Genomic DNA, 67,500 nt, shown 5'->3' on the forward strand with positions numbered 1-67,500 from the left:
CGACTATATTGGAGATCTATAGACTTGAATATAGACTGATATATTGTCTTGGTTATAGAAAGATCTATAGTCTTGCCTATAGACTGATTTATAGCCTGGACTATAGATTGATCTATAGTCTTGACTATAGACTGATGTATAGTCGTGACTATAGTCTGATCTATAGTCTTGACTATAGACTGATCTATAGTCTTGACTGTAGACTGATCTATAGTCTGGACTATAGATTGATCTATAGTCTGTACTATCTTTACTACGTATTTACCTATAGTTTTGACAATAGACTGATCAATAGAATTGGCTATTGGCTGATCTATATACTGATCAGTAGTCTTGACTATAGAATGTTCTATAGTTAAGACTAGAGACCGATCTATAGACTTGAATATAGTCTCGAATATATTGCAGATCTATAGACATGAATATAGACTGATATATAGTCTTGGCTCTAGAGTGATCTATAGTATTGCCTATAGATCGATCTATAGTCTTGACTATAGACTGATGTATAGTCTTGACTATAGACTGATCTATAGTCTTGACTATAGACTGATCTATAGTCTTGACTATAGACTGATCTATAGTCTTGACTATAGACTTGACTATAGACTGATCTATAGTCTTGTCTATAGACTAGTCTATAGCCTTGTCTATAGACTGGTCTATAGTCTTGGCAATAGACTTATCAATAGTATTGACTATTGACAGATCCATATACTGATCAGTAGTCTTGACTATAGAATGGTCTATAGTTAAGACTAGAGACTGCTCTATAGTCTTGAATATAGTCTCGAATATATTGCAGATCTATAGACTTGACTATAGACTGATCTATAGTCTTGACTATAGACTGATCTAGTCTTGACTACAGACTGATCTATAGTATTGACTATTGGCTGATCTATAGTATTGGCTATATACTGATCTATAATATTGACTATATACTGATCTGTAGTCTTGACTATAGACTGATCTATAGTATTGACTTTAGACTGATCTATAGTCTTGACTATAAACTGATCTATAGTCTTGACCATAGGCTGATCTCTAGTTTTAACTATAGACTGATCTATACTCTTGACTATAGATCGATATTTCTCTTTGATTTTTTCAAAATATAAAACTAAACTTTTATTAATTTTTTAAGAGTTGTGGTTTTTTATTTAATTTGTTTTATTATTTTTTTAATTAAACAAACATTCTTCAAATTCTACAATTAGGAAACCTAAGTATTATTAAACAAATATTTATTAATAACTAAACAATACACTTTACCTATACACCTAAGTAAATAGAAAATTAAGAAAATTTTAAACCAACTTTAAAAGTATTGAATTGGAAAATCACTCAACTATCAAATTAGCAATTTGTGTAGAAAAAATACAACAACAAAAAATTTGCAATTTTTATAAAATAATAATGAAAGTAATTTTAATTGTTGCACTGTACTTCAAACTAAAAATTTAAACCTGATTTTATGCAATTTTCTAACATTTCGTGATAAAATGAAAATGTATTAATTCTGAAAAAAAAAAATTATTTGTAAATAAACAATTGTAAATAAAATAATAATAATAAATATTTGACTATTGTGGGGTTTTTTATTTATTTTAAAAAGAATTTTTGTGGGGAAAACTATTTATTGCTGTTTTAATGTTAAAACTAAATATTAATTATTTTAAATGATTGAGATGATCTCTACATTATTTCCCTATATAATGAGAGAGTGTGTGAAATAAAACAAATTTATCTTTTTAAAGTTTATTTTTAAAAATTGTTTTACTCAAATTCACTTTAATTATACAATTTAACTAAATATTTTTTTGTACATTCCATAGATACAATTTTGTAATTTTAAAAAGTTTGTAAACACTTTTTTATTTACGAATTTGTAAATAACACGTAAATAAAAAAATGACAGTGAGTCATATCCCACAACAAGTGGAAATGTAATAATAAGAAAAACAAACTCCAAAAATAATGCGAATCCCATCAGATCTTGCAAAATACTGATTCTTAAATGGCATTCGCTATCAGAACTGTTGGTAACAATTAAAACTACCAAAACATTGCAACCCAGGGTTGGATATTTATTAAAATGTTCTGCACATTTCTATACACTTTCTCGACTTCTTCTCTCGTATTTAATAATATAACTGAAATAACTAATAAGTTTATACTTAAATCTATTTCTCCGCTTCACTCTCAATCAAAAAACTTCTAGTACACGTATCAGTATACCCATCACTGATGTCTCCACCTAAATCAATTTTATAATTACTTAGCCAATTACATTAGTAATAAAAATTCTACTTTCTCTACTTCCCAATTATAAATTTTACTGGAATTCATATGAGGAAACGAATAATGCGTCTGAAGGACATTTACATAAAATACTACTGTTTCCTATAATCAATAGTATCTGACCACTTTAAAAATGTTTTGATTCAGTTGTTGCCCATAAAGAATATTTTAACTTCACATTGACATTCACAAATTATAGCAATAAATTCCAAAATAAAAAGTGTGCGAAATTGCATGCAATGCATTTTAATAATAAAATTATATAAATAAGAACCATTACAGTTTGGGAAATTTATATAATGTTGGGTGTATGATCATTCTCACAAAGTATAGCCAAGACAATATATCAGTCTATAATCGAGATTATAGATTCGTCTATTATTTATGCTATAGACTAGTCCAAAGTCTAAACTACAAATCGGACTACAGCCTAGGCTATAGACCAGACTTTATATTAAAACTATAGATCAGTATATCATCAACTATAGATCAGTCTACTGTCACGACTATTGATCAGTTTATAATCAAGACTATTAATCGGTCTGTAGTCCATACTACAGTCTATAGCCAAGGCTACAGATCAGTTTATAGTCAATACTAAAGACAATACTATAAATCACTCTATAGTTATGACTAAAGTCAATGTTATAGATCACTTTATAGTTAAGGCTAAAGTCAATACTATAGATCAGTATGTAATTAAGACTAAAGTCAAGGTTATAGATCGTCTATAGTCAAAACTATACTAAGACCAGTCTTCACTATAGATCAGTCAAGACTATAGTATTTGCCTATAGTAAAGAATATAAATATGTACAATGTACATTGTACATACATATGTCTATAGTCAATAGTCAGTCTATAATTAAAACCATTTATCAGTTTATATTCCAGACAATAGATTAATCTATATTCAATACTATAGATCATTCTATAGTCAGAACTTAAAATATATATGTATATCAGCCTGTAGCTAAGATTATATGTAGTCAATACTATAGATCAGTCAATATTCAAGACTGAAGATCATTCTATAATTAGTACTATATATCAGTCAATAGTCAAAACTATAGAACAGTCTTTCCTCTAGATCTGTCTATAGTCAAGCCTATAGACCAGTTTATAGTAAAGACTATAGATCAGTCTCTAGTCAAGATTATATATTAGTCTATATTGAAAACCATGGATCAGTTATAAGCCAAGACTATAGATCATTCTATAGTCAAGAAACCCAGTCTTTTATCAAAACCATGGATAAGTTTATAGCCAAGATCAGTCTATAGTCCAGACTATAGTAATAGACTATAGTAGTCCAGACTCAGTCTATAGTGTAGACTATTGATCAATCTGTAGTCAAAACTATGGATCAGTCTATATTCAAAGCTATAGATCAGTCTATAATGAAGACCAAAGTCAAGCCTATAGATCAGTCATCAATCATGACTATAGATCAGTCTATAGTCAAGACTCTAAACCAGTCTTTTGTCAAAATCATAAATAGATCTACAGTCAAGATCAGTCAATAGTCCAGACTATAGTAAAGACTACAGATCTCTGTAGTCAAGACTATTGATCAATCTGCAGTCAAAACTTTAGATCAGTCTATAGTCAAAGCTGATCAGTCTATAATCAAGACCAAAGTCAATCCTATAGATCAGTCTTTAATCAAAACTATAATTCAGTCTATAGTCAAGTCTCTAAACCAGTCTTTTGACAAAACCATAAATACGTTTATAGTCAAGATCAGTCTATAGTCCAGACTATAGTAAAGACTACAGATCAGTCTACAGTTAAGAATATAGACCAATTAGATCAAAGCAAAAAAAATGCTACATTTCTGAATACGGAAACAATTTATGGTAAATAGTACAAATCTGACAACGGCGCCTATTTTATTTATTACACTATAAATATTTTACAGTTATTAATTGTAAACTATTATCGCTATTAAAACTTTGTCAAATTTAATTAAATGTGTGTAATTAAATAATTAACTTATTAATTAACATCAACCATATACATTTGCTCATTACTATAAAACTAGAATTAAAATCGCACTTTTTCATTTTCATTTTACACATTGACATTTGCATGCTTTACAGACATATTAGGAAGGTTCAGAAAATAAGTGCCTACTTAACCAACCTTAATAGATGTTAACAGCTATATAAAAGGTATAATAAAAGTAGTTTCGATCAGGAAAAGCCTATTTTATAAAAACAAATACAAACAAATTGAAAACAAATCCCGGGAAATTCCGGTAGTTTTTTCGATATGGCTATTTGTACGAAATTTGACAACCGTAATATCGGGATTTGTAAATACTTTTTGTATAACATAAGAGGGGTTTAAAAAAAACTTAAAAACTCATTTTAGCGGGCCCCGTATAAATTGGGGGCCTTCCTAATCTATGTCACACTCTGTATATGTTTGGCACAATAACAAATAACACGTATTTATATATCACGTGTAAAAAACTGTCAACTAATGATTTCCGAAAACAATATTATTATTACATACATTATTTTTTATGCATTTTATTTTGTTGTTATTATTCTATTTAAGTTGTACGAAAGCGAAATGAATAAAAATCAAAATCATTTCACACATTTTGTTTTATCACAAAAAAAGAAATACGGAAGAACTTGTCTGTTTTGTCTGTGAATCTCGTTTATTGTCATTATTTTAATAATGAGTCTGTTAACGTTATATATATTTTTTTGTTATTTTGGACAAATTGTAAAGAATATCAACACAAAAAATGCATTGAGTTTGTCGAGGTTGATGTTTATATGTATGTAAATTGCCGAAAGTCTTTTTGTTAGCAAAATATAAAGAAACAAAAATCGAATGAGAAATAAAGTGGTGAGTAGTAAAGCAGATAGGTATTTATTGTTTTTATTATTTTGCCATACACGCTTTCCGAAGAAAAGTTTTAATTGAAAGAGAAGTAATTAATGTAATTAATAGACTAAATACCGACATTTGATTGAAATTTAAAAAATAATGTATATAAAAAGTAATAATTTTTATTCTATAGTCTAGTCTATAGTCTAGTCTACAGTCTAGTCTATAGTCTAGTCCATAGTCTAGTCTATAGTCTAGTCCATAGTCTAGTCTATAGTCTAGTCTATATTCTAGTCTACTATATAGTCTAGTCTATAGCCTATTCTAGTCTATAGTCTATTCTAGTCTATAGTCTATTCTAGTCTATAGTCTATTCTAGTCTATAGTCTAGTCTATAGTCTAGTCTATAGTCTAGTCTATAGTCTAGTCTATAGTCTAGTCTATAGTCTAGTCTATAGTCTAGTCTATAGTCTAGTCTATAGTCTAGTCTATAGTCTAGTCTATAGTCTAGTCTATAGTCTAGTCTATAGTCTAGTCTATAGTCTAGTCTATAGTCTAGTCTATAGTCTAGTCTATAGTCTAGTCTATAGTCTAGTCTATAGTCTAGTCTATAGTCTAGTCTATAGTCTAGTCTATAGTCTAGTCTATAGTCTAGTCTATAGTCTAGTCTATAGTCTAGTCTATAGTCTAGTCTATAGTCCTAGTCTATAGTCTAGTCTATAGTCTAGTCTATAGTCTAGTCTATAGTCTAGTCTATAGTCTAGTCTATAGTCTAGTCTATAGTCTAGTCTATAGTCTAGTCTATAGTCTAGTCTATAGTCTATAGTCTAGTCTATAGTCTAGTCTATAGTCTAGTCTATAGTCTAGTCTATAGTCTAGTCTATAGTCTAGTCTATAGTCTAGTCTATAGTCTAGTCTATAGTCTAGTCTATAGTCTAGTCTATAGTCTAGTCTATAGTCTAGTCTATAGTCTAGTCTAGTCTAGTTTATAGTCTAGTTTATAGTCTAGTCTATAGTTTTGTCTATATTAGTCTATATACTAGTCTAGATTCTAGTCTATAGTCTAGTCTATAGTCTAGACTATAGTCTTGTATATAGTCTAGTCTATAGCCCCGTCCATAGTCTAGACTAGTACTATTTTAATATTTTAGTCTATAGTCTAGTCTATAGTCTAGTCTATAGTCGAGTCTATAGTCTAGTCTATAGTCTGGTCTATAGTCTAGTCTAGTCTATAGTCTAGTCTATAGTCTAGTATATAGTCTAGTATATAGTCTAGTCTATAGTCTAGTCTATAGCCTAGTCTATAGTCTATAGTCTAGTCTATAGTCTAGTCTATAGTCTAGTCTATAGTCTAGTTTATAGTCTAGTCTATAGTCTAGTCTATAGTTTTGTCTATATTAGTCTATATTCTAGTCTAGATTCTAGTCTAGATTCTAGTCTATAGTCTAGTCTATAGTCTAGACTATAGTCTTGTATATAGTCTAGTCTATAGCCCCGTCCATAGTCTAGACTAGTACTATTTTAATATTTTAATTTTTCATGGCTGACTTAACATACAATAGATGAAGGAAAACTGTAATGGCGGTGAACCGTCAAATCGTATTGTCAAATAATTCAAAGCGCGAATTAAGTATGTAATTCAATTTGCCGTGAGAACAGAGAATTACAGAGTTTGTTTATCTTAGCGAAATTTCTTAATTCACTTTAAATTTTAACTAATTTACATCTCTTTCGTTAAGGTTAAAATACGTATTTTGAAAAAAAAAATCTAAACAACAACTGAGACATACAATATTCAAAGACAACCCTGTACAAATGTACGACCATCAACTTGATTTAAAGTGAAAAAGTATGTGAATAAAAAACGCTTGAACTTCAATTTTTTTTTTTTTAGAAAAAAGTTTCATTGTTCATTAAATAACATTTGCGGTTTAATGGATTTAATTTGATGTTAAATTTGTTTTTATCATCAGTTTTAATTTTGATAAAAAGTAATCATTCATTTCATATGAAATTAAACAAGTATTTTTTGAACACAAAACTTCCGCAGGAATATTGACAACAATTAAAACAAAAATTTTTAAATAAAATTAATGTTTTCAAAAAATTTGATGAGATGAGAAGATAAACTTGTTTGGGGGAAAAGAAAAGGAAAACGAGAATTGTTTTCATATTAACACGCAATAAATTTATTTATTAAACGATCATTTATCACAAAATTTTATTGTTGTATTTTTGTTAAGGGACAATGAGTGAATATATTCAAACTCGTAAATAAGTGATTTTGTTCAAATTTTTGGCACAATTTATTCCATTTAATGGTTTTTTTGTTGTATTTTTTATAAAATAAAATATCATCTTTACTTTCGTTTAATTTAAATTTCAGTTTTCGCAGTTCATTGTTTTTGGGGGTCAATATCAAATTTCATTAAATGACCAGCAAGTGCTGCTGCAAGTAATAAAAAACAATAAAAATTAGGAATGTTTTCAAATTTATTTTGGTTAAATTTTAGTTATTCCTAATGTGTTGATTTAATTTAACAATAATCAAACATTTTATTATTCATTTTGAAGACAATAATTGAATTCAATTATAAACTGTTCATAGAACGTCACTCTACTAAAGGTATTGTAGTTGTATTATCTAATAGAAAATATTTCTGTTGTTTTAAATATTATTTTTTTTTTTTTTTTTTGTAATGAATATAACAAGTTAACACAAGTTTGAATTAAACATTTTTAAAATAATTGACTTCTTATTTAATACATTACTATGGTCAAATGGAGTATGTACAGTATTGTTCGAATCTAAAGAAACTTTTAGCAGTTTGTATGCTAACGCAGGCCGACAAATTTTTATCCCAGAGATCAAATTATACTCTTATGTGAGCAAGTTATACTTTTCTAGAGGATTAAAATCCAAATATCAGAATTTCTCCTTATATCTAAGATTCGAGGCTAGACTATAGACTAGACTATAGACTAGACTATAGACTAGACTATAGACTAGACTATAGACTAGACTATAGACTAGACTATAGACTAGACTATAGACTAGACTATAGACTAGACTATAGACTAGACTATAGACCAGACTATAGACTAGACTATAAACTAGACTATAGACTAGACTATAGACTAGACTATAGACTAGACTATAGACTAGACTATAGACTAGACTATAGACTAGACTATAGACTAGACTATAGGCTAGACTATAGACTAGACTATAGACTAGACTATAGACTAGACTATAGACTAGACTATAGACTAGACTATAGACTAGACTATAGACTAGACTATAGACCAGACTATAGACTAGACTATAAACTAGACTATAGACTAGACTATAGACTAGACTATACCTTCGTTCGTGGTGCAAGAAAAGTGACCAGAGTTTAGCATTTTGGCTGCATAAAATGCGCTATCTCTTAATGTAAACATTGAACGTAAAGAGCACCGGAAAATCCCTCTTCTTAAATAGTTTCAGTTTAACGCCTTCTCAGGGATAAGTGAGACTTTCCACCAAGTTTTTTAGTATGAAAGCACATTGATACTTATGACGTCAGCTTCATGATCATTACGCTGATACTCCCTCCCATTCTCCCTCATTAAACACTCTGCTCCCGCTCTATTTGGTTTGTTTGACCTTAGCAGCGATTAAATGATTCACTTGACTCTTCTGTGCCCCAGATATCTGTTTCAAGTGGTCGACAGCTGGGCTATCGTTGTCGCTCAAATACTTCACCATCCTCTCTTCATATATTTATTGGAATTAGGTTTTTTTATCATTTGAGTACTCAAAGTCAGCACCAACACCTGCGTGGTAAGGGCTGCAGGTAGCTTAAAGCTTTCTCCGAATGCGTTTTTATCCTTCACTTCTTCATGGCATGTTGTTTACTTGATAGTAGTCCTCATGACCGCAAGATGACGACGTCACATAGCTGACGAGCAGGTAAACTCTTGCCGCCGTTATTGATTTATTTAGTGCCTGCGTCGTAATTTTAATACTTTCGTTTTTGCCAAGGTATATTAATTTTATAAGGTAGTGTCATCGGCGAATTCAGAATACCAAGCGAATTGGTTATATTTTTTTTATATGTAGTTTGACATTGTGCCTGCACTTGAAGGCGAATTGGCTGTAAGGGAAAAATTTCAAAAACAGCTGACAAATACATCAAAGCGAATTTAAATTAAACAAAAAATGTTTATAAATTTGAATCTGTTTATAATTTATTTTGATGTTTTAACTTTTAAAGATTAAAAACACAAAAATATACCCTAATCACACAATTTCACTTTAATCACAAAATTTACATATACAAAATGAAACCAGTTTGACATTAACAAAATGAAAACAAAGTTTGACATTTACAAAATGTAAACAAAGTTTGACATTAATTATACACCACGGCGAAAAATGAACATAATAGCAAAAAACGATCAGCTGTTCTGATAACACTACCTTATAATTAATATATCTTGGTTTTTGCTTTCCATTATTTGTTTGTTGTGCTTTTTTAAGGATAACGAATCAAACACAGATCAGGGTGCCGCACAAAATGAGTAAAAACCTTGATTTCTAATCGAAGAGAGGGCCATAAACACGTCCGATTCTAAAATAAAGGATAGACACGGTATGACTATAGATTAGCATATAGATTAGTTTAGTTCACATTCGTGTCGGAAGACTGAAGATCATTATACGTTAAAATCGGTTAAGCAACTTAGGCGCGATTAACAAACCAACAAACATTCGTAAATATAAAAAATATGGGGATTTTTAAATTGTTCTAAAAATTACGTTAAAATACCAAAACTTGTTTAATACGAAGTAAATTTACGACTTATTACGATGTATTTCAAAATTTCTTAAAGTGGAAGCGTAATAAGTTTGCTATTAAAATTTGTATTTTATTAATTTTAATTTTTCTTCTAATAAAAATATAGAAATAAGTATTTAATTAGTGTAATGTGAGGGTTAATTGAAAAGATTTTGTCGTTAATAAAATAAAAAATCCCCGTTGGTGGATTTTATCATGAAATCTTTACTCATGGAGGAATCTGTGCAATATTTTGGAGTTTTAAACATAGATTTTAATAGAGATTAAGTAAATCTAAACTACGAACCATTTTAAGCTCGAGTGTTATAAAATATTTATATAAATAAAACATAAATATTATTTTTAGTTAATTATCAAAATAAAAAAATTAATGTGGCCCTCGCGTACTTGTTTTCTTTTTAATTAAATTTATTAAAATAAACAAATTATATTTTTTTACGATTCTTTTAAATCAAAATAAATTATTCCATGTGTTGGGTCTTTGCGTCATTGAACAAGCTAGACTTTGATTGGTTGCATTTTGATAAGAAAAAAATAAAACAATTTAAACTATTATTAATCTCAAAATAAAAATTTTGGAAGACAAGATGGAATAAACACAAATACATGACGATGACTATCGATACGATGCAACGGCAACACTAATCCCCTGAATTTACAAAGAAATGCTAATTGAGGTCAAAAATCCTCACAATTTATTAAGCACCTTTCTCGAAATTTTGGAAATTTACTTTTAAATATACTATTTATTTATTATATTATTATTTATTTTTATAAAAATCTTTTTTTAAATCATTAATTTAAAAATATCTCCAGAAATCAAATCAATGCAATAGTTTCTTTTACAAATTCAAAAAATTTCTTTTTTTTTCCTAAACAATTAATAACGTTTTACAACAATTAAATTGTTTTGATTTTTAAATTGTTGAAATGCCTTTTTATTGTACAGACAACGCCCCTTTTTGGTACAAATAAATCAATTGAAAAAATTAATTAAAATCAATCAGTGCAACACAATTTAGTGGAAAAAGCAGGCCTATTGATCTTGAACTTGTCCGCAATAATAAACAATTAAGAAATATGCTGAAAAATAGAACTGTTAATACTTAATAAATATGTAGCTCCAAAATGGTACTTTTTTAGAGTACCATGAACAATTTCATAAAGATTTTTAAAATTAACAACGCATTGATATAGATAGATAGATAGATAGATAGCTAGATAGATAGATAGATAGATAGATAGATAGATAGATAGATAGATAGATAGATAGATAGATAGATAGATAGATAGATAGATAGATAGATAGATAGATAGATAGATAGATAGATAGATAGATAGATAGATAGATAGATAGATAGATCGATAGATAGATAGATAGATAGATAGATAGATAGATAGATAGATAGATAGATAGATAGATAGATAGATAGATAGATAGATAGATAATAGATAGATAGATAGATAGATAGATAGATAGATAGATAGATAGATAGATAGATAGATAGATAGATAGATAGATAGATAGATAGATAGATAGATAGATAGATAGATAGATAGATAGATAGATAGATAGATAGATAGAAGATAGATAGATAGATAGATAGATAGATAGATAGATAGATAGATAGATAGATAGATAGATAGATAGATAGATAGATAGATAGATAGATAGATAGATAGATAGATAGATAGATAGATAGATAGATAGATAGATAGATAGATAGATAGATAGATAGATAGATAGATAGATAGATAGATAGATAGATAGATAGATAGATAGATAGATAGATAGATAGATAGATAGATAGATAGATAGATAGATAGATAGATAGATAGATAGATAGATAGATAGATAGATAGATAGATAGATAGATAGATAGATAGATAGATAGATAGATAGATAGATAGATAGATAGATAGATAGATAGATAGATAGATAGATAGATAGATAGATAGATAGATAGATAGATAGATAGATAGATAGATAGATAGATAGATAGATAGATAGATAGATAGATAGATAGATAGATAGATAGATAGATAGATAGATAGATAGATAGATAGATAGATAGATAGGTAGATAGATAGATAGATAGATAGATAGATAGATAGATAGATAGATAGATAGATAGATAGATAGATAGATAGATAGATAGATAGATAGATAGATAGATAGATAGATAGATAGATAGATAGATAGATGATTGATAGATTGATTGATAGATAGATAGATAGATAGATAGATAGATAGATAGATAGATAGATAGATAGATAGATAGATAGATAGATAGATAGATAGATAGATAGATAGATAGATAGATAGATAGATAGATAGATAGATAGATAGATAGATAGATATATAGATAGATAGATAGATAGATAGATAGATAGATAGATAGATAGATAGATAGATAGATAGATAGATAGATAGATTGTAGTAGTTAGTAGTAGTTAGTTAGTTAGTTAGTTAGTTAGTTAGTTAGTTAGTTAGTTAGTTAGTTAGTTAGTTAGTTAGTTAGTTAGTTAGTTAGTTAGTTAGTTAGTTAGTTAGTTAGTTAGTTAGTTAGTTAGTTAGTTAGTTAGTTAGTTAGTTAGTTAGTTAGTTAGTTAGTTAGTTAGTTAGTTAGTTAGTTAGTTAGTTAGTTAGTTAGTTAGTTAGTTAGTTAGTTAGTTAGTTAGTTAGTTAGTTAGTTAGTTAGTTAGTTAGTTAGTTAGTTAGTTAGTTAGTTAGTTAGTTAGTTAGTTAGTTAGTTAGTTATTTAGTTAGTTATGTAAGTAAGTAAGTAATTTGTTATTGTAAGCTCTTTTGGAGGTTAATCGGTTTATCAGACAAAACAACCCTGTTCTATTCTAATACTTTTCAATCTATGTAAAATACTACTTTATTTCAAATTCTTAATAAAAAGGTACGCAAAACCTCATATCTCTCTTTTTACAAAAATGGCGTCAACAATTTGTAATGAAATATCATCGAATGACATACAAATTGACACGTATTAGAAAAGAAGGCACGTCCTATCGCAGTCACATTACAAACAAATAATAATCAAATTGTTTACAACAATCTTACACTGACGAGACATATTTTATTTAATTTTATTCATAATTGACGTCAAATCATTCAACTTTGGAACAATTTACAATCAATAGTTTATTTGCCATATATTTGACAGGTTCTTTATTAAAAAACAAGTTTATTTAAATTAATCAAATTCAATTTTATTTCAAATATTTCATTTATTTAATTTAAATGTTAATATTTTTCCTATGGTTTTCTTCCCCCCTTCTAACAATTTCACTTTTGTTCTCATGCTACGAATAACATTATGTGCATGCACGGTTCATATGTCTGTTTATATAGATTAGAAAGTTCTTAATAAATCGTATTATCAAGTGTAAACAAATTATTAGTTTTAATTTATTTATTAAAAACAATTTGCTATAGCTGACATATTTAGGTACTTACTACTTGCGTATATTATTTGTTATCGTTTACGGTTTGCTGGTAATCAGTCTTATCGGTCATCGGTCAGTTTTTATAAACGTCATATCACAGCTCATGACATTTAGAGAATGCAAAATCCATCAAACTAAATCTGGAGATATGTGATGCACAGTTTATATATAACTGACGTTTTAGAAACTTCGTTGTTTGTTTTATTGGAAGTTGATTCTTTTAAATTTTCCACGATGCGTACGTACATTTTTTTATATGGATAATAATTAATACTTTATTATTATATCAATGGTATTATTATAAAGTTGATAATAGATTTACATATATTTTAATATTAACATATACTTTTCTTAGTAATAAGCATTTATTAACAATCAGCTGTTTTGAAATGAAGGGAGATATGTTTCATAGCGATCTATGAAAGGAATTATCGTCCAATGTTTAGAATTTTATTTTCCTGGACTTAGTTCCTTAGAATTTTCCAATCAGTGTTCCTGAGGAATGTAATATATGGAATAACATCGGTCTCAATATATTTGGATGTTATTTCGATGAAACTTTGGCAACGGCAGAGATACTGCCTAGTCCACATGTTCTACATTAGTACAAATCCATTTGCCTAAGGTTGTATTGTTGTGTCCTTAGTTTACCTTGATTGTGCTCTTAAACCTGTGTGTCGTTCTAACCTTGGGCTTAAACATTCAAAGGGGGCTTTTTACCTATTAACCTTTGACTTTTGACCTGCTATCGTTGGGGTCACTCAATTAGATTTTATTTCAAGTGTCCGTATGAGGTTCTCTCGCCCATGTTGCAATTTGCAGGTTGACTTCCCCAAGCCCCCTCTCCTTTCACTTTTTTCTTTGATTAAACCTTATCAGATCCGGATTTCTATATAGATAGGCATTTTCGTCTTCCTTGTTGGATTGACACTCAGCACTCTGGTATGGCCCATCCTAATTCCATATTTATTCGGTTCATAGGATATTCGTCTTTCTTACGTTCTGTAAAGTTCGTTTTTAAAACTTTCATGAAAGTTCCTCTCTCGAATACCACACTGATGCTTAAAACTCGTTTATTAAAACCGATTAAATTTTATCCTTAGTTCCTAGATTCTACAGACGCTTATCCAACCGTTTTTGAAGAGAATCCGCGCCATCCCTATAACCCATATTAGGCTTTATTTCGAAATTATATTTAAGAGTAAAAAATTACCATCTTCCGAAATCGCTTTAAATTTGCTCATTACTGATGCTCGAGCATGTCCAATATATTAGCTTCGGCGTAGCCGATTATATATTGAACCCCTTTATTTTCTATACAGTTTCATGTGATTACCGTTAGTCGTAAATAAATGCATTGATAAGTTTTCTTGTTGATAATTCTTGACTTGATTTTGCTTCTTCTTCTTATACTACAACTTAGGGTGTTCAATTCGAAAAAAAATAAGTAATCACTTCAAAACCGTTGAACCACCATTTACCCAATATCTGTTTATATTAATTCCCGACGATATATTGACAGTTTTCATATAAAAATTGCCGGTAAGTGGCACTAAAAATTCATCTGAATTGTAAATAAAGATTTTTTCGAGAGTAAATTTACAAAAAAATAATTAAATTATTAAATTTCCACGGATATTTAGTTGTCATAATTGATCAAATTAGTTAGATTAAATTAGTTATAACAACTAACTAAGTTAATCGTTTTAGATTTTCTACAACATTTCAAACAGAGATGGGAATGTGTATGCAATTAAAAATAGACAAAGAAAATCATTTTTAATGAATTGATTGAAGTTTTTAAAGTGAATTGAATCGTATGATTGAAAATGGGTTCTTTCTATTAAAATTGCAATAAACATACGATTTCAGAAACAAAAATATTCGATAATGAAAACTACATCATTCGTCATACTTTTTTTTAAATGTACTCTATACACTGGAAGAATTCAAACAAACAAAACAATTATATATTATTTTTGGTCCAAGGTTACTGAAAGTTTATCAGTGTTTATAATTTATAAATAGAGGAGATATTGGAGGCAAGCTGTCAAGTTCACCTTCGTCTGCATATATAGAATAATTTCATTTGTTAACTAAAAATAGAATCTATTCTTTTTCACATAATGATGGGCAATGATTTTGTGCCAAAAAATTAATATAATAAATTATTATTTGAAATTTTTTTAAAAAATAATAATGAAATTGGGCCAAAACATGTGATTTTTTTTTTTTAAATAATGGTTTACTTTCAATTGAAATTTTAATTTGAAAACACTCTGAAATGTATACAAATTTTTACTGTTTATTATAATATTTTTTTAAAAACGTGTGTTCCAGTTGCCTTAATTTCAACTATATACATTTGCATAACAATATCTGATTTACTCGGACGATCCCCCTTGTAACGCCTTCGTATATTAAAGCTATTGATAAGAGAATATTAATGATTATTCGTTTTGAATTGAACTGCATTTAATTGGTGTTATCGCCAGACTGAACTGGCTACGGTAATAACACGAGTTTTTGTAATATATATTACATATATATATTACATATAATTCTAAGAATAAACTTTACAATAATGAAAACTTACTTCAAAGTTCATCAGAGAAGAGATTAAGGTTATTATTAGCCTACTTAATGGAAAAATTCTTTATTTATATATCTCGAACTCTTTTTCCAGTGGTTATATTACAACTTAAATGATTATTTTTATAAAAATCTTTTAAAAATAACTAAAGGTGGTTAGCACTAACTAAAGGTTTTAACATTGAAATGTTTCAATAAAAAAATTTTACCAATCTTTGTTTTACACCTTGTCCGGTACATTTACATGGAATTTTTATTGCTGAGAGAATCACACTTGAAATTATAGTCCACTTATTATTCAGTAGTAGTCCCCTGAATGCAATTTCTTAAAATTTTCTAATCCTGCGTAAGAAGATTCATTAATGGCTTTCATACATTCTAATACTGCCTTAGACTTGAGTTTTACAGCTGATAATACTTTTATTGCTCTTTGTCCTTCGGAAAAGATGTTTACATCTAACTACGCCACTTTTCATTCAGATACATTTAGAAAACTGGTGTTTTCATGGGGTTTGTAGATCCCCATACCCGTTCATCTTTCTGCTTAGAGTCAGCAGATTACCATGGGTGTTAGCTCTCAATTTCCGAACATTTCTTTCTATGGTATTCGTTTGGCTACGTCTGATGTTTCGAAAAAATCCAGTATACACTGTCAATGTGACCTATATCGGCTTTTAGTTAATTTACCTTGAGATAAGTTTCGATTGGGATAATACTTATACAACTACTTAAACCCAAGCTATATGTAAGCACAATAAGCTCCCGAATGAACAAGTTAGGTTTAGAGATAAAATTGAACTTAAACACTCTATCGAATTATGCAGAAATAGGTTATATTTGATTAAAGACCCTTTTCCGAAAATTACTCATACAGACTGCATTTCGGTACAATCAGTGGTTACTATATTCTACCCAATTGCTGAGTCTAATGTAGGCATTGAGAAATTGACAGGTTTTTCTCGTCAAGACAACTTCGGCAGAAGTCATTATGAGGTAATCCGATTCTTATGTATCCTGTACATTACTGCCATGTTGCTTAATTGAGAATGAATCATTTTCAGAAGATTTGAGATCTTTGGTTATACCTAGTACAAGATAGCTCATTATTAATATATGATTCCTGCATACGTTTAGCGTATTTCGGCAGACATGGTCCTTATCCATATCCAACATTGAGGCTCTTGTCATTGCAAATCCATCAGCAATACAGTTGCCAATTGAATCCCCCAATCGCCTTTCCCATATTAGTGCGCCCCTTGAATATCTCGCCATCCTTTTTTAAGACGCCCGGCATAACTAGACCTATATTAATGTGATGTACGGGATTTTATTGTTTATTATTCGATATTTTGTAATACCATAGACAATTTGCCGATCTTCTTATGTTCAGTATTTCTGCAAATTCTGGTTGTTAACTTGGTTCCAAATTGGGACCTTTAAAAAATGTAAATTTTTATTTAAACTTTTACTAATTTAATGTCTATTTCTTTTCATTTCAGACTTAATACTTAGTTCCTGTTTAAAAATCTGTAAGTATCAGTTATCTAACATAAAATAAACCCAAATTTTCCGAAATATTTGATTTATTTGTTTAACTTTCCTTTTGAAATATGAAATATACTTTTTTTTTATATAAAATAGTTAAAAAGTATTGGCTAAATTAAATTAGGAATATCAGAAATCGGAAATATAAAGTTTAATGGTATTTTGTCAAGATCTTTTTGACAAATAAAAGTGCCAGAGTTCTAACTTTCCTTAGAGCACCAGTTACGCCTTTTAAGGCTTTGACATAGGTTAGGTGAAGTTAAAAGTATATCCTTATAATATAATATCTAATATAAAATTAGATAAAGTACTATTGCGAAATGTGAATTATCCAGCCCTGTTATACAAGTACGTAATTTCTATAGTATTTACTTTATCTTAAAGTTCTATTGTCCCAAATATTATGTGCTTAATCATAATTACTTATAAGGAATTTACAACAATTCTCATAAATACAATGATAAGAAAAGTAATGAAAAAGAAAGAAAAAAAAACAAAAGATATATTAAGTAATTGTGATAATAATGTTATTTGATTAATAAATAAACAAATTTATGTTATAAAACAAATATATATAAATTTGCCCAGATGTCGAGAATTTGTAGTTAATATTTCAATTGCAATTTGGCTAAATTATAAAAAAATCTACCGTAAATGTTAAACAAAGTTGACATTACTAGAAAGTGCTGCCAAGTAGTTGGCAGTGGTGTCACAAAAGTGATACCAAACAAACATTTGCTGAAACAGAACATCAGGTTGTAATATTTTTTATTGAGAGGTTTGTATTAAAATAAATAACTAACAGATTTAAAAAACAATATTATTGACTTTTAAAGTTGATTAATTACCTTCTTCTTTTGCTAAAAAATGCACTTAATTTTATTATTACTTTAAATTTAAATATAACCTTGATTAGAACTAAATACTTTATTGAAATTTTATTAACAAAATTTGACCTTGATTAATTGTTTTTATTACGGTTTTAATCAGCAAATGCTTTAAAATACATCACTGATTGTATATACGAATGATATTCTAATAAATTTTGTATTTACGTTTTGATATTTTTTTTTTTTTCAAAATTATCTTTAATCTAATGAAATTAATTACAAATGCGTTGAGAATTTGATTGATTTCTATTTTTGTTGAGGGCGGTCAGGCAAATAATGAACGTTCTGAAAGGTGTGAGACGACGATCAGACTTTTTTATATATAAAATATATTATAGAATTTATATAGAATTTAAAAGTAATTAATATTACTTAAAGTCTTAATTTGTTATTATGTTTATTTCTTAAGTGAACCTAATTAATGAATTATAAGTTTTTAAAGAATTTTTAAAGATAATGATTTGATTAAATCGCATATGTTTGGTAAACAAAGGCTAATTTTTGAAAATAATATATGTAAAGACAGATCAATTATGTCATTAGCTAATTATTCCAGATTTTTAGATAAATTAGAAAAGTACTTTTTATATTTAATCTTTACTACTCATTCAAGATATTTGACTTAATTACCCTTCTCTCCGAAGTTCCCTTTGACATTTTCAGCAATACAAACATTCACAATTCTTATTACTGAAGTTCTCGAAAGGTACTTCCGAATTAATAAAGATATTCGACTATATAGAGCTCTAAAATAATCATATTTTTCATATAAATTAAAGTCAAATTTATGACGTAGAGTATTTAGTTATTCACCAAATTATTAGACTAATATTTTTTTATAAATTTATTGTTTATTTTTGTAATTAACAGGTGTTTTCTCATTTCTTGTTTAAAACAAATATTTTATTTTTCTTTTGTTTATGTACTTTCCTTTTCAGATTGTTTTTAGTTGTAGTGAATAATTTTTAAAATATTGTAGATTTTATTTGCAACAAATAACAAAAGTAACATGCAAAATCGTGTTAAATTTTTAACGTAATTTAATGGAAAATTTTCCATTAATATTGATAAAATTCACGGTTCTATATAACTAAGGGGAATAAAGGGGAAAATGAAGTGTAAGAAATGTAATTAAAATAATAGAAGTTGTAACAAACTATGTACTATATAGTATGATTCCTAAGGTATATACACCTGACCTCTACAAGAAAAAAATCTGAAATTCTTTACTTTCTGAAACAAAGAATCGATAAATTCGTACTTGAATCAAAACAAATTGGTTTCCATAGGACGTTAAGTACAGTTTTACTAGAATCAAGTACAAAATATTTGAATCAAGTACGAATGCGTGATTTAAACTTTTTGGGTGATCTCAGCATGTAATTGATTGAATTGAGCATGTAAAATCTTAAATTGTCCCAAACCCCGCTTGATATAAGTCTAGACTCGCAATTTATTCGCTTTTGATAAAACATAATTAACCGACTGAGAACCGAATGATTTAAGTATTTAGTCGGATTGTGTGCTTAATCTTAATAAATCATTGTTAGCGATTGAGAGTCGTGTAGTTCATCTTCTCGGATTGCATCCATAGCAGTACATTCTCACAATTTGTCGTTAACCAACCGAGAGCTGGTCATATAAGACCAAAATACCCACAAGGAATGATTGGTCCGCGAACACTGTCCTAAGGGAGACACAGGCTTGGGAATCTTCTCCGGAAAACTAAATCTTCTGTTGTCTCTTCGACTACCTAACACCTGCACGGTCTTTTAGGCAGAGATATATGTCATCGATACAGCTGCGAGAAGAATCAGAGAACTGAATCTCAAAAATTCGACTATACATATATACTTGGACAGCCTTGCATCAATCAAGGCTCTTAACTCCAATGTTATTAAGTCAAAATATTTTCTTAACTGTATTCAATCATTGGCAACATCACGTTGAATTTATGTGGGTTCTAGGACATGAGGACAACCGGGGAAATGAAATATCTGATGAATGCGCAATCAAGGGGTCGTCCCTAGACTTAACTCTTGCGCAAAGGGATATTCACACTTCCCTGGTGACTGTTTCAAAATTGATAGATGGATGGACTTTGGGTGAGATGGAACTCAGGTTGTCAAATGTGACCACTAATAGAATATCGATACTACAAAGGATAGGACTTGGACTCTCTGTATTATTGGATATATGTCGGAACGTATGTGCACCCATGTTAAAGCTACTGTAGAAGTTGTTTCGACGAGCAAGAAGAGGAGTCGGTACAACACCTTCAATGTGACTGCCCAGCCTTACAAGACCACAAATTACCCTATCTTGGTGGAGCTCTTCTCCATGATCTGGACTTTTACAGCGTCACTAGTAAACATGATCGGTTTTATCGGCAAAGTTTTAGAAATGTTTTAGCTTTTAAGCATTATAAGGTTCAACGGGTTATGCCTCGGCCGGCTTCATTCAATTCGTTGTAGATTCCTTGGAGAATTATTAAAATTAGAAATTGATTTTTGATTTAAAAATTGCGATGTTTTTATTCTAAAGATAGAAATAAATACACATTTACATATGTATGTATGAATGTATGTAAATGTACATTAATCTGTTGCGTATATTTTTAAAAGGTATAAAGGGGTGACCTTCTCGAGTACATTGTGGTAATCGATAAATTGTTTAAAAGTTTAAAGACATTTCTAAAAATAGATTAGACATGCAAAAACACACTTCAATGATAAAGGATGCTAAGAATTGTTTTAAAATTGAGCAAAACAACCCTTTCCTTGAAACATTAGGGAGTACATATATAAAATTAGCGCCATAGGTTATGTTCTTAGTTACATAAACAATATTGGACCAATTTTACAGTTATATTTAATAAAAAAAAACATTTTAAAGAAAAACTGGTAATCTTAAATGACGTCCATGTTGTTCTAATTTATTAAAGAAACTGCTTTAAACTAATCTTTAAAAACACACAAAATTTATACTAGTACTTACACATTCTTATGGCAAATATTTTCTCATAATATTATTGATAATTTTTTATTTGTTTTTTAATAAATTTAAAAATTTATTTATATTTATTTACATTGCGTATTGACATACTTCTTAACAGCTGTTGTAACTATAAATACAACTCTGTTGATCAAAAGAAAGTGAATTTCATAAATGAAAATGATTTATTTCCTTATTAAATTAAACAACAACAAAAAATCAGATGAGAAATTCAATTATACTAGAGTAACAAATTGTGTGCGGATGATGGCACCATTAAATTGTTTATTATTTAATTTAATAACAAAAAAATTTTGAACAAAGAATATTCTGTATACTTACATATTTAACACTATTCCCTCTTTCTTAATACATATATAAAATCAAATAATTATTCTACATCTAAGTAAATACCCACATAATTAAGTAACATGAACTGTTTGCTTCTATTGTTATAGAAAAATCTTTTTGTTTCATATTCATTTTCAAATTAACTGCCATTTAAATCATTTTTAAATTGTTAACGACCGTTTAAGTGTTTGACAGTGTTTAATATACGGGTTTGTGTGTGTACGCACACACTGACACTACCCTAAATGAAATCATTCTAAAGTTTGAGAAGTATTGGAAATTCAATTAATAATAAAGCTTTCTTATCAGCAAGCTTTTTTTTTTATTGTTAAAGAGAGTTTATTGTGTTCTATTTTAAACGCTTTCATTCTCTTATTGTTCTAACACCTGAAAGCTCTGATAACATTTTTTTATGAACAGTGTTTTAGTCATAGTTACCAGATTTGATAATGGAGTATTTTAGGGTTTAATGGGTTGGAATTCAAAGAATGTTTTAAAGCGAAAAGACAGTTAAATAAGAATTTTTTGTTGGATTTTAAAAACAGAACTGGAACAGAACTGAAACAGAACTAGAACAGAACAGAACTAGAACTAGAACAGAACTAGAACAGAACTAAAACAGAACTAAAACAGAACTAAAACAGAACTATAACAAAACTAGAACAGAACTAGAACAGAACTAGAACAGAACTAGAACTAGAACAGAACTAGAACAGAACTAGAACAGAACTAGAACAGAACTAGAACAGAACTAGAACAGAACTAGAACAAAACTAGAACAGAACTAGAACAGAACTAGAACAGAACTAGAACAGAACTAGAACAGAACTAGAACAGAACTAGAACAGAACTAGAACAGAACTAGAACAGAACTAGAACAGAACTAGAACAGAACTAGAACAGAACTAGAACAGAACTAGAACAGAACTAGAACAGAACTAGAACAGAACTAGAACAGAACTAGAACAGAACTAGAACAGAACTAGAACAGAAGTAAAACAGAAGTAAAACAGAACTAGAACAGAACTAGAACAGAACTAGAAAAGAACTAGAACAGAACTAGAACAGAACTAGAACAGAACTAGAACAGAACTAGAACAGAACTAGAACAGAACTAGAACAGAACTAGAACAGAACTAGAACAGAACTAGAACAGAACTAGAACAGAACTAGAACTAGAACAGAACTAGAACAGAACTAGAAAGAGAACTGGAACAGAACTAGAACAGAAATAGAACTAGAACTGAACTAGAATTGAATAGTTAGTTAGTTAGTTAGTTAGTCAGTTAGTTAGTTAGTTAGTTACTTAGTTACTTAGTTAGTTAGTTAGTTAGTTAGTTAGTTTGTTAGTTAGTTAGTTAGTTAGTTAGTTAGTTAGTTAGTTAGTTAGTTAGTTAGTTAGTTAGTTAGTTAGTTAGTTAGTTAGTTAGTTAGTTAGTTAGTTAGTTAGTTAGTTAGTTAGTTAGTTAGTTAGTTAGTTAGTTAGTTAGTTACTTAGTTAGTTAGTTAGTTAGTTAGTTAGTTAGTTAGTTTGTTAGTTAGTTAGTTGTAGTTAGTAGTTAGTTAGTTAGTAGTTAGTTAGTTAGTTAGTTAGTTAGTAGTTAGTTAGTTAGTTAGTTAGTTAGTTAGTTAGTTAGTTAGTTAGTTAGTTAGTTAGTTAGTTAGTTAGTTAGTTAGTTAGTAGTAGTTCGTTAGTTAGTTAGTTAGTTAGTTAGTTAGTTAGTTAGTTAGTTAGTTAGTTAGTTAGTTAGTTAGTTAGTTAGTTAGTTAGTTAGTGTTAGTTAGTTAGTTAGTTAGTTAGTTACTTAGTTACTTAGTACTTAGTTAGTTAGTAGTTAGTTAGTTAGTTAGTTAGTTAGTTAGTTAGTTAGTTAGTTAGTTAGTTAGTTAGTTAGTTAGTTAGTTAGTTAGTAGTTAGTTAGTTAGTTAGTAGTTAGTTAGTTAGTTAGTTAGTTAGTTAGTTAGTTAGTTAGTTAGTTAGTTAGTTAGTTAGTTAGTTAGTTAGTTAGTTAGTTAGTTAGTTAGTTAGTTAGTAGTTAGTTAGTTAGTTAGTTAGTTAGTTAGTTAGTTAGTTAGTTAGTTAGTTAGTTAGTTAGTTAGTTAGTTAGTAGTTAGTTAGTTAGTTAGTTAGTTAGTTAGTTAGTTAGTTAGTTAGTTAGTTAGTTAGTTAGTTAGTTAGTTAGTTAGTTAGTTAGTTAGTTAGTTAGTTAGTTAGTTAGTTAGTTAGTTAGTTAGTTAGTTAGTTAGTTAGTTAGTAGTTAGTTAGTTAGTTAGTTAGTTAGTTAGTTAGTTAGTTAGTTAGTTAGTTAGTTAGTTAGTTAGTTAGTTAGTTAGTTCGTTCGTTCGTTCGTTCGTTCGTTCGTTCGTTTCGTTCGTTCGTTCGTTCGTTCGTTCTTCGTTCGTTTGTCGTTCGTTCGTTCGTTCGTTCGTTCGTTCGTTTCGTTCGTTCGTTCGTTCGTTCTTCGTTGTTCGTTCGTTCGTTCGTTCGTTCGTTCGTTCGTTCGTTCGTTCGTTCTTCGTTCGTTTTCGTTCTCGTCGTTCGTTCGTTTGTTCGTTCGTTCGTTCGTTCGTTCGTTCGTTCGTTCGTTCGTTCGTTCGTTCGTTCGTTCGTTCGTTCTTCGTTCGTTCGTTCCGTTCGTCTTCGTTCGTTCCTTCCTCGCTTTTTCTCCCCGTCCCTTTTCCCGGTCTTCTCGCCCTCTCTCGTCCCTCCCTCCTCTTCTCCCCTTTCCGTTCTTTTTTTCCCCTCTTTTTCCCTCCCTCTTCCCCCCCCTCGCTTCTCGCCCTCCCTCCCCCCCTCTTTCTCCCCTCCCCCTTCTGCCCCTTTTTTTTTTCCCATAAACCTACATTTGAAAACAAACAATTTCAGATCACGTTTTTTTATTTGCATTTTTTTATTATTAATTTATTAGTTTCAAATTGCAAAACATTTTATAATATTTGTGTTGTTTTGCTATGTATTAGTATTGTTAACTGTTTTACAATTTCACCGTAATAAATATTTAATTTAAATTATAAATATTGTTTATTATATAGATTATTTCTATTATCAATAAAGTAGAAATACGCCCTAATAAAAAGACCGACATTAATAAAATTTGCATTGTTAATTTGCAAAAATTTTCATTCGTACTTTGTTCAATGCGTAAAACGTCACTTATATTTTTATGACATTTTGACCATTTTAAACAAATAATTATCGTTTTATCAACAAAAACAACATTTTTAGATTATATTCAGTTAATATAATCTCCAAAAAAAAACCTTTGATCGTTTTATAATAATAAAGTTTATTTATTTAGCTTTAAAAAAAATTGGTATTTTTTTTCAAAAATCTCATTTAATTCTCTTATGGTCATAAACATTAAGTTAAATATTAGAATTATTAACTAGTTTATTAAAATCCCCTGAGTCAATAAAAATATTATAAATGTCTGCTTTGATAAGCCCCTTAATAATATAGTCTGCTGATTGAAAAAAGGGCGTGTCATTGTAGTTAATAGTTAAGTTTTCGATAAGATATTTATTAATGTTCGTTCTATTTGTAGTGGAAAAAAATTCATAAAATTTTATGAATCATTTAACTTTTAAAAAATATTTTATGTTTAATTAAAAATTGAAATCTATTTACTAAAATTGTAAAAGGTAAACTTTACTTTTAAAGAGCGTTCATATCAAATAATATAATGCATATGTTTACATTTATAAAATATCTAGCGTAATGTTTATTTGATCTTACATCACTTTTGTCAGTGTAAATAATAACCTCAAATAATAAAATTATGGATGTTAATAATTTTATAGTTTGATATATGAAAAATTACTCTCTATCTTAGGAAATCCAATCGATACTTCTACAATATGTTAGTTCTGATCATGAAATAGTCCTGTCGCAAGATATCGGAACTCATTAACGTCGTTTATACAAAAACCCATTTTTTTATTCTATAACTAATAATTGTCCGAAAATCTGATGAAAAACATAGCCGCTATTTTGACTAGTAAGTTGGTTGGTTAACGTAGTAGTTCTCTGCGCGCGAACAGTCAAGTACAGTCGAAGAGACTCCGTTTTGACCGTTTTTGAGCAGGGCATTCGCAGGAAAGATGGAAGGCCGTTTCTTCCTTTTCCCTGTTTTTGCAACTGCGAAAGTGTTCATTGAAGTAGCCCAAGCCGACTTGCATGTCTGCCTAGCATCCAGTTTTCTGTTATTACTGCTATACGATATATCCCGTACACTTTGGTTTATAAGGAATCTTGTGCGTTCCTCTTATAGGTTATACCACCTCTTATTGATTATTTTTTGAAGATAGAATCTGAGGATACTACTCTTGATAAAATTTAACGGGGATGTTACTGGAACGGCGTTATATACCCCATTCTGGCAAGCTCATCTAACCGGCGACCCGAACCGAACAAGTTTAGTGTCAGACAGGCGACCCAGCCTAGACAGATCTTTCTTGCATTGTCTAACTACTTAATAGGGAAGTGGTAGTGTAAGAATTTAGTGAGAAAAGTGCCGTTTGACTATCGACAAAAATTCCTATATTGCCTTGAATATTGAGGTCATGTATTACCCTATAAGCCTGAAAGATACTACAGTTGTTGGAAAGACGGTGAGATATACTTATCCCAGCTTCTTCACAGAAGAAACCAGAACCAACACCACTGTTTATTTTAAAACCATCTGCAAAGATTTTGGTGGTATATTCGCTCGGTATACCGAGCATAAGTTACCCCTACACCACTCGCTCCTGGAAGGAACTCTATCGAAATCCGTGTATGGGGTAATATACACGGATGATTGGTTCATATGTTCTTGATTTCCAACTTTCTGTTGACGTGAGCCTTGCTGCGCTGCAGGCAGTTATGGCCATAATATGCAGATCTATAGGTAAGATGTACAATATAGTGTTTAGTAAGTTACGGCAGATATCTTAGTCAGGGATCTTGTAAACAACAACTGACAATAAGAACTTACGCCCATTTATATAGTGTTCGGAAAGTTCATCTACAAAGTGTCTTAACAACATTCAATCAAGGTCCAAAAGTTTGAATGACCTTTTCTGTGAAGACAGCACGTTCTGCAAGCGATAATTGCGGAGATTCTACCACACATTCATCGATCATGTTTATTATTGCGGGGAGGGTAATATGAATATAATTATCGTTTAAGGACTTTCCGTTTATTGTGGATTTTTATTTTCCCGAATTCCTAAAACTCATAACAACTATAATCGATGGAGTAGAGAACCCTGATAGTTGCAAGACTGTCTAAGAACCGACGTTACGAGATTTTATTCTCATATTCTCAAATCTAAGAAAATTCATAGGAGAAAGTTTTCAAACTGGGGTCAGATTGCGCTCTCTGTTTGCAGCAAAGTCTCTCTCTTTTGGTATTCTTAAACAAAAGGTTCCGTCAAAGCTTTGAACTGCACTTAATATAGGTGTCAAGGACAAATGCGTCTTACAATGTTTTCAGACAGGCGAGGGGTTTTGAGTTATAAAGCCGGTAATAGTACAGCAAACCCAGTATTTGTATTTTGTACAAGTGAACGATGGAATAGGTCTTATATCCGCATTATTACATCCAGTACATAATGTTAGGTTTGCGACCCAATCCTTTTCGTTCATGAATTGAAGATAAAGAGCACCTTACTCATTCGAATCTCAGCATTACGCCTTCCGGTGAGTTTAGAGTTAAAAATTACAATATTAGGGCCAAAATTCTGGGATTTTATATCTTCTGGTACAAAAAGTACCAATTCGTTAATGAAGCTCTTTTCATCGTGGTATCAACACACTCAAGAAAAATCTATAAATCCGTACATGAATCAACCCATATCGTTTTAGTACGTTAGGTACGGTTTTACTACAATCAAGTACGGAATTCGGAATCAAGTACGAATCAGCCAACTAAGAAAGTTTTGAAATTAGATTCTATGGGGTCAAGATGGTCTTAGGAAGAACTTTCTGCCGTTTAGGAGGTTCTAAACTTGGCCAAAATTCTACTTTCAATAAATCATCTTGAGCATACAGTTTCAAAAAGTTATATGCGGATTCAATCACGTTCTATAATTTCTTAAATAATACCCATGTTTCTTCTTGAAATCATTATTATTTTTATAACGATTATAATTTCTTGCTTAGTGATTTAGTCATTTAATCAGACACATCGAGCCCCCAAAATAATTGTCATACATAACTTCTATATGTATTATAATGTTGTGAAATTAAAAGAAAATTAAATAATTGACCCCCCCCTGGAGGTAGTTGATAACGTCATTAGTTATATGATTAAGACATATTAATATAACTTACCAAATCTTTGGACTCAAGACTAATAAAAGTAACAACTTAAATATCTAAAGTACTTTATTGAGTAACTAATATAAAATTAGCATTAAATTTAAAAAAATTAGTGCATTTCTACAGTTAATCAGTTATTATTTGTTATCAAATATCAACTTCTTAGGAATGATTAAAACATTTGATTAAAAATTTCAAATTCATACCTTAAACCTATGAACCATAAAGACCCCATTCATTAAAAATACTTGAGCACTTTCAAAGTCTAAAGTATAATTTGTGAATTTCCGTTTTGAAACGATAAAATTTGAAACGCTATATCAAACAAAAATATTCCCCAAAAATGACTAGGCAAAGCTGTTCAAAATTAGTGTTAGTACTGGTGAAAAGAGCATAATAAAAGAGTAAGAGAGAGAGAGAAAGTTTTAAAATAGGCAAAACAAAAGAGGTTAAAGTACAAATTGTAGGTGAGTGCACTCACTCAATCTTGCCAAGTTGTCGGGCCCCCATTAAACAATTATAAATGTTTAACACACAAAAACAACAGAAATAAAATGTTTTGGAATGGCCAAAAAAACAAACAATTGATTACTTTTATGACTTTTAAATGACATTGAAGTTAATAATAATAATAATTGGAAAAAAATATACTTTTTTTAAATAAACAAAATAATTATTAAAAGCTGGTTAAGAAAGGGTAATTTAGATATAAACTTAAAAAAAAAGCAATTAAAGGATTTTCACATATAACTAAAAACTTTAAACCATACCCTCCCCCCCTTTAAAACTATAAATGAAATTGTATAACTTATGGGTAATTAACTTTTAAAAAATGACTATAACAACCTTCACAGACAGACAATCGATTAAGTTGTATTATTTTGCCTCTAACCAAGTCTTTTATATGGGTATATGGGTTATTATTTATTTACTTATGTATACTTCTTCTACTTTTTGTGTTTCTTTCTTTAAATAAATTTTGTCTATATACACATTTTAAAAATATTAAAAAAAAGTAACCACAACTGAAAAATAATCCAAAAAATACCTGACATTTGTTATTTTTCAGTAAATCGCGTGATTTTGTTTATTAATTTATGTACCTACGTTTTTTGTTATTGTCTAGTAGTAGACAGCTAACAGCTGAAAAATTATACATATTCTTTTATAATTTAAAAACTAAACTAAACAAACAAACAACAATAACTATGTTAAGCAAAATATATAATTAAGTATATATTTTAAATATTACATTATAACAACAGGCGAATAAATTTTTAACGAACTGTCAAAATGCGCTGTCCTTTTTGACATTTATACTCTGGCAACTCATATTGAATAGATTGCCACTTGAACAAGGCTACCATATTAATAACATTTACCATGTAAATCATTCAATTTCTTTTGGGTTTAGAAACCCTGACTGCACATCTGACTTTCCGGACCCAAGCACTGTAGTGTATAATCACCTCTAATTTTGATGAATCTGTAGCTGTTGAGGAACAAGCGCAGAATCTTAATTAAAGCTCATCGAAGTTCAGATCTTCGTGTAGTAGTTTATGCTGATGAACCAGCTAAAATTGACGCTTTGGACACCAACATAGTTCACTTTATTCCTGACATACATCGAGCTATTCTCGAAAAAGTTGCTTTTAATTACCATACTCACAAATTCATGTTCTATCGAACTTAAGGAAACACCCGATATTTCTAATTGGACAACTTGCTGCTTCTTTATAAGCAGAAGGTTTCCATCCAACATTTGAGTTTTTTAATTCACCAAGGAACAGATTACCCTCATCAAATCATCTGCCAAAGAATTGACAAATCATTACAGATTACTATGTAAATCATTCAATTTCTTTTGGATTTAGAAACCCTAACCACCTTCTAAACGTTCAAAGCCACACCTGCCTTTCCGAAGCCAAGCTCTGCTAGATAATAATCTCCGCTAGTTCTGATGGATCTGTGGCTGTTAAGGAACTTCTAAGTATCTCTACCACAGAGACTACGTCGAAACCAGCGCAGAATCTTAATTAAAACGATTCTTTGGGTGTTCATCGAAGTTCAGATCTTCGTGTAGTACTTTATGCTGTTGATCTAGCTACAAATGACGCTTTGGAGGACAATATTGTTCGATTTATACCTACTATACAGTCAGCAATGCTCGAAAAAGTTCCCCTTTATTACCATACTTACAATTTCATGTTCTATCGAACTTAAGGAAATCTGCTGTTTCTTTATAAGCAGAAGGTTTGCTTCCACCATTTGAATTTTTCAAGTCACTAAGGATCCGGTTATTCTCATCAAATTATCTGCCAAAGAATGGACAATTCTTTATAGATTTGACCAGTAACTTCTTCTTAGTCCTCTGTTCGGTAAACATGCGAAAAGATAAGCTCAAACGTAATATAACTCCCTATGTTTCACATGGACTGTCGGTTTCTGTAACTTCTGTTTCAATATAAACACAATACTTTTACAATTTCCTTCCACTTCGGAGAGCCTGGCTACCATTCAGTTGATAAAAATGTTTGGATTTCCATGTTAAAGGTATTCTAAAATTTTCATCGTTGTCCAATGTGACCATAGAATCTTTGCATATGTATTGGTGTCGGGTCAGTATCTTAACCAGGGACCTCAATGCCGTCTACTTTTAAGACATATGGGAAGATAAACTCGACTTCGTAACTTCCCATATTTTATTGGAGTTAGCAAGAGAATTCTGTGAAACGATCACAATCCTTCATGAATTTCGTTCAGGTTCGGAGACCTTGACTACCTTGCAAACGTTCAAAGGCAGGCGAAGTAACACCGTTCTATAATCTCTTATTATCTCTTCTTCAGATACTAAGTCGAATCTATAGGATTTAAACAAATTCTTATTAAGAGCTTTCTTCCAGTAGCTTTCAGGCAAGTATTGTGGCTGTTGGTGAGGAACTTCTTTGTATTCCTTCCACAGAGACCATGTCGAATCTATAGCATTAGTCTAGATTCCTTATTAGATCGATTGCCTGGGTTTTCTTCGTCTGGATTTCTGAAACAGTTCTATAATATTCGCTGAGACCAAGTCAAGATAAATTCCTTCAACTATTCTTGAGTTAGTAAGTGATTTCTCTGAAACGATCACAAGCCTTTAAGAGTTTTCTTCAGGTTCGGAGACCTTGACTATCTTTCAAACGTTCGAAGGCAGATATGCATTTCCGTAGCAACATTGTTCTATAATCTCTTGGTATCTTGGATTAACATTGTAAATTGTGAAGTTGATTTTTTGATAACATACCCATGGGTCAGTATCAGGGTCTTCTTAACGTTTCATAACATCCCACGTTTTCCTGAACCTGTGATGAATCCAAGTCGTCTAGAACTTCCTTGGGTTTCGGAGATTGTGGCCTCCTTCTAAACGTTGAACACAGTTCTCCATTTGCGAAGCGAAAAAGTTTGGCTGTTGTTGAGGAACTTCTTTGTATCTCTTCCACAGAGACCAATGTCGAACTTAGCGCATTTGTCATGATTCTTAATTAGATCATTTGCCTAAGTTTACTTCGAAGAACCTTAGTCCGCAGGCCTGGATTTACGAAACAGTTCTATTTTCGTTGAGACCAAGTTAAGCTTAATTCCTTCAACTATTCTTGATCAGAGCTTTAGAAAAATAGCAAAACCGCTCTTTGGCACATGCTATCAATTTGACGAGGCCCTTATCTATTTCGAAGACTCAGATCGTTCAATCATTTGTAGACAGGTCTGGGTTTTGAAAACAGTTCTATATGATTTTAATGGATCTGCCGAAATTGAAGCGTTTGATTTGGAACATCATGGTATCTCTTTTGATCTTAACGCATTCAACGATTGCCTGTTTTAGGTATACAGGAAATTGGTAGATTCCATTAATTTGCGAGACTGTTGAGAATAGAAGGTTCTCTCCACAGTATGAAAACGAGTTTCCAAGAATTTCCAAAATGATTGCCATTAATTTCAGCGGATTATACCTTATTTTGAAGGAGACATTGATGATCTTATTCCAGAGATTTTGATGTTAAGGAGTGCGAAATAGGGTTTCTTCTTCGTGAAAAAGGATTTGGGTTCGATCTAGACCTCCAATAACCCATAGTAGAGCCCAGTAGATAGCTGATTAGTTTAGACTGTTACTTTTCAACTATCCTAAGTTACAGTAGGTCTCTACATAACCTGTTAGAGTTTGCTCTCCGGACCCAAAATAGAGGAACCCGATATCTTATTGAGCATTAGTATATGTCGGAAAGTTTGCACTTTACACCTATTACTTGGTACAATTGCCGCATAAAAGATTTGTATCAAGACACCCAAAATTAATACACCCACAGGGTGTACACAGAGCACTTTAGGTGGACTATGTGGATCGTATGAGCCTCTTATACTTCCATAACTTAGAATCATAGAAACCTTATCAAAATGCTCATTGTGGTGACACAAAGACGACCACCATGAACCGCTCGTCAAAAGCAGAGAATGATGACCACTAAGACCTACATGGCTCCTTACATTTGTTATTATTTACATATTTGCCAATTTTTAGTATGTATACCTTAAAGTTTTGCTCTAAAAAGTATTCGTTTTAACCGAGTTCTGTTGCTGACACACTGATACCATTTGTGTGTGTGTGTCTGTGTCAAGTGTTTTCTGTATACTTTATTGTTGTTTTATTTATGTTTTGAATCATCATCATCATTACCTCCACCACATCGCTCTCATTCTTCTTTTAAGTACAAAACAAATGCAAACATTCACACACACACATACTCTTACATGAATTTTAGAGGCCAATGAAGCAAAACTAATTTTCATTGGTTAAAGATTTTGGGGCTTGTCACAAACACTCTGCGTGACGTCACAACAAAACTTTTACATACTACTAAAGAGAGAGAGAACATAATTAACGGGAAAAAGCAAACAAACAATAAAAGCTCTTTTATGCCTACCATAAATCATATGACATTTTTCGCAAAAAAACAAACACAAACAAACACACATGTTTTAAAATAAAAGTATAAATGGGTGGCTAAATACATATCGTTATCAAGTTCTAACTATAAAATACAAAATTGTTGATAAATGACTTGGATTTTTAGCAAGAAACTACATAAGGAAAAAAACACGTGTCCCTTAAATAGTTTCATTTAGTTCTCTGGCTAATAGTTTCCATTAACAAATGCTTTTACAGCAAAGAGAGCAAAATTGTTTGTTAAATGGTCCTTCGAAATAGACAATGAAATATGTACTCTTTCTGGTACACTTACTCATTTGTTCTGTTAAATTCTATGTACGTAAGAATGTTAGTAATTTATCTAATTTTGGAAATTGTTTATTCGTATAAACATACAACAATAAAACGAAAATTTCATCAAAATTCAATAATTTTCATTTTGTATTTTGAAGGTGACTTTGTAAAGTAAAGATTCACCTAAATAAACACTGCAACAACAACAACAACAATAAGAAAGTTATATGTATGAATAAAAAATCGATATGGTTGTATGGTTATTGTTGTTGTTGGCGTCTCCCCAACGAAACGTAATGTTTTATGCGGTTTGCGCTACAAAAGTCACGTTTGTATTCATAGTCACTTGAAAATTCCGTTGAATATTTTTAGTAGATTTTATTTTTAGTTATTTCTTTTTGCTTCTGATTTTGGAGAAGACATTTGATTGCTCGTACAGATACAACCATTTTCAAATTACTCTCAAAATTTTTGTTATTACAATCAAAGTCATATGAATTTGGTTTTTATTTCTACTCTTTCTTGTACTACATTGAATGTGTTTTTTTATGTGAATTGCTCATGATGATGAATAAAACTGTTGCTATGCGTAGCAACGCAGACACAGTGGGCTGTCAAGTTCAAAAACAAAAACTGGTATTCATCTAAAATTGACCTTTTGTTTTTTTTTATTTGCTATTAAAAGAGAACAAGTTTAATTTGTTAATTTTAGCAAACGAAACCAAATTAATTAATTTTTTACTTTAGCTGTATGTATTTAGCAAATTATTAGGAATGACATCAGTATAATTTTGTTAAAATGTGACAAAAACAATTCGTTATACATTTAAGAGAAATATAAAAAAATAATTAAACTCCTTCATCTATAAAGTTAGACTTTCGGTTAAAGTAAGCGTAAGCCAATAATTAAAAGCATCCTTATAAAAAACCCAATAAATTTCGACCCATTTCTTTGATGAGTATATAAGATATGTACTCCAGAATTTCATTATTAAAAATAAACTAAATCGACCAATGATCTGTTTAGACATGATCAAGAAATCGCCGACTACTTTGATTTAAAGTTTATAGTTTTGGATCTTTATAAATAACAGAAAACACGCATAAGTTTTTGTACAAATCATCATTCCTAGACCCCAGCTAACAAAGATCCACACTTAAGTTTAATATGTATATCATGAACGGCATATAATCGCAGCAATCATTTCCCGATATACATGAATCTATCTTGTGAATATCAACCTTCGATATATCTTTTAACTTATGGCAAATATGGTTATAACAGCAGTAATTTGCTCTCCACCCTAATAATGACAAGAAAGATCAAGTTATAGTTTCTTTGGAAAACTGTTAAGCCCACTTCACATGAACAAACTTTAAGTACGTAAAGTTTAAAGGGCCCTTCACACGATCACACTTTACACTTTACATATGAAAAAAACAATAACAAAGATGAAAACAGCTGTCTTACTTTTTCTCTGTGTTTACATAAAAATACAACCCTGACCTAATGTGAATTGCTTGTTTTTTTAATCATTGCAAAAAATGAATCATTACACATTGTAATTTATTACATATTACATTTAGACAATCCCATCCTTGCTCTTCAGAAGCAATACTTTGACAGGTCATATTACTCGTGTGCCCGCCCGTGTATATCTAGTCCTTTCTTTAAATATGTACATTACTCTCTTACCAAATTGCTTCCTGGTAAGTAATAGATCAATAGGTATACAATTTTTTAAACTAAACGGAAACTTTAACCAGATTTTCAACAGTAAACCTGAAACTATTAAATTAATATGACATTTTACGTCGTTAAAGCCTAATGACCAGTAATATTAGTGCTCATTAATAATCCAAAATTATATTTATTAAGCAATGCCGAACTAAAATCGTTTACCTACGTCGGTTGTTTTTAATTAATTTCAAATTCTTTGTATTTTTCCAAACAAAAACAAATCTACTATGTAAATATGTATTTAATATTGTTCACCAAATATTTTTTATTTGAATAATATCACTGTGCCTCAATGTACATATAAAACGAATTGGAAAAAAAAAAAGTATTCAAAGTAAACTTGCAGAGTGTGTGACGTCAAAAGGCCTCTATAAACGCTCCGTAAACACACAAACCTACCACTTGTAACTTGGCACACACACCCTCATTTGTATATTTATTTTGTTGTTGTTTGTTTAATGTCTGGTGGTTAGAGACAGTGTTGTCAAAGCATTTATATGAAATCTAAAGTTTATGTGAACATTACTGAAATTTCGTTCGATCTAAAAAGCGATAACATTAATGAATCATCTGGGTTCTTGATAACTAAAATTAAATCATATTCATTCGACGAAACATTTCTGTGCCTTTGTTATAGAAATTGATGAAAACAGATTCAGAAATCAATGAAGAACAAGCGTCGACCGATCAGTCCAGACGATAATAGACGTATAATCTTGGTTCTGATACCCGACATCAGCACATCGAATAGACATTTATGTATGTGTTCAGTATCGATTAGAAGCTAATGATCTATCTAGGGTACACAATAGGGATACAATATCATATCATCTACTTCCTGATAATTCGACCCGTTCGGCTGGACATCACCGATATAGCATCGAACCAATAAAATGCAGGAATGATTGAATCTACATTGTGAATATCAGATTGTGCAAATGGAACTCTGCTTAACGTTAGCTCCTCGTATTCATTATGACAAGAGAGACCAACTATCAAGAGTTAGGAAAGTGAGTCAAGAACACCTCGACTGGATAGTACAGTTTTGGAATTTTCCAAAATTTTGAAGTATTTTGAAAGTTTAAGCTCTCCGAAAGAGGAAGAGATAAGAGGATCTCTGTACCATCTATTCTTGTAGGAAATCCATTTGAAAGTGATCATTAGCTCCTTGTCTTCATTATGACAAGAGAGACCAACTATCATCAGCTAGGAAAGAAAGTCAAGAGGTCAACCTCGCATAGACCGAAATGGAGATTTATACAATTAAGAACACCTCGACTAAATGGTACAGTTTTTGAAATTTCCAAAATTTTGGAGAATTTTGGAAACCTAAGCTCTCGTGGAAATATAATACCGAAAGAGGAAGAAGTAAGAGGAGCTCTGTACCATCTATTCTTGTAGGAAATTCATTAGAAAGTGGTCATTAGCTCCTCGTCTTCATTATGACAAGAGAGACCAACTATCATCAGCTAGGAAAGAAAGTCAAAGAGGTCAACCTCGCATAGACCGAAATGGAGATTTATACAATTAAGAACACCTCGACTAAATGGTACAGTTTTGGAAATTTCCAAAATTTTGGAGAATTTTGGAAACCTAAGCTCTCGTGGAAATATAATACCGAAAGAGGAAGAAATAAGGAGCTCTGTGCCTTCTATTCTTGTAGGAAATTCATTAGAAAGTGATCGTTAGCTCCTCGACTTCACTATGACAAGAGAGACCATCTATCATCAGCTCGGAAAGTAAGTCAAGAGGTCAACCTCGCAAAGAACGAAATGGAGATTTATACAATTAAAAACACCTCGACTGGATGGTACAGATTTGGAATTTTCCAAAATTTTGGAGAAATTTGGTAGTCTAAGCTCTTGTGGAAATGTAATACCGAAGGAGGAAGAAAATTGTAGGAAATCCAGTAGAGAGTGATCGTTAGCTCCTCGTCTTTATTATAACAAGAGAGACCAACTATTAACAGTTAGGAAAGAGAGTCAGGAGATCATCTTCGCAAAGATCGAAATGGAGATTTATACAATTAAGAACACCACGAGTGGATGGTACAGTTTTGAAATGTTCCATAATTTTGGAGTATTTTCTGTTTCACTTATCTGGCGGAAACTATTTTGCACAATGTACAATCCTAAGTCAGTCTGGAGGAGAAACTAGAAGTACTAGACATTGATCCATCGAGTATTAAACGCAGATATTCGGACACATTGATGCTACAAAGCTAGCCAATTTTGGAATTGAAGATGATGTAACATACACTAAGCTTTGAAATGTTCTTCCAAATCTGAACACCCGAATGGGAAGAATAAACACCAAACACTCTACAAAAACTGTTCTGTCAGAATTTTTTCCCGATAAACTTGGCTTCCTTGGTTTCCATCAGATTACGTAATGCTTAAACTCTTATCCAGATTGTTACGGTTGCTGGTTTAGGAATTCTATCCGAAAAGGTTGAACTCTTCCTTCTCATCCAGTTATCGAATGCCCGTATCCTTTACCACGAGAAACTAAATCTCAAGACATCGGTCATTGATCATCGACGTGAATAGTCTTACATCATCTCTCATAAGATTAAAACATCTTCCTGACTACAATCCAAACTCTAATGAAACTTTGTCGAGTTGCGCAATTAACTGACTATTCTAGGATTAAGCAGAATAAAATGAACATTCCTCTATCCGAGATATCAAACATGATCGAAGAATGGACGGCAAAAGAAATGGCACAAACGATATCCCAATTGTTCAAATCCCATCTCTCACATAAAAGGATTTGGCCATTCTTGGCTATTGTTAGGAATTCGCTAAGACTTCTTACATATCGGGAACATATAACTGAACACATCAGTTCGTATAGAAGGAGAAGGACAAACGTCTTCTATGGGATTGTTCCGCAAGAGATGTCTTAAAACAAAGCAGGGTATACAAGAACGCTCAACATGTACATAGAACTTCGAGAATTCTCGTAAATGCCAAGAACTTTGGAAAATCATTAAAACCATTCCGAAATACGCTAAATAAGCCACACTGTTAAGTAAGGTACAAAATACACCAAAAAAAAACCCAGCACGATACTAAAACAAAAACGTGCGAGGTGGAGGCACGTTAAGAAAGTAAACTTTTGAGAGAATTTTTCTGTTTAACGATAACTAAAAAACGGAAATGCGAGAGAGAAAGAGAGTGTAAGAGTACAAATTGTGTACATAGGTGGTACACACAATTACTAAGCGCCTGCATTAATTTCCAGTTTTATTTGCTGCTGTTGTTGTAGTTGTTTTTGTGGCCATTGTTACTGATTCTTAAAAGGCAAAGAGGCTCGATATACAATAATCAATGTCAGAGAAAAAGCAAATGAACGAATACAAAGCACAAGACAAAGAAGCAAGGAAAGAAAAGAAGGGGGTTAACAATCTAATTTACTTATGGGGGCTGGTGTTGGCGCTGTTATCAAAAACATGGTGACTACAATGATGATGATGATGAAACTTTAAATGGAAATGCATAAATTGAAAAAAAAGTGAGATTAAAAGAGAGAGAGAGAGCGTTAACATATGAATGAGCTTGATATGGAATATAACTGGGGGATTGTTCGATTAAATGAAATTGCAGGCAAGAGAAAAGAGAGGATTTTACAGTTTTGTTGTTGTTGTAGTTTTACTTCATTAAGGAAAAAACATTGAGCAAAATATGTTTTTATTTGGCGCGTAAGGTAGGCAATGAGACATTAACAATCAAGTCGTGGCGGTGTTAAGAAATACAGAAAAAATATATAAATAAAGTATTTAAGCAAAATTTTATTTTGGCTTGTTTTAAAAAAATAAAATTCAAACAAAAGAATTAAACAAAATACTCAAAATTTGTTATAAATTTAAATTAAACAAAAAAAAAAAGAATACTCGAATAGTGTTAAAAAAATTCCATTAAGCGAGAATACTCCCAGCAATTTTATAAAAATATAAAAGAAAAATTTGCAATAAAAGAAAAATTCACAATTTATTAACAATTAATAACAACAAAAAAAGAAGAAACTTTACAGACCCTTAAACAGAGTTGTATTTTTAACGGTTAAACCTTAACAGCAGCGAGTACAGAGTCCAAAAACGCAGGCGCATCAATGCCCCCCGTCTTAGTAAAAGTGTAGGCGTTAATAAAATAATGAAAAATAGTGTATGTTTTATAACCTTAACGTTAAAGGACACATTCCAAAGGACATTACCATCAGACGCAAACAAAACATTAAAGAAACATTTTGATAACGTAACAGAAAATTTGTCATTTAACTATTTTAATGTACCAAAGCAAAGTAATTGCTAAACAATATATTTTAAAAAATTTGCAAGAAATCAAAAATAACAATTACCAACAACAACAACAACAACAAAAAACAAAAACTTATTATACTCAAAACATATCCCGAACTTAGTATTTATTTGTTAAAAACAAAATTATAAAATATTTATTAAAATTAGTGTTAAAAAAAACCTAAAGTAATCTCATATATTTATTATTATAAATTTAAGTATTTATAAACCAAAAACCAACAAAAACAAATTATTTATTAAATAACAAAAAATCTCATCATATACAAAATACAAAAACAACAAAATGTCATCAACCTCATCGGAATCGAATCTTAAACACAATAACGCCTTGTTGGCCACCGAAGAAAGTTCACATTTATTGGAAAAGGCTGTAAATGGAGCTGAAAAATATGGCTCACAACAAGCGGTAATTAATTTTTTTTTTATTATTTTTTTTTTAATCTATCATCAAGTACAGGAATTTTTTTTTCCATCAATATGTGTACAATTTTGTACAACATATGTATTTTATGGCAAAAGTCTGTATACAAGAGAATTTTTACCACAAATTTTTGTTTAAATAGCAAAAAGAAGATTAGTTTTAGTTGAAAATAGGAAATTTTAAACGAATTTCTTAAAAAAATTTTAAGTTAATTGTGACAACCAACTTTTGTGGTTGTGATTACTAAACTTGAAATGAAATACTTGCAAAATCATTTAATTTATTTAGTTATAAATCGGTTTATTTAACAAAAATTCTGCTGCTGCCACTAAAAGCATTTAATTGGTTGGTTTAATTGCCGCAACTAACTTTTATGTTTGTGATTACTAAATTTTCAATGAAATACTGGCAAAATCACTTAATTTGTTTAGTTCTATAACGGTTTATTTTCTTTCACTGCAACTAAAAACATTTAATTAATTGGTTTAATTGCCACAACTAACTTTTATGTTTGCGATTACTAAATTTTCAATGAAATACTTGCAAAATCACTTAATTTATTTAGTTCTATAACGGTTTATTTTCTTTTACTGCAACTACAAACGCTTAATTGTTTAGATAATTGCAGCAACCAACGTTTATGTTTATAATTACTAATTTTTAAATGAAATACTTACAAAATTTACTTAATTTAATACTTAATCAGTTTATTTAACAGAATTTCTGCAGTTAACATTAAAAAATATGTAATTAATGCCAGTGAATCATTTCATTGCCTGCAAATAGTTGATGTAATACAAATTTTTGGTTGCAGCAACCAAAACTACTCAAACGATGCTCTATAGAAGGTACTGAATCCTTTGTAATGCTTTTTTTAAAATTTCCCGATTAAAACTTTTTTCTTTATTCAGTTTCAATTTAAAAAATTTTAAATGTTTCAAAATTTTATTAAAAATTCTATAAATTAAACAACTTTTACAGTTAAAACTTTTCAATTTAGTTTCTTCTTTCCATTTAATATCAATGTCAAATTAACCTCTAGATAAACCATTTTAAAATTTCCTATTCTATCAAAAGAAAGTTTTTTTTAGATTAAAAACTTTTATAAATTCTAATCTTTCAAAGAAAACCTGCTTTATCTTAACTCTTTAAAAATATCTTTTCAAAAAATATGACGCAGCATTTTAAATTTATTCTATTTGCGTCATTTGGAAAATAAAAGTAATACTCTAGATACTAATACATTTCCAAAAAGACAAGGTGGTTAAATTATATTAAAATATTTACTAATATTACGTTTGGGTTCTTTTAATAACTTGCCCAGCAAACCTTTTTTAATAAATGTTAAGAAAACTCAACACGATTTGTTTAAAGAAGACTCTTATAAAACATTAATTGTTTTGATAATTTCTGATTGTAACAGATTCAGAACTAGTTTCAGGACTGGTTCTTTGTTATAGTTTACAGTTCTAGTTGTTATTATTTATAGGAAGAAGTTTTGTTTAACAAAGACTGGTTACCGGGCTGGTACTTTGGAATAGGTTATAGGTCTAGTTTACATTTTTTATATACAGGGAATAATTTAAAAGAACTTATTTCTTTTATATTAAAAGAAGTGTAAGGAAATGCCTTTTACATTTGTTGCTGGGTTACTAGACAAAAATAATGCGTGTTCTAATCAATTTCATAACAAAACAGAAAACTCCAAAAAAAAAGATCAACAATAAGAAAATATTCTTCTTCATTAAGAAATTCCATAAGTAAAGTAAAGAAAGAAAACTTCCTACGTGTTCAGACTATAAAATTTCAATTGAGGTTTCTTAAAGTAATGTTTAAAACATAGATTATCATCTTCAATAATGGATTTGTGTTTTTCTTCATTTTTTAAGATTATTTTGTATAGACATTTTCTTTATTCAAGACAAACTTTTAAAGATTTATTATAACAACAACAACACATTACATTCATATGGTGGTTTTGTTGACACTAGAGATGTAAATTTTTGCAACTTTTGCTTAAGCGAAAGCTACTCGTAACTTTTCATTGTGGGTACTTCAAACTTTTCAATACATTTTAAGAAAAAAGGGTAAACATTTTCTTAAATATCCCAAGCAAAATAAGGAAAACAAAGAATACAAGAAAACTAAAAACTAAAAGTAACTTTTTGTCAAAAAACTATCTATTAGTAACCGTTACTTGTGTGTTGGTTACTCATTTCCTTAGCAGCACTAGTACACACACAGTCGTTAGTCAGTTGAAGTATGCGTTTTCATGTTTGTTGTGGGGAACAAAAAAAGAAAACTTTTAAGATTAATAATTTATATGTATTTTTTGTATTCAATTTCATACTTGATCATCATCAGCATGGAAAATTTTTCAAGATTTTCAACCGGCATTTTTCTTTTCTCTTTCTTAATCTTTTTCAATAATTTCTCATGCGTTCAAATGGCGCGTTGTGTTGCATTTGTTTATGCTTTTCTGAATTAATTGCAAATGTCAAATTTTGACATTTTACATGTAGTGTAATGTTATTTATTTGGTTTGCTAGAAAATTGTAGTTAATTTTTGTGTAGACATTCAAATTTACCGTAAGATTTTCACTGAAGGTAAAGAGAAAATTTGGACAGGCAACCAGAGGATAGTTTGGTCTGATGTTTTGATAACTGTTTAGTCCATAGTCTTCACTGTATCCAAAACCTATATACATACTAAGAGGTCTCGACTATAGTCTTTTCAGTCTATAGATTAGTGTAGAGTCTCATCTATAGATTAATTTATAGTTTCGACTATAATTTCAACTATATTCTTGTCTATAGTCTTTTCTATAGTCTTGTCTAAAGTCTCGTCTTGTCTATAGCCTTGTCTATTATTTTGACTATAGTCTAGTCCGTAACGTAGAATATAGTCTATAGTCTTGACTGTAGTCTTGTATAGAGTCTTAACTATGGTCTTGTCAATACTCTTGTGTATAGTGTCTTGACTATAGACTTGCCTATAGTCTTGGCTAAAGTCTAGTTTATAGTCTTGATTAAAGTCTATAGTCTTGCCTATAATATAGTCTATAGTCGTGACTATAATCTAGTCTAAAGTTATGTTTATAGTTTGACTATAGTTTAGTCTGTAGTTTTGATATATAGTCTGACTATAGTATTGTCTATAGTTTTGACTATAGTCTTTTCTATACTCTTGACTATAGTCTTTTCTATACTCTTGACTATAGCCTTGTCTATAGTCTTGTCTATCGGCTTGTCTATCGGCTTGTCTACATTCTTCTCTACAGTCTTGACTATAGTCTAGTCTGTAGTATTGACATATAGTCTTGTCTATAGTCTTGACTATAGTCTTGTCTATAGTCTTGACTACAGTGTAGTCTATCATCTTGACTATAGTGTTGTCCATAGATATGTCTATAGTTTTGTCAATAGTCCTGTCTATAGTCTTGTCTAAAGTCTTGTCTATAGTCTTGTCAATAGTCTTGATTTGTAGTCTATGGTCTTGCCTATAGTATAGTCTAAAGTCTGGACCATAGTCTACTCTAAAGTCTGGACTATAGCATAGTCTAGTCTATAGTCTTGATTATAGTCTAGTTTTTAGTCTTTATTATAGTCTAGTTTTTAGTCTTGATAATAGTCTAGTTTATAGTCTTGGAAGTAGTATTGACGATTGTTTAACCTATAGTCTTGACTACACTCTAGCCTATTATGCTGACAACAATCTGCCCTATAGTTTTAACTATTAACTAGCCTATAGTACTGTTTAGAGTCTAGTCCATAGTCTAAACTCTAGTCCAGTTTATAGCTTTCACTATACTAATCATTTGCCTTAAACACTGAAAACTACATTTCTCACAAATGTAAATTTTTGTTCTAAATCCAAAAGTTTTATAAAACTTGTTTGTTTACTGGCTTATAACACTAGGGGTACTAAATATTGCTAACTATAGTACCTTATTATGAATAATTTGCAAATAATTATAATATAACAATATATCTAAAGTCGCAAAAACATTTAAAGTGTTTATTTTAACAGTTTCATTACCACAGAGGTTGAGGTGGGCGTAAAGAGAAATGCTTACCAGACTAGGTTGAACGATAAAAAGTCTTCAGATTTGTTTAAAACATTTTTATAGTTTTGAAAACTTGTTCAATGAATTGCTTTCATTCATCTACACATTTTTTGCAAATAAAACTAAAAGTTTATTTAAATGAATGAAATTTATTATTAAATATGTTTACACATAAATAAATAAATTATAAATTTTATATTATTTTCTCAAGGTTATTCATGACAAATGAATCATATTTCAACTAAATAATAGCTATTCTCTTTTGGAATAAAAAAATTGTCTTTTATTTAACCCCAAAAAAATAAAAATAAATATTTAGAGCATTATATCTATAAAAGCCAAACAAATGATAGACAGAAATGAATATAACAAAAAAAAAAGTAACAAAAGAGTTACTTATTTATGTGAAATATACAAATTAACTAAATATAGGTTCATTGGCATTTAGCTTATAAATTTATTTAATAATTATTAAGTAAATATAATTATAAACAGCAGCAAAATGAAAGTATTCTGTTTATTTAGCTAATTTTTATTAAAATTATATCTATTTTATGTCACTTTTTGTGGTAAAAAATTCTAAGAATTTTGCTTTATCTTTGTTTTAAACATTTTCTCTTACGCCCGGCCCGGCCCCCAACCAAGCAAACTCAATTAAATGTACATAACTTATACATTAAAGAAAAATTGATAACATTTAGTTATAACAAAAAAAATATACTATAGCTAATAAAAACGTTATAATTTAGCCATATTTATTTAATTTTTTTCTATATAATTTTATCTAAACAAATATTTATATCGACTATACATTAAACAAAAAAGACAAAACCAATACCAGGAAGGAAATTAATAAAAGGAAACGTTTATGATTTTGGTATATTATGTTTGTTTTGTGTTAAACATTAATTAAAATTTAGTAAAATATTTATATTTTTTTATAAATTCGTTAAAACGTTATCACATTATCAAGGTCAACTTGTATTGTATTGAAAATAGTAGTAGGTAGAGAGCAAAAAGTATATGCAAAAAAAAAAAAGTACCACAAAGGCCGTATATATCAATCTTATTGTTGAAGGTTTATTAACCCTTAAATGGTCAGGCAGAGGAACTTAGTTAGTAGAAGCTATAAAAAAAACTTTAACTTATTTATAAAGAACTCTAGAAGGTACAGAATTGTCCCCACGATTGGTATTTTGGAGTAAAAGTAAATGCAAAACATGTTCTACTAAGATGAAGGTTTATTAACCCTTTAATGGATATGCAGGGGAACATAGTTTTATAGTGTTATTAGATGATATAGTTTTGTCTAGTCTAGTCTGTAGTCTTGACTATCGTCTAGTTTTAATAATTGTCTTGTACATAATCCTGGCTATAGTATTAACTAAAGTCTCGACTATAGTCTTTTCAGTAGACTCATCTATAGATTAGTGTAGAGTCTCATCTATAGGTTCTATAGTCTCGACTATAGTTTCGACTATAAATTATGCTCTAGTCTCGACTGTAGTATTGCCTATAGCGTTGTCTATCGTTTTGTCTATAGTCTAGTTTGTAGCTTAGACTATAGTCTTGAATATAGTCTTGTATAGAGTTTTGACTAAGGTCTCGTCAATACCCTTGTGTATAGTGTCTTGACTATAGAATTGCCTATAGTTTTGACTATGGTCTTGTCTATAGTCTTGATTAAAGTCTAGTTTATAGTCTTGATTAAAGTCTAATCTATAGTCTTGTCTATAATATAGTCTATAGTCGTGACTATAATCTAGTCTAATGTCAAGTTTATAGTTTGACTATAGTCTGTAGTCTGACTATAGTTTTGTCTATAGTGTTGACTATAGTTTTGTCTATAGTCTTATCTATAGTCTTGTCTATCAATACTATTGTGTATAGTGTCTTGACTATAGAATTGCCTATAGTTTTGACTATGGTCTTGTCTATAGTCTTGATTAAAGTCTAATCTATAGTCTTGTCTATAATATAGTCTATAGTCGTGACTATAATCTAGTCTAATGTCAAGTTTATAGTTTGACTATAGTCTGTAGTCTGACTATAGTTTTGTCTATAGTGTTGACTATAGTTTTGTCTATAGTCTTATCTATAGTCTTGTCTATCAATACTATTGTGTACAGTGTCTTGACTATAGACATGCCTATAGTTTTGACTATGGTCTTGTCTATAGTCTTGATTAAAGTCTAATCTATAGTTTTGTCTATAATATAGTCTATAGTCGTGACTATAATCGAGTCTTATGTCAAGTTTATAGTTTGACTATAGTTTAGTCTATAGTCTTGACTATAGTTTAGTCTATAGTCTTGACTATAATCTTGATATAGTCTTGTCTATAGTCTTGACAATAGTCTTGTCTATAGTCCTGTCTATAGTCTTGCTTATAGTTTTGTCTAAAGTCTTGTCAATAGCCTTGACTAAAATCTTGACTAAAATCTTGACTATATTCTTGTTTATAGTCTTGTCTATAGTCTTTGCTTTAGTCTTGTCTATATTCGTGATTGACTCTTGATAGTCTAGAGTCTAGACTATAGTCGTGACTAAAGTTTTGTCTATAGTCTTTAAAAACTTCAACAATTCAACAGAACCCTACAGGGAATAGAAGTTCAATTCAATATTAAAATTATAAATTTTATCTTTGTGTTAAACAAATAAAGTGCAAAATTATAATTTAAAAAAATGTCATCTCAAAACACATTTACAATTATGAGGACAGTGGGCAAATTAAAACAAAAAAAAACACGGTTAATGTTAATATTAAATTTCTTTGTTTAAAAATGCCTTCAATTTTTTAAAAATATCTTTTTTTTTGCATTTATTACCAAACCAATCCCTTGTCTGCTGATAAATCCATGGAAAAAGTTCAGTTAAAAAAATATTTTGGCCAAAGGCCAATTAAAATGCAAAAAAAAATCTTTTAAATTTTTTTTTAACATTTTTATTATAAACAGTAGTGTTTTTTTGTTAAATGTGGAAAATAACAATGAAAGAAATTTTTATTTCTTAAAGTAAAACTTTTTAATGGAGGAGTGTGTAAAAACATCATAAAAATTAACACAATTTTTCTTAAATTTTATGTTAATTATAAATTGCATTATTATTGATTAAATTATTTATAAAGTTTAATTGACTTTTAGCAATTGATTTTTGTGCAATTTTAAAAAAACTTTTATAAATTTGAATTTTAGTTTCTCTTTTTTATTATATTTTCAGCAATTTTAACAAAAATATGCCATAATTTTTAATTAAAAAAGTAATTTGCAAAATCTTTTATTATTTAATATTTACAAAAAAGCTGCCTTTTTATATAATTTTCGTATGTAACCGAACATTTTTTTAAAACATTTTTAAAGTCAAGTCAAATTTATAATGACATTCAATGACATTTCACTGTTTAAAAAATTTTAAATATTTTTGCTACCGCAATTTTTTCTTAACTGTCACTTTAATTCATTAAAATATTTGACATATTTATATAATAGAAATTATATTTGTATTATTTATGCAAAATATGTATATTTTATAGAAATGTCATTATTATTCTACAACTGTCATAATCTGGTATTCTATTTAATGTTTATTTATATTAGATTTATGTGATTTCATTTCCATATGAATAAATTTATTTAAATAAATTTTTATTGACACTTTGTTTAGAATTTTTAATGAAAAATTTCCATAGAAAGTTATGTCAGTTAGTATTATATTATTATTATATATTATTTGATATTAAACGCATAAAAACATTTTTTAATTATTAATTATATTCTTATTTTATAAACCTAATTGGGGGTTTTAATATTATTAAGATTTTTTTTCTCTAAAAATAATAAAATAGCAAATTAAACTTTAGAATATAATTTTAATTAATTAAATTTTAATAAAAATTTAATTAAACAGCTTTTATTTTTAACAACTCTATACAATTTTTAATGACTTAATCAAAGCTTCACTTAAATGATTGGCATCACTGTTTTACAGAGTTCTAACAACAGGGTTGCAAAATTTCATACTATTTATGTTAGGGAAATATTGTTAAAGGTCCCTTTACACGATCACACTTTACGTACGACAAGTCTAATGAAAAAGTAAAATGAAATTCCATCCGTATGACAAAAAAGAGAATAAAAGTATAAAACAATAACAAAGATGAAAACAGCTGTTTCACTTTTTTGTATGGGTTTACATGAAAATACATCCCTGATCTAATGCAACTTGCTTGTTATTTGAATTATTTAAAAGAATGAAAAGAGCCATACGACTGTCAAATTTGGCATCCGTATTGGAGGCTTTAGCAAACTTTTTATTAAATTTATACATATGTATTCATTTCATTCTCTTATAAGTCTGATAATTTTGACATTTAATTTCATTTTAAAATCTCAATTGGACTACCTTGAGTTTTAATATCATTTTGAATAACTCAATTGTCTGTCACTTATGACCAAGTAACATTTCCTATTCTCATTACAACAACATTTCTGTCACATTATTGACATTAACACTTGACACATTTTCAATAAAATCCAACTATTTACTAGTGTAATTTAACACTCTTATAAACCACATCCCGTAATTAACGTTAAATTTTAACTACGACCAAGATTATAATTCTTTTTGAGGTTTTGTACAACTGTACTTAGTTTAAGACTAGATTTATTTACTCTAAAGCAAATGCTGCAAATACCTTTAAAACAAAAACTAGTTAAAACAACAAATAAGAAAACCTGTAAAGTTGTCCCTGGCTGCCAGCACTTTCCAAGTGTAAGTGTCAGTCCGCTGAAGAGTATGTGTAGGAAGAAGTCATTACTATTTTAAACTGAAAACTAGTGTTGGCTATTAAATTACATTAAGGTTTTGCTCACTTTTTTTTCCTTTTATGAACTTAATTACAAAATAAAATGACTTATCTTTAAAGCAGGGAAGCTAATAAATGAACTGATATTAAACAATAACAACAGATTACCTTGATTACTGGAGGTATAGAGTAAAAGGAGGTATAAATAAAAAAACGTTTAACAGCACGAATGCCCAGAAATATTTATAAATATAAGGACAAACATAATTACTGTAGGGTATAGTAAATAGTATCTTTACGTAAACAATTACAAAAGCAGGGCTGGGGTAAACTATTTATATAACAACTGCAATTTAAAAAAAATGTTCTTAAGTTTCTTAACAAGCTTAAAAACTGTTCCAAAACTAACCAAAATTGTTAAAAATTTTAATAATTTATTAAAAAATCAAATAAATAATTCCCATTTTCCAACCCTGCACATGTTAAGAAGGACCATTTAGGCGTTGCCAACCTGTAGAACCAGTTAATGCAAACAAATTGTTTTTACATCTTGTGATTTTTTTTCTATATCATCTCAATAGCTCCATGTATCCCTGTTGTGTCTTTTAGTGGAGTGGGCGATTTGCAATAAAAAAAGTCAAAACAAATAAATAAAACTTTGTGAAAGGCATTAAGGCAAGGGCGTTACAAAGTGACCCCTAAAAGTCTTTCTTTACTTTGGGTATACATCTGCGTATAGCGTTCACATTAGAAACTAAAAAAAAAACAAATATTTGTTAAATTTAAGATAAATAAATAGTAGTAGTAAATATTTATCTATCTTCGCATACATTAACTTTTAATATTGATTTTATTTTTGGCTATTTTTGTTTTATTAAGTTAATTTTTGTTTTATTTAACTTATTGTGTGGTGCTGACAAATATATATCTTTTTTTTTTAAACATGTGATGACTGAATAAATGATAGATGGGTATTAAGTTCTGCTAGAGATAGGGATTTTAGCACGTTATTGGGATTTAGCTTTTGGTGGGTAATTGAAAGACAAACATTACAAGGATGGGCAAAAAAGTAGTAGTAGAATTTTTAACTTGACATAGAAAACATTTTTGGTCAAAATCGAGTTCAGTGTTGCCATTTTTTTGTTACCAATTTCGGTCAAATTGTTTTACAAAAACCGCTAGAAACCGTCAAATTAAACTTTTTGTAGAGACCTCTAGGAAACGTAAAATTTAATCAATATCTAGAAATTTTGACTAAAGACTAGACTATAGACTGGATGTTCTAGACTATAGACTGGATGTTCTATAGACTAGTCTGTAGACTAGACCAAGACTAGACTATAGACTATAGAATGGATCTAGACTATAGACTAGACTATAGACTAGTCTATAGACTATAGAATGGATCTAGACTAGACTAGACTGTAGACTAGACTATAGACTAGACTATAGACTAGACTATAGACTAGACTAGACTAGACTATAGACTAGACTATAGACTAGACTATAGACTAGACTATAGACTAGACTATAGACTAGACTATAGACTAGACTATAGACTAGACTATAGACTAGACTATAGACTAGACTATAGACTAGACTATAGACTAGACTATAGACTAGACTATAGACTAGACTAGACTATAGACTAGACTATAGACTAGACTATAGACTAGACTATAGACTAGACTATAGACTAGACTATAGACTAGACTATAGACTAGACTATAGACTAGACTATAGACTAGACTATAGACTAGACTATAGACTAGACTATAGACTAGACTATAGACTAGACTATAGACTAGACTATAGACTAGACTATAGACTAGACTATAGACTAGACTATAGACTAGACTATAGACTAGACTATAGACTAGACTATAGACTAGACTATAGACTAGACTATAGACTAGACTATAGACTAGACTATAGACTAGACTATAGACTAGACTATAGACTAGACTATAGACTAGACTATAGACTAGACTATAGACTAGACTATAGACTAGACTATAGACTAGACTATAGACTAGACTATAGACTAGACTATAGACTAGACTATAGACTAGACTATAGACTAGACTATAGACTAGACTAGATTAGACTATAGACTAGACTATAGACTAGACTGTAGACTGGACTATAGACTAGACTATAGACTAGACTATAGACTAGACTGTAGACTAGACTATAGACTAGACTATAGACTAGACTATAGACTAGACTATAGACTAGACTATAGACTAGACTATAGACTAGACTATAGACTAGACTATAGACTAGACCATAGACTAGACCATAGACTAGACTATAGACTACACTATAGCCTAAACTATAGATCGTTATTCGTATAATACTAAGCTATCAAAATAATTATGCTGGCAACCCTGCAAATATATAAAACTCAAGTAAAAGGTTGTTGTTGAAAAAACAGCAGAAGGGGGTGTGTCTAGTCTTTGAGACCACATTTACGTATTTTAAATGAAAATCAAAACCTAAAGAACACAAAATAGAAAAACGTCATTTGTTTATATAGTCTGCATATATAGATATTTATGAAGTTTATATGACCGCAAAAAGCTTTAAATTTCTTCTATAACTTTTTTTCTTTGTATTGTTAGTGATTCTACTATATAACGCGACAGACAGCTTATACTATACTTACTTAACAGAGGACAAAAAGGGCATTTGTTTTCTTGCTGCTCTTTGTTTTCTTTACACACTTAATACTCGCCCCTTGCCATTATTTTGGAATGCAATAAACTTGGTCACTTACGTACGCAAAGTAGAGGAGGAATTTTTGTTTGTTTTTATTAAACAATGTACTTAATATTCCCCATAGGTTGTGAAATATATATTTTTTATTTTAAGCTAAAAAAAACTAATAGCCAGCTGTTGGCTTACTGATTTTATTAACATTTACCTGTTTGGAATTTTAATTTTTATGTATTTTTGATTATTATGTAAACAAACAACATTGACTTAGGAACAACAACAAAAAAAATAACCAAATTTATATGCAATTTAACCGGAAAGTTCTAAATTTACATTAACTGTTATTGGGAAACAAAGCAAAAAAAGCTTTTTTTGTTATCTTTTTAACACCTTGACCATTTTTATTCGAGCTTTTTTAACAGTTATAAGAAAACACCAGCAAAAAGTTTCAATACTTTTACTGTTAGCGAAAAAGCTTTCTTTTGTTAACAAAACTTTTAGCTACAGTATTAAACAAAAGTTTTTGTACTGTATTAGTTAATAACTTTTTTTAAAAATTATTATTAATAAAGGCATAACCTTATTTATCTACTTCCTTTTCCCGTTACGTATTACAATAGTTGCCATATTTTAAGCAGCCAATAAAAAGCAGTGTTGCCTTATTTATATTTTGTTAGCTGGCCATATTGTTAGGATTTATTTGTTTGATTTTTTTTTGGAAAACAATAGAAATTTTTAATGTTTTTAGTTTTTTTGTTCAAAAATTCTTTTGTTTAAAGTTTGCTTTTATTAAAACACCTGACTTTTTTATTTTGTTTTTGTATATATTTGCGTCATATATTTTTGTAGTTTTGTTTATTTACAAATCACTGAATAACTTTTAGGATTAATTTTGCAAATCCTCCTCATTAAATAACACTTGTTATTGAAAATTGCCAACAAATAGCCATTTAGTTATTAAAAGATTGCGCCATAGTTTCCATTCCCATATTAGTACTGCCAGCAATTTAAATTGGTTAAATGATAGGGAACATTTTAGGATCTTTAGTTTGTACAAAATATTGAAATTTGTATTCGAACCAATAGAATTATTCTTTATATAAATAATTTCCAATTTTGATCGTAATTTTATTTTAATGTTTTTAAATGAAAAACACTCAATATATTTTGTAAACAATAAACAGTTGTTGTAAACAAACTCATCTATTGTGAATGATAGGTTTATGAGCATGTCACTTCGAAAGAAATTTCTCTTATTAAGACAAGAGCAATTAATTTGAACCGATTTTTAGCTGCTTTTGACTACCTCTAATACCTTTACTTTTAGTTTATAATATGTTTACATGTGTGTCTAAATAAACAACATATTTTACATGTAATTTTACATATCCTCTGGATTAATATATTTTTCGATTACAGATTTCTATAGAACATTGATAAAAGCACTTGATATGATATAAAACTGATATTAAAATCCCCTACAAATAACCTTTATAGAGTTACCAAACTTTAGGGCAAATAAATTTCTAGATAAAAAACTTATTTTTTTCCAAAATTTTCTTTAACGATTTAATGTCAATAATTTTTAATCTTAAGATATTTGAGGTCTCTATAGATTCTGAAATTATCTCAAAATAGTTGAAGTAAGTTAATGTAGATTTAAGGTCTTTAAGTAAGGACTAGCGTGATAAGAAGAGTTGAGGATATTGAGGTCCTTACTGGCTCATTTGCAGAAGTATATTAAGAAGTACGACTGAAATCGCCTATCGGACCTCGAGGTCTATGTCATTAGACACCCTTGCCTGATAATTAGGTCTCGAGTACAATGACAACGGCAGGAGTTGTAGTAATGAAGAAAAGTGTCCCATCTATTCTAATATTGTCCGATATTTACCTAGAATAGAGAGCGTCACTTGAATACTCCTTGGGGGGGACTTAAGCATATCCTTATTATGTACCGAGAATAGAGAGTGTTAATTTGGTATTCCCTTTCATTAGGTATGAAGGAGTTATCTGGGATAAATCTTTAAGTAATGAGTAATACTTAATATAGACTCCTATAACCTCTAATTTGTCACAGTGGGATCAGCAATTAAATGAATCTTAGAGAGATCTCTTTTTGAACCCATTAGTCTGGTTTAAAGTCCAGCAGAGTACTTTGAAAAGACTCAAATCAAAATTTTCGAAAACTTTTACAAATAACTTTGAATGAAATTTTTATTATACAACATTTTCAATAACTTCTTATACAATATTTATCTAACGATTGTATAGGGGAATTGAGTGCAGTTAGAGCACATCAATGAAACCGCGTAGAGTGACATTTTGAAGAATTGAAAACAACAATTGTTATCGGGGTTCATAAATTTAATATCTGTATTAGAAACGATTGCAAGAAATCCCTTTAACTAACAAACAAAATGATAGGAAAGCAGTAGCAGAGAAATTGATGGGGGTCTAAGTAACTGACATGTATTTCAACTGTGGACAATAAAAATTTGTTTTTTTTATTATCTCCTTGTTTTGAAAACCTTTCTGAAATATTACGTACGTCCCTGTATATTGTTAATATTTTTATTATCTGTAAACAAAAACAGCATTAAACTAAAATATTAATTTTAATTGTAGCGATTTCAATTAGTCTTGCAATAGCAATACCTCAAAGCACAACAGATTTTGTAACCCTTTTAGCGATTTAAAAAAAAGTCCTGTTTTATTTTAAACCCAAAATTATAAAAACACTTTATTAATATATTTCTTATTTTCCTTAAATCTTTTTAGGATCAAGATAACTTACTCGATAACATGGTTCACACGACTGAATCGAATTCCAGAACCCTGCCACAATATGTGGCAGCGTTATCAGCTGCTGGTGGAGCCTTTGCAGCCGGTACTCTCTTAGGTTGGACCTCTCCCGCTCAAGGTGAACTAACTACGGGTAAATATGGTTTCCCTGTCGATGAAAATGCCTTCTCCTGGATTGGTTCTGCCATGACTTTGGGTGCTGCCTTTGTTTGTGTACCCATTGGTTTTCTTATCAATCTAATTGGCCGTAAATTAACTATGCTCTTGTTGGTCTTACCCTTCACATTGGGTTGGTGTCTCCTGATCTGGGCTCAAAATGTTGAAATGATGTATACGGCTCGTTTTATTTTGGGTATATCGGGTGGTGCCTTCTGTGTTACAGCACCCATGTATACGGGTGAGATAGCACATAAAGATATACGTGGCACACTGGGTAGTTTCTTCCAGTTGATGATAACGGCAGGTATTCTATTTGTGTATGCCGTCGGTGCCGGTTTAGATGTATTTTGGATGAGTATTGTTTGCGGTATTTTACCTTTAGTATTTGGCGCAATATTTGTATTTATGCCCGAATCTCCTACTTATTTGGTAAGTTTTTCTTAATATAAAAAATTAAATTAAACGATTAATTAATTAAATTCTTAATTAAATTTGTAGGTTTCTAAAAATAACAATGAAAGCGCCGTTAAATCTATTCAATGGTTACGCGGCAAGGACTATGACTACCGTATGGAAATCGAAGAATTAAAAGAGACTGAAAGAAAAATCAAAGAAACTCCTGTTTCTATTGGCAGTGCTCTCATGCGTCCCGTTACCATCAAGGCTTTATGCATCAGTTTGGGTCTTATGTTCTTCCAACAGTTGAGTGGTATCAATGCCGTTATTTTCTATTCAACCGATATTTTCAGGGTAAGTAGTCATGCTTGATCGTCATGTTCTTTAATAAATAGATATAAGTACATATTTTATCTCTATTCATACGACCTCTAAGAATGTCAAAAAGACGTAATAAGTACTTTTGGATTAATAATATTACTGTTGGTAAATATTGTTAAAAGATAATAGAAAGTTTTTCAAAGACCTTTATCAATATATAGTGTTGAGATACTCACTACATAATGCTTTCTCTTTTCCGTCGAAAATTTCGACTGTTTTCATCGTATTCAGTTTTGTAATTTGTATCCGATTTTAAAAATTTCGACTATTAAAACATTTCGGGAGGATCATTGAGTGCTTAAAAAGATCGCTTCCACAGAATCACTTCCAATAGTAAAAATTTCGAACCAAAATCTTTGGTCTCAATGAAAAAATAGAACAAGTACAGGTGTATCATCAGTTCTAGAACTAGTTGTGTTCTAGAAAAAAGAACTAGTTCCTTAACTGTTCATAACTTTCAAAAGCTTTTATAAAACTGGATAAAAATAGAATAAGTACAGGCGTCTAGTCTAGTCTAGAATTGGTCCTAATCTTAACAACAATCTTGAACAAAAATCTATGGAAAAAGGAACTAGTTCAATACTGTTTCAAAACCTTCCCTAGAACTTGTTCGGAAGGTGACAAATTCGTTCAAATATCTTTGTTAAAAGAACTGATTGCAGAATCCCTACATAGAAACAGAGCCGATTTGAAACTCTTTGACAGAACCAGTTCTGAAGGTAAACATTTCGAATAAAAATCATATCCTAGAACTAGTTCCAAGAGCGAACAAACATCATTGATTCAAACCCTTTTTCCAAAATTATTCCATAGAATAACCCTTCCACAGAATCGCTTCTCAAGATGACAATTTTGAACCAGATTGAGTACAATTAATTAACTGTTATAGTTTTTCCCGAGTAGTTTCTTTATATCAAATCCCAAATGTTGAAACCTCATATAACTTTTTTTTTAATAAATTTTTATTAATTTAAACTTTCTTTCCCTTTTTTCCAGGATGCTGAAACCGGTATTGATGAAAACCTCTCCACCATTGTTGTTGGCATCATGCAGGTCATTGCCACCTTTATCTCCGTCATGGTAGTCGATAAATTGGGTCGTCGTATCTTACTCCTGGCCTCTTCCAGTGTCATGGCCATTTCCACCATTGCCATGGGTGTCTATTTCTATATGAAAGAAAACGATAGAGATTCCGTAGCCAATCTCGGCTGGTTGCCCGTCAGCAGTTTGTGTGTATTTATCATTATGTTCTCTATTGGTTTCGGTCCCGTGCCCTGGTTGATGATGGGTGAATTGTTTGCTTCAGATATTAAAGGTGTAGCTGGTTCAATTGCTGGTACCTCTAACTGGGTGTTGGCTTTTATTGTAACTAAGACTTTTGTTAACTTGAAAGATGCTTTGGGTAGTGGTGAAACATTCTGGCTTTTCGCCGGCATAACCGTAGTGGGTGGCATCTTTGTATTCGTCTTTGTGCCCGAAACTAAAGGCAAAAGTTTGAATGAGATTCAAGATGAATTGAGTGGTAAATCGAACAGAAATCAATCAAATGGTAATGTTATCTAAATCTAAAGGATTTCATTTACAAGAGTCTCGCCGCAAAAAAAAAACAGTCAGTTAGTTTTCTTTTTATAAAGGACATGAAGCATACAGTCCTTTAACTACACACCACATTGAAAAACACATCAAACAAAAAAAAACACTGGAAATTTATTTTTATTTTATTATTAATTTAAATTATCATCTTTCATCATTTTGTCATTTGTTAAACATTTTTATTATTTACTTTTTTTGTAATTTAGTTTGAAAGCAATTACTTTTTTTGTTTCGTATTGATGTTTTCCTTTAATGTTAAAGTGCAAGGACTTTTTAATTGTTTAATTTTATATAGAAACATATTTGTTTAATTAATAAGAAAAGAATTTATGAAAGATATATACACACACACTCTAATACTAACACTTTTAAGTACACAAAGAGAAATGAAACGGTGTTTGTTAAAAACGTTTCCATTTGTATAACTTTTAATTGTGTGTACATATTTTTATTTATAAAAACATATTAAGTAAATGTCTTACAATTTGTGTAATATTTTGTTTTTAGTTAAAATTTTACTTTTCTTTGTTTTTGTTTTAAATTATGTGTGCTTTTGTTTTAAAATTTAATATTTAAAAGAATAATTTTCGATGAAAAAACAACCTTAAGAAATGTAAATATTTAATAGTTGTTTGAATTATTTTAATTTTGCACTCTATAAGACTGAAATAATAAACAGAAATATAGTATTTTTAACAATATTAAAGCTAAATATAAATAGAGTTTTGCTTCAATTTAAAATCTTTAATAATTTAACAGTTTTATTATAATTATTGGTTTCAAAAAAGTCTCAATAAATATAACTATAACTATTATAATTTTAATAATAAATTAAAAAAAAAACAGTTTGAAAACAACATATGCTCTCTAAAACTGTTAAATAACATTTTGATAAACTAATAACATTTTAATGTAATATAACATTTATAAAAATTAAAAGAATTTTTGCCTAATTTCACAAAATCTTGCTGTTAAACTCTTGCCCTTTTTAACAATTTGCTTACATAATAGTTTTAAATTGTTAATTATTAATTATATATTAAAAAATATATTTAAAAGTCATATGCATTAAAACACAAGATTTTAAAATTTTAATACTGCAAAAATTCTTTAAAAATATTGAAAAAAAGAAACACATAATGTTAAAACAATTGCAATATAAAAAACATTGAAATTTTTAAATTTCTTTAAAAAAGCACACATAAACTTCTTAAATTTTAAAAATTTATTTTTAAACTAAAGCATCATCGTGTTTTATTTTAAAAATTATTATATTTTATTTTATAAATGTTAATTTTTTTTTTTAAATTTCTAAAAAAAACAAGCAATATTTTTTTAACACAAATTCTTTAAAGCATTTATGGTTAAAAAAATCTATTTAAAATTATAATTTTTCTAGCAAATGATGTTTTCTTTTTATTTTATTATTTTTTTTTTTAAATTTTTATTTTTAACTAAAGGAAAAATCAAAAAACTAAACATTACAATAATTTTTAGCTTAGTTTTTAAGTAAGAGAAAATTGCATTTCGTTTACAACCACAAAAAAAAAGTAAAATATTGTTTTTATATTTATTTTTTATTATTTTAACAAATCACATCATTATAAAAAAAATGTTTTTATTAAGCTTATACCATACATTACTAAAAAAAATCAAATGTTTATTTAATAAATTTTATATTTTATACACCATTTAAGAAAATATATTCAACAAATTTTGAGTTTTATTTTTTCTGTTATTAATTTTAGACATTTTCAGTTTTTGCTTTATATTTTGAAGAGATCTTTTGAGTTTTAAACAATAAAGGAAAGTAGACTGAAACAAACAGATTCTAACATAAGAGGCACCTTCACACGATCACACTTTACGTACATAAAGTCTAATGAAATTCTATAGGGAAAATTTTCCATCCGTATTTTCTCCCAATGTGTGATGGTTTCATTATATATTGCGTTTAGGCGATCCCATCCGTACTCTTCTACACACAATTTTGACAGATCATATTACTTGTGTGCTCGTGTAAAGGCTCATTAAGGTTGAATTACACAACACGCGTTGTATGCGGCAATGCGTTATAAGCTTCTGTCAAAAAAAGTTGAAGTAGTGTATTTTCAAGTTACACACTGTAGTTTGTAACGTGTCTGCCGCGAAAAGTTTAGCAACTTTCAATTTTTGACGCATCAGGCTTGTATTTTGTTTTGTGAATAAAAAAAACTTAAAATTTTGATTTTTAAAACAGTAATTGTCTTAAAGTGGCGGCAACGCGTTATAGGCTTCTGTCAAAAAAAGTTAAAATAGTGTATTTTCATTTAAAAAGTTACACATTGTTGTTTGTAACGCGTCTGCCGCGAAAAGTTCAGCAATTTTCAACTTTTGCCGCGTCGTCAGCTACTCAGGTTTGTATTTTGTTTTGTGTAGAAACTAAAATGAAATAAATTTCTCCAACAACGGAAGAAAAACATTAAAAAATATACAAAAACTTAAAATTTTGATTTTTAAAACAGTAATAGCTTTAAAACACAATAAAAGAAAGATCAAAATGACGCATGGTGTGTAACTTGCCGCTTATAAAGCGCGAAAAGCGTGAAACGCGTTGCCGCCTCAACGCGTGTTGTGTATTTCCACCTTTAAAAAACATTAAAAGAAAGATCGAAATGACGCCTGGAGTGTAACTTGCAGCTTATAAAGCGCGAAATGTTTAACGCTTTAAAAGTATTTAAAGTTTGTATAATAGAAGCGTTATATAGTCGACATTCAATCTTTAAAAACACTTAGTTAGATAGTTTTAGTTTAAATTTTCACCGTTGGAACTAGTTTCAGGCAAGCTTTTGAAATCAACACTTTATTAACAGTTCTGGTACCACTTCGTGAATAATTTTTGTTTTAAATTGTAAACAGAAATGACATCTGATAAGTTTTAATATCAGAAAAGAGGCAGACTGAAAGACAGGCTTAAACTTCTATATAAACTTCTCAGTCCAAAAGTTCTATTTCTTAATATGTTTCATCAGATGTGGATAATACATATCAAAGGATTAGAATGAATTTTAGAATGATTATCACATTAATGAAATGGTAACAATTTAAACCCTGTTAAAGTATTCCAAGTTTGAATAATAGAAGTGTTTATTAAGGCCGACATATAGAAACACTTCATTAAACAATGATATTTGTTCAAAATTTTCAGTGTTAGAACTGGTTTTAGGGAACACTTTATTAGAAACAGTTCTAGAACTAGTTCTTGAGTAATTTTTGTTTCAAATTGTGAAAAAGGGATGCAGAAATGGGCGATAAACTTCTCAGTGAATGAGGTCTATTCCAAATTGAAATATTTTTTATTAAGTTTCTTTAGATCGGGATAATATCGATAGAATATAAAACATTTCGAACGGATGTCACCAAAGCTTTGTAATAGTAACAATGTAATAGTTGAATAATAGGAGCTTTATTAAGTCGACATATAGAAACACAATCTATGAAATTTGCTCGAAAATATTAACATCGGAAGTAGTTTTAGAGAAGCATTATAAATATAACTCTTTTAAGGAACAGTTTAAGGACCACTTATTTTATAATTTTTGTTTGAAATTGTGAAGATTGGAACCAGAAACTGTTACTAAATCTGTCAAAAAACGTTCTAACTGGTTTTAGGGAATCTTCTTAGGAACAGTTCTGCAGCCTGTGCTTGTAGCATTTTTCTGAAGATTTGTACCAGAAACTGATTGTTTCTGTGATTATACCTAAGTTCCGTTCTCATTTCCATTTCATTTCTAAAGTAATGAAATTACAACTAGCTCCAAGAATCTTGTGTTCTTTTCCCTTTATCGAATGTTTCTTGTATACCGTCATGATATTTTGAAGATTACTAATTGTCCGCTATAAAGACCCATAAGACCTAAGTTTTATAGCCCTATAACACGAAGTAAAACTGTGATAACGAGGGCACTTGAAAAATCCGCTCAATTCTTAATTTTTTCCTGGTTTGTTCAGAAATGAATTTATAGTTCTTTTCAAGTTCTATTTCGAAATGATAAGTGTCTTAGGATTGTCTCTAAGACACTAATCATTATCAAACCCATCAATCCCACTGTTTTAGAGGTGTTCTTGTTCATTCGGTATTCAGTATTCGTGTGAGTTGTTATATCTGGAAAAACATCGCTTCCAAGATATTTATATCTTATTTCGTGGAATGCCTGGCAATTATAAAGAAAGTATTCCAAAGTTTTAGTGTCCTCTCCTCTCTTTATGTTTAATCTAAACCCTTTTAAAACCAAGTTTAAATAACACCTATAGCAGAAAAAAAACTTTGCCTTTAGTGAATTTATAAAAGCAATGAATTTTGAATTTAAAAATATTATGTATTCGTATAATCGTAGGCTTTTTATAATTGTTTTATTATAATTTGCACAAACTTTTTAATAAAACATATTACATAATATCCATCCACATTCATACATATACTTTGTAATTGTCTAAATTTAAGAAGAAAAATGTCTAGTTTTATTAAAAAGAAATATAATTTAAAACACTGTTTTGAGAGTTAAAATATTAATAATTAGAATTGAATTATTACAAAAAGCTGAGGTTAAGATAGAAAATTAAATCCTTTGGACTATAGTTTTTATTAATTTAGAAGATCTAGAAAATACACTACAAAACTGTTGCATGTTTTAATTGAAATTTATAGAAACATCCATAAATTTAAAATGTTAATATCCAGTTTTTCTTTTATAAATTTTAAATAAAATTTGCATTTCTAGTAAAAACTTGTATTAAACTCTAAATTGTAGTCAAATACACTTTGTTACCCCACCTGTAGTACATCAGGCTTTTGTTATTTTATGAAATTTTAACACAAAATACTACAAGAAAAAGACATAATACAAATTTATATTAAAACAAGTAAGAAATTATAGTCGGGCGAGGCCGACCATATAATACCCTACACCTTTGACAAAAATATAATGTGATTTAGTTGCCATAATAAAGCATTTAAGTTGAATTGTACCTTGCCTTAGATATATGTACATACTTAAGCCGTTTATTGTTGAATAAAATTGTGGACATTTAAGTGAAATTTTGATGGGGGCTTTTCATAGGGGCTAGGGTCATATGAGAACCTATTATTATGGAATTCATGGGGGTCATCAAGTCTTGTATACAACTTGGTTATTGCAGCTTTTTGTCGAGATATGAGTATATTAAACATAATTATGAACTTAAAAGCCCTATTCGGCGGGTTCAGTTGTATGGGGGCTAGGTGAAATAATGGACCGATAGTAACCATTTTCAATAGGCTTCATCTACGGTACCATAAAAGATCATGTGCCAAATTTCATTGAATTATCTCTAAAATTGCGACCTGTAGTTTGATTAAAAGTTTTAAAAGTCCTATTCGGGGTTTCAGTTGTATGGGGACTAGGTGAAGTAATGGACCGATGGTAACCATTTTCAACAGGCTTCGTCCCTGGGACAATAGAAGATCATGTACCAAATTTCATTGAATTATCTCCAAAATTGCGACCTGTAGTTTAATTACAAGTTTTAAAAGCCCTATTCGAGGGGTTCAGTTGTATGGGGGCTAGGTGAAATAATGGACCGATGTTAACCATTTTCAATAGGCTTCGTCCCTGGGACAATAGAAGATCATGTACCAAATTTCATTGAATTATCTTCAAAATTGCGACCTGTAGTTTGATTACAAGGTTTACATGGACGGACGGACAGACGGACGGACAGACGGACGGACAGACGGACGGACATAGCTAAATCGACTCAGAAAATGATTCTGAGCCGATTGGTATACTTTAAGGTGGGTATAGGACCAATATTATTGTGCGTTACAAACATCAGCACAAACCCAATATACCCTCCCCACTAAAGTGGTGTAGGGTATAAAAAGCATGTTAAAAACATACCAAAAAACAGAATAATTATTGTAATAAATATCACTATTATTAACTTAAATTCATATTTTATGTACAATCTAACAAATTATGGATGTGTACAATAAATGAATAATAATTGTAATTTGTTAAAAAACAAACTTAAATTTATAATCTAAATCTGGTTTAATACCAAAATATGCTGTAAATAAATTGTTGTTTACTTAAAAGTCTGTATAAAAATGTATACGTCTAAATAGTTTATTTTCAAATTGCGGGAGGTAAGTACGAAGAAAAAAGTTTCTGAAACACTTAGGGAGGAAATAAGTACACCGTAAAAAGTGGAACTACACCTCAACGTGTGTAAAAAGTACTCCGCAAAAGAATAGGGCTGATCTAAAACTATTGCAAATATCAAAAACATGTAGGAACATATCATTACTTCCTACTAATCCCAAAAGGACGTAAAAAAGATACTCCAAAGCTATGATCTACACTATTGCACTATATCAAAACATGTATTTAACATAACATTACTTCACGACATCTATCTATCTATCTATCTATCTATCTATCTATCTATCTATCTATCTATTCTATCTATCTATCTATCTATCTAGCTATCTATCTATCTATCTATCTATCTATCTATCGTATCTATCTTCTATCTATCTATCTATCTATCTATCTATCTATCTATCTATCTATTATCTATCTATCTATCTATCTATCTATCTATCTATCTATCTATCTATCTATCTATCTATCTATCTATCTATCTATCTATCTATCTATCTATCTATCTATCTATCTATCTATCTATCTATCTATCTATCTATCTATCTATCTATCTATCTATCTATCTATTCTATCGAATTGGTAAATACATACAAATATCTGGGTGTGCATATAGACCACAATTTTAAATGGCGCACACACATTGAAGAAGTACTAAAACAAATAAGAAAATCTTCGATTATGCTATATCACCTAAGCAACTCTGCTACATACAGCGTATTGAGGCAAGCTTACTTCTCATTGACGGAGTCATATATCAGGCACGGTATTACAGCATGGGGAAGCTCAACGTACTGTAATATTATCCAAAACTCCCAAAATAGAGTATTAAAGATACTTTGGGATAATTTTCAAAAATCCAAAAAGTATAAAAACAACAACACTAGCCCAAACAACAACATTAGCCCAAACAACAACACTAGCCCAAACAACAACACTAGCTCAAACAACAACACTAGACAAAATAATAACAATAGCCCAAACAACAACACTAGCTCAAACAACAACACTAGCTCAAACAACAACACTAGCTCAAACAACAACATTAGCCAAAACAACGACATTAGCACAAACAACAACACTAGCTCACACAACAACACTAGCCAAAACAACAACATTAGCCCAAACAACAACAACACTATCCCAAACCACAACACTAGATCAAACAACAACACTAGCCAAAGCAACATTAGCCCAAACAACAACAACAACACTAGCCCAAACAACAACTCTAGTTCAAACAACAACACTAGCCCAAGCAACAACACTAGCACAAACAACAACACTAGCCAAAACAACAACATTAGCCCAAACAACAACACTAGCCCAAACAACATCACTAGCCCAAACAACAACATTAGCCCAAACAACAACAACAATACTAGCCCAAACAACAACACTAGCTCAAACAACAACACTAGCCAAAACAACAACATTAGCCAAAACAACAACACTAGCCCAAACAACATTACAAATAACAACATCAACTCAAGCAATAATACAAATAACAACACTATCGCAAACAACAATACAAGCTACAACACTAATTCAAACAACAACACCGGTACAAACTACAACACCACCACATATAATATTGGTAGAAACAACAACAATACCAACACAAACAACAGTATGAATACAGATAACACTAACCAAATCTTCTACAGAAATAATTACTGTAACAATATTTATATTGCAAAGCAGTTAAAAATACTCAATATAAAGAGTATATATGAAATGACGGTGATCAACAATTTTCATCAAGAAAGTAGATATCTAGAGAGAATAAATCATCGCTATAATACCAGAAGTCAAACAGAAGGCCGATATAAAACAAGGATATTTAAAAATAACTATGGAAGAGCGAGTATAGAAGTACAATTGCCAAAAATCCTTAACAACTTGCCAACAGATATATTAAATATTAGATATACGTATAAGAAAAAGAAAGAATTAAAGAACTTTTACATAAGTTCGCAATGAAGGAATGAAGAAGTAACTAATTGTTAATATTTAGATTGCACAGTGGGGCAGAATGGAAATTTTTTGGAAATAAATCTGGCATTTCTAAACGGCTGATCCGATCGGGATAAAATTTGGCGTGAGCGTAGCCAAGGAGTATTCGAGTTTAAGTTTTGAAGATGAACCCTGCAGATGCCCCAGGGACGGCGCTGTGGCGGCTCAAAGTAGGGTACCTACGACATGTAAAATTTTTAAACTCGTGCCATTTTTTTGTTTTTCACCCAAATACAAAGATTTTTATATTTTGTGAAAGCGCTCGACGAGATCTTGAAAAAACATGCTTGGACATACTACTTATCTCTTATAATATCCGAGTTATAGGCATTTAAAAATTTAGTGATACAAAATTTACCATACCTTGGTCCGCCTTTTTTTGAATACCGGGCGTAATTTTGGACCAAATGGACTCAATTTTTTCTTGTTAGTTAGACAACAAAATTTCCAATAATATACAAAAAATTTCAGATCAATATTGTTTGCAGATCCAAAAATATACGTTTTTTAATTTAAAAATTCAAAAAATTTTAGATTTTTGCCATTTTTTTGCCAAAAATGTGTCTTAACTCTTTTATTAATAAAATAAAATTTTTATTAAGAACATATAACAATTTTATAGTTTTCTAAAAGGTATCTTTACGCAGAACGCTTTGGCGTAAAAAACTTGTCCTATTTTTTGAAAATGTTGCCACTGCGTCCTTCCGAATATGACCTATTTTTTATCAAAACTTCAACTTTGGGCGACATGTTCTAAAATCCCAAAGCTGGGATCAGAAAACTGAAAGCAGTTTTGGAAACCTCAATATGTTTTCTATTTACTCCAAAAGTATTTTCCCAGCCCTGAAAGAAATGTGGACCCTATGGGCAAAAAAGTAAAAAATCCCATTTTTGGGATTTTCATTCCTATTTTTGGGAATTGCGGGATGCCCTTTGACCTTTTCAATTTTTTTTTTGCATTTTCTTATTTGAAATGACAAATTTAACAAGCGTTGAAAATTTCATTGAGTTTTGTTCATAAATAAAGATTTTGTCATATATTACATATTTGTTTAATTTCTAAAACTATGATTTATATCAAAATTTTAATAGGATCGCAGATAGCTACAACAATTTAGTCCATATTTATCCCTTAATATCATTTTTTAGTTAGATATGGAAATTCTCGACCCTTTACAAAAAATTTCAAGCCAATATCTCAATTACATTCAAAAATATGTTCATTTAAACCTGTGTCCTTTAATTTCATCTTTTTCATATTTTAGTATTAAGTATGACAGAACATATTTAAATCTTATATTTACCTATTTTCTATTTGTTTGCTTATCCTTATAATTGAAAGGGTCTATTATGCTTAAATTTTCAAAAATTTATAACTATTTTTTACCTAAATTTTTTCGACAGATCATTTCGTTCTGTTTCGTTTATAATTTCGATTCATTCACTAATAAGAAAAATCAATGACTGAATTACAGGTTATAGTAATATAGTCCTAAATGTTAATAGGTAGACAATTCGTAATTTTTTACTTTGGAATACCTGTATCGGAAATGACAAGAATTGGTATATAAGTAAACTTCTCAGATTTTAAGTACCATATTTAATAAATCTACAATGAAGATTACATTAAAGTACGAAGAGTTGTGTTCCGTTTTATGGAGTATATCTTCAAAAGGGCCAGAAAGAATTGAAGACATTTCAAATTATATAAAAACTACATATAGTAGAAAAGTAGACAAAACAGGCATATCAAAAATTGAAAACTTTTTGATGTAAAAAGTAAGTCTGTGGATGGAAATCAAGAGAAATTTCGATTAAAATTTTGTAGTTGGATGGAAACTACTACGGAAATCTCAACTTACAACACATCAACAGGAGCGCCTTGCAAGTCATACGAAGACTTATGTTCAAGGTCAAAAAAAAGAGGGTCACACAAAAACTTTTTTGAATCTCAAGTGAGGATATTGCTGATACATTTAACGAAATGCTGAAAAAGGAAAACCAACCTATGGATGTCGTACATATTGCAACTATTCTTCCTAATGCATCACCAAAACGACTTAAGCGAATTGTGGAAAGTATACCAACTCCAACATCATAATCAAATTTTACTGAAGAGGAAGCAATAGCGCTTATGTTGGAACTGGGTCTCAGTCGAAATAAGTACTAAATATTAAGGAAAGCTGTGCATGAAAAAGGACACAATATATTACCATCATACAAGGCGATCCAGGACAAAAAACAAACTATCCTACTAAATCAACAAAAAATAATGAAGAATTGAAAGAACTGAGAGCTGCGGAAAAAAGCAGAATCCAAGAAGAATTTAAAGTTCAGATGGGATTAAACATCGACAAACCACTTTCAAGTTGCGGTAGTACAAATGACGGTAATACGGCGAGAAGATTTTTTCGTGATTTTGAAATTACTTCAAAAATAACTGGAATCGACAAGGAGTTGCTTCGAAGAGTTAACACTATTTTAATGGCACTGAATAGTAAACATAAAA

At 29.8% G+C, this 67,500-nt stretch overlaps 2 protein-coding genes across 4 annotated transcripts; both read left to right on the top strand.

The window, feature by feature from the left end:
- Positions 1–17,540: 17,540 nt before the first annotated feature.
- On the top strand, positions 17,541–56,910 carry LOC119604553 (facilitated trehalose transporter Tret1). 3 transcript variants are annotated; one of them, XM_037957233.1, is made up of 4 exons: positions 17,541–17,575; positions 54,241–54,852; positions 54,922–55,173; positions 56,197–56,910. In XM_037957233.1, the coding sequence occupies exons 2-4, from the start codon at positions 54,265–54,267 to the stop codon at positions 56,761–56,763; spliced, it is 1,407 nt and encodes a 468-aa protein (XP_037813161.1). In that variant the 5' UTR covers positions 17,541–17,575; positions 54,241–54,264; the 3' UTR covers positions 56,764–56,910. The 3 variants fall into 3 exon arrangements, with proteins under 3 accessions (XP_037813161.1, XP_037813160.1, XP_037813162.1); XM_037957232.1 differs by lacking the exon at positions 17,541–17,575 and adding an exon at positions 39,029–39,855 and having other exon boundaries at positions 56,197–56,763; XM_037957234.1 differs by lacking the exon at positions 17,541–17,575 and adding an exon at positions 54,090–54,164 and having other exon boundaries at positions 56,197–56,763.
- A 2,422-nt stretch (positions 56,911–59,332) lies between these two features.
- LOC119604552 (uncharacterized protein PB18E9.04c-like) lies at positions 59,333–64,611 on the top strand. Its single transcript, XM_037957231.1, has 2 exons — positions 59,333–59,342; positions 63,863–64,611. Exons 1-2 carry the CDS (start codon positions 59,333–59,335, stop codon positions 64,609–64,611), a joined length of 759 nt encoding a protein of 252 aa, XP_037813159.1.
- Positions 64,612–67,500: the final 2,889 nt, after the last annotated feature.

Source organism: Lucilia sericata, unplaced genomic scaffold (genome assembly GCF_015586225.1).
Source record: "Lucilia sericata isolate MDLA Ls3-8-SP2 unplaced genomic scaffold, ASM1558622v1 Contig000403F_arrow, whole genome shotgun sequence".
In the NCBI taxonomy this organism is placed as follows: Eukaryota; Metazoa; Arthropoda; class Insecta; order Diptera; family Calliphoridae; genus Lucilia; species Lucilia sericata.

Coding starts and splice junctions, on each gene's coding strand:
- LOC119604553 (XM_037957232.1), top strand. CDS start 39,733: ATGTCATCAACCTCATCGGAATCGAATCTTAAACACAATAACGCCTTG. Junction 39,856..54,240: donor AATATGGCTCACAACAAGCG/GTAATTAATTTT, acceptor AAATCTTTTTAG/GATCAAGATAACTTACTCGA. Junction 55,174..56,196: donor ATTCAACCGATATTTTCAGG/GTAAGTAGTCAT, acceptor CCTTTTTTCCAG/GATGCTGAAACCGGTATTGA.